At 38.5% G+C, this 72,089-nt stretch overlaps 2 protein-coding genes across 3 annotated transcripts; both read left to right on the plus strand.

The window, feature by feature from the left end:
- Nucleotides 1-8,327: 8,327 nt before the first annotated feature.
- On the plus strand, nt 8,328-11,974 carry LOC145086542 (casein kinase 1-like protein 2). The gene is made up of 14 exons (XM_079024351.1): nt 8,328-8,858; nt 8,949-8,989; nt 9,460-9,529; nt 9,647-9,795; nt 9,866-9,961; nt 10,060-10,130; nt 10,240-10,301; nt 10,390-10,453; nt 10,544-10,628; nt 10,708-10,834; nt 10,922-11,004; nt 11,082-11,145; nt 11,402-11,526; nt 11,616-11,974. The coding sequence occupies exons 1-14, from the start codon at nt 8,783-8,785 to the stop codon at nt 11,862-11,864; spliced, it is 1,362 nt and encodes a 453-aa protein (XP_078880477.1). The 5' UTR covers nt 8,328-8,782; the 3' UTR covers nt 11,865-11,974.
- A 20,620-nt stretch (nt 11,975-32,594) lies between these two features.
- Nucleotides 32,595-33,556, plus strand: LOC145086551 (uncharacterized). Of its 2 annotated transcripts, XM_079024367.1 has the most exons (3): nt 32,595-32,750; nt 33,154-33,436; nt 33,523-33,556. In XM_079024367.1, exon 2 carries the CDS (start codon nt 33,198-33,200, stop codon nt 33,429-33,431), a length of 234 nt encoding a protein of 77 aa, XP_078880493.1. In that variant the 5' UTR covers nt 32,595-32,750; nt 33,154-33,197; the 3' UTR covers nt 33,432-33,436; nt 33,523-33,556. The 2 variants fall into 2 exon arrangements, with proteins under 2 accessions (XP_078880493.1, XP_078880488.1); XM_079024362.1 differs by having other exon boundaries at nt 33,154-33,556.
- Nucleotides 33,557-72,089: the final 38,533 nt, after the last annotated feature.

Below are 72,089 nucleotides of genomic sequence, written 5' to 3' on the forward strand. Positions count from 1 at the left end.
CGCACGTTGAATGTCGACTTTGGGGAAGATTTGGCTATCGACATGGTGCTTCATTCTTTGCCTCCGTGTTACAACCAATTTAGGATGACCTACCACATGAACAAGGAAGAGGTCACCTTAAGTAAGCTCCAAGCTCTCCTAAGGGTTGCTGAGAGCAACCTCAAGGACAAGTCTGTTGCACCAACTCCCAATCCACCGGCTGCTCCTGTTTTGGCAATTGGGCAAGGAAGGGGCAGGAAGAGGAAGGCTCTGTCTAAGAACCACCGCAAGGGAAAGTCCCGATATGGTTCCTCTTCTAGTGGGACCAAAGTTGATCCTGCTAGACCCAATCCTAACCCGAAGGAGGCAGAGTGCCACCATTGCCACAAAATAGGGCATTGGAAGAGAAGCTGCCCAGAATACCTGCAAGCCATCAGGGAAGGAAAGATCAAGCCGTCTTTCGCATGTATTTACACAATTAAATCTAATGATTCATCTCATGCTATTTCTTGGGTCCGCGATACCGGGTGTGGTTACCACATTTGTTCTGAATTGCAGGGGCTAAGAAGAAATAGGGATGTGGAGCTTGGAAGAATAAATCTAATCATGGGGAATAAAAGATCGTCGCCTGTGACCAAGATTGGAGTGTATTCTCTAGTGCTTAGTAATGGATTATGTTTAGATTTGAATAATTGTTGCTACTCGCCAGAAATGGCAAGAAACATCATTTCGTTTCATGGTTTGTTTAGACAAGGATTTAGATTTCCTTTTAATAATGAGAATGGTTCAATTTATGCTTATCTAAATGGTGTCTTATATTTTGAAGCAATGCCATGTAATGGAATTTATGAAACTGTTATGATTGTAGATAACCTAGGAAATGATGTTTTATGCATGGATTCTTCCAATAGTATGGATAGAGCATCCTTGTGGCATTGTCGTCTTGGACATGTCAACAAGAAGCGCATAGCCCAACTCCAAAAGGATGGAGTGTTGGAGTCATTCGACCTTAGGGAAGATAACACATGCGAATCTTGTTTACTTGGAAAGATGACCAAGTCACCCTTCACTAGCACATGTGAAAGGGGTGACGGTTTATTGGACCTCATACATACCGATGTATGTAGACCCTTTAGATCAACCACAAAGGATGGGAACCGCTTCTATGTGACTTTTACCGATGATTATAGTAGATATGGGTATATTTACTTAATCAAGCACAAGTCAGAAACGTTTGAAAAGTTCAAAGAATTCAAAAATGAAGTGGAGAATCAATTGGGCAGGAAAATTAAGATGATTCGATCCGATCGAGGAGGAGAGTACCTAAGTCTTGAATTCCACGACTATCTTAAAGAATGCGAAATCGTTCCGCAATTGACGCCGCCTAGGACACCACGGTTGAATGGTGTGGCAGAAAGGCGTAATCGAACCTTGTTGGACATGGTTCGTTCTATGATGAGTCGTGCTTCACTACCTATCTCATTCTGGGGGTATGCCTTAGAGACTGTTGCCCATATCCTTAACCGAGTCCCTACTAAGAAGGTTGCCAAAACACCTCATGAGATGTGGACAGGGAAAGCTCCCTCGTTAGCACATATCAAGGTTTGGGGTTGTGAGGTTTTCGTAAGACGAGATACTCACGACAAGCTCGAACCTCGTAGTAAGAGATGTATTTTCATCGGCTAACCGCATAAATCCTTTGGATATCTCTTCTATAGACCGAGTGACAATGTTGTCTTCGTTGCGAGGAGAGGGGTTTTCCGAGAGAGAGAACTCATAAGCCAAGGAGACAGTGGGAGGCAGATCGAGCTTGAAGAGATTCAAGAGTCGATTGATGAAGGAACCTCTACCGCTGGCACTCAACCCGAGGAGGAAACTCCGGTTGAACCGATTGACGAGTCCTTACCTCTTAGACGTTCCGAAAGAGTTAGAGTTCAACCCCAGTTTTATGGTTTTCATATTACTACCAAAGGGGACACGTATATTAGTGATGGTACACTAATAAATCTAGATGAACCTAATAGCTATAAGGAAGCCATGGCAGGCCCGAAGTCTGCAAATTGGAAAAAGGCGATGGACAGCGAGATCCAATCCATGTATGACAACCAAGTTTGGAATTTGGTTGATAATGTGCCCGGACGTAAGACCGTTGGGTGCAAATGGATCTTCAAGAAGAAGACCGACGTGGATGGGAAGGTACACACATATAAGGCGTGATTGGTTGCAAAGGGCTTTACTCAAACTCCCGGAGTTGACTATGATGAGACCTTTTCACCAGTTGCGAAAATAAAATCTATTAGGGTGATGCTGGCCGTTGCTGCATTTCATGATTATGAGATATGGAAGATGGATGTCAAGACCGCTTTCCTTAATGGAAAGTTGGCTGAGGATGTTTACATGGCTCAGCCAGAGGGGTTTGTTGATACGAAGCATCTGAATAGAGTGTGTAAGCTTGAGAAGTCCATTTATGGAGTTAAGCAAGCGTCTCGCAGATGGAATCTTTGCTTCGATGAGAAAGTCAAAGAGTTTGGATTTGTACGAAGCGAGGATGAATCATGTGTATATGTCAAAGCCAGTGGGAGTATAGTTAGCTTCCTCGTTCTGTACGTCAATGACATACTACTCATAGGAAACGACGTCCCGACACTGCAGGAGGTTAAGACCTGGCTCGGGAAGTGCTTCGCTATGAAGGACCTCAGAGAAGCTTCCTATATTTTGGGAATAAGGATAGTGAGAGAACGAAGTAAGAGACTAATAGGACTTAGTCAGAACACTTACTTAGATAAAGTACTAAAACGTTTTAGTATGGAAAATTCGAAGAAGGGAGAATTACCGATACAAAGTAATGCCAAGTTGAGTAAGACTCAAAGTCCGAGTACCGAAGCTGAAATAGCAGAAATGAGCCGAGTACCATACGCTTCCGCAGTTGGCTCAATCATGTATGCTATGACTTGTACTCGCCCTGATGTGGCCTTTGCTTTGAGCATGGTCAGTAGATATCAAGGGAACCCTGGAAAAGCGCATTGGATTGCGGTCAAGAACATCCTTAAGTACCTTCGGAGGACCAAGGAATGGTTTCTAGTCCTCGGAGGGAGTGATGACTTAAAGGTGTGAGGGTATAGTGACGCCAACTCTCAGACTGACAGGGACAACTACCATTCGCAGTCGGGCTGGGTCTTTACCCTGAATGGAGGAGCAGTAACTTGGAAAAGTTCCAAGCAGGAAACCGTAGCTGATTCAACGTGCGAATCAGAGTACATTGCAGCGAGCGAAGCATCAAAGGAGGCAATATGGTTGAAGAACTTCATTGGTGATCTTGGAGTTGTGCCTACCATAAAGGAGGCTATGGAAATTTTCTGTAATAATGAAGGAGCGGTTGCCTTGACCAAGGAACCAAGGGATCATGGTAGATCTCGTCATATCGACATAAAATATCACTTTATTAGACATCGAGTAGAAGAAGGACACCTCGTGGTTAGGAGGATATCATCAGAAGATAACCCAGCAGATCCACTTACAAAGGGACTGAGCAGGGTTAAGCATTTGCAGCATGCTAGGAGTATTGGACTGAGAGATGATATTAGATTAGATTAGATAGTTTTTGAAACATGTAATAGATAAATGTATTTGACATTTGATGATTAAATAAAGGAGTATTATTTATGAGTAATGTTACTATCTTATGTTAGTTGTTTAGCTATTGTTTCACTTTGCATGTTTTGACTTCCAGAATAATTGAGTTTATTAAGAATAATCGAATTATTCAAACGGTCCACAATCGTTCATATGTTGGAAGTAGGTATGAATGAAGATTGTCATGAATCGGTGTGTAGATTGTCTAAATGGTATTAGACATAGCAAAAGTTTGCTGCAACGTTCATGAGTGCTTATGAACTAGTTTTGAGCATTGGAACAAACCCGTGCTTGCTGGAATCACCTTATGGAATGTGACAAAAAGGTTGATCGCAAGACGATAATATCATATGGTCTTAAAACCTAGATATATGGTTTGTTATTTGTTAATTGGTTGTACATTGATAATGCGAAACCGCATCAGTAAATTGATGTTATAAAACGCATTGTTGTGTATAGTTGATTAATGAATAAGTAAATGCATATAAGTCGAAGTTTATCTGTTACTTTTATCCTAAGAGGGTAAAAGCGATATCTCGGTCGCTCGATGATTTGATTTGACTTATGTGTCGGGCCCGGTCAGAACTAAATTGATGTGTTCGATTAAGTTCTATGTCAAATAAATTTGAGATCGAGAAACCAACTGCTGGACAAATGATTCCATAGAATTGTCTGCATGATATCTAAACAGAGGACTGTACGATCCCTTATCTAAAGGACAGGACTGATAAGATCAGAGTTTGACAGCGTCTTTGAGAGCTACGATTGCTAACCGGATTATGCTTATGTATATAGTTACTAGACTTATCCAAGTGGGAGACTGTTGGAATAGTGTCTAAGGCTGCAACTATATTTGGCAAGTATTTGACCCGATTGTGCATGGTCCTTTTAGGTTGCCTTCACCATAGCAACTTGACAGGATGATTTATAATGAGAGAAGAAATATTATTAATATATTATGAGAATAATATAAGGAATAATAATATTGTTATTTGATTAATATAAGTTATAAATTAATTAGGAATTAATTTGGTGACTTAAAGTGATTAATTGAATAAAGGGATATAAATTGTCAATTGTATGATAGTTGTACTTTGGGCTATGATCCCTTATGGATAAGGGGTGGACGGTTTTGGGGTTTAGAAGGACCTAGAAATCGTCCAAGGCTTATCAATATGGAGATTGGATTGCTTAGGGCCTAAGTTATCCAATTAGGGTTTAAGGGTGAAACCCTAGGAGGCTCACTAGTATAAATAGATCCTTAAGGCTAAGAAAATGGGCATTCTTGTGATTGAAGAAACCCTGGCCGACTTTTCTTACCCTCCTCTCTCTCTCTCTAATCATCCTCTTGCTAGTTGGTGTTTGTAATCCATTAGAGGAGTGACAATTGTGACTCTAAGCTCCAAGGACAAGAAGATTCAAGCAAGCAACTCTAGGTAATCTTCTAGATCTGTTTTTCATATATGATTTGAATGTTCTTCATTAGATCTATCAATCAAAGTCTTGGATATATTGCATGTTCAATTAGAGAAACCTAGATCCAAGCATTAGGGTTTGCATGCGCACATAGGAATGTTCTTATGGCTCAAACCCATTAAGAGTGTAGGTGGCATGCTAACTCTACTAGAACGTCTAAAAGGTAACGAATTATCAACAGGTTCAACAGGAGTCTCATCCTATGGTTGACCGCTAGTATGATCTAAGGTTCCTTTATTGGTTGACTCTTGAATCTCTTCAAGGTCAATTATACTCCCACTGTCCTCTTTGCATATTAGCTCTCTCTCGCGAAAGTCTCATATTCGTGTTACAAAGACCACGTTTTCACTAGGACTGTAGAACAAGTATCCAAAGGACTTTTGTGGGTAGTCAATGAAAAAACATCTCTCACTTCTAGCTTCTAGCTTGTCATTAGTCTCTCGTATAACAAAAACTTCACAATAAGAGCGACGAAGACAACATGCACATACGACACCTAGTTTTCTACGGTATAGTGAGAATACTCACTTCCATCAATAACATGTAAATTTCACACTCGAGCTACAGGTACGAGAATCTCCTTACACTAAACATATCAACCCAAACCCTAATTAATAATCAAGGTAATTATCCAAACTTAGCAGGTCCAGAATACCATAACAAATCCTTATTTTATCAAAAGACCATTTTGCCCTTTCAGGTCCCAAACCTTCATATTTGACACAGTTGACTAAAAGTCAACTGGTTAAAAAGTTAATGGTCAACCTTATTGACCTACACGTCGCATACTCAAGCTCTATGTTGGGCGTAGAGTCTCACTCCAGAAAACTAATGGCAAATAGGCTACGCGCTATGTAACCCAGGCCACACCCTACGTAACTAGGTTGTTTGCCAACTTCTACTTTAAGGTCTTAATACCTTAAGAACATACGTCCAATTCTCAGATCTGGACCCAATAGACGTCTTAACTGATAAAGTCACCAACTTTATGCCTTTACATGGCTCAAGAGGTTATAAAACATAACCTTAAGTCCAAAGACTACTCAAAATCTTAAGATGTCTTGCATGAATGGATGAGAGTGCCCAATTTCCCATTTTTATGACTCCCCAAACTCAAATACAACAAAATATGGTGCTCACAAGGTATGAAGTAACTCCTACTCCATAAAACCAAGGTCTTGGGACAAAACATAACAAACCATGAACCAAATCAAGATCAAACAAAATGAAACATAAAGGTTCAAGCTTTATACCTCCTGGAGGTGAATGATGAACCACAAAATCTGGATCTTCAAGCTTAAGGCCTTCCAATGCTTCTCCAAAGAACTTCCTTCCTCACAAAACATACAAAATTCACACTAAAGCCTTAAAATCTCACAAATTGGGCTAGGGTTTCGAGAGGATTGATGGAGAGGGTGGAGGTAAGAAGCGCATTAAAGAGATTAAGGTCCTTAAATAGGGTCCAAGACCCCAAAATTAGGGTTTGCACCTTGCACGGTTATGCGTTGCGTAGTCCATTAAGTCTCGCGTCCAAGTTAACGAGTTACGCCCTGCGTAACTCAACTGACTACGCCCCGCGTACAACCAACATTTGCAAACAAATAAATAAACTTTAAATATATAAAGAAATGCATCTGGAAGTCGGGTGTGATAATAATTTTTGTAGTGAATTGTATTTACTAATAGTTGTTATAGAAATAATTATTAATATGATTATGGCCAATGTAAGACTAACCACCTTGGTAGAGACTTTGTTTTTAGGGAAAATGACTTATAAGGGTAACAAAGTATTAGACTTGTACAAAAAATACCATGAAACTTTTTTTTGTACACACATCACCAATCAACTATAACTTTTGTACATATATGACCATTAAACTTCACATTTGTTCAAAAAATACCATTATATTATCGGTAATAATAGGTCATTAGCCACATAGCATGCCACGTGGCTGCTGACATGGATTTTACTGTTTATTATGTACACATTATACCATTAAACTATTTTTGTACACATTATACCATTAAACTTTTTTTTTTGTACACATTTTACCATTAATGTTATATAATTTATTGAAAAAAATATCATTTCAAAAAATACATATTATTAAATAAAAGTAGGTTTCCTATCACCTGATGTGGATTTTACTGATTTTCTAAATTTTAGTAAACTTATCATTATAAGTCATTTTCCCATCGGTAAACAACGACATAATTTCAATGCACTTTTTTAATCATCAACCATAATCAAGAAGAGGGGGGATTATAATAAGGTAACATGTACAAAATGTTTCATGAGTTTATAAGTGTGCCTCAAACGTAGTTTCTTAAGAAAATGACTTATAAGAATATGTTTATTAGACATTAGCTAAAATAATGAACAATTGAGTATTTCTTTGCCGTTTCAGATAAAAGTCTCAAGTTCAAACCTTGTGAGTTTCAATTGATGTATGACCAATATAATTTCACAATGTAGTTGTAAAAGAAAGTCCTTAGTATCATTGTAAAAAACAAACTGTTTCCCCCAAACCTTACAAAATCAGAGAGTCACAATAGGTGATGGAAAACCCATTTTATGTAAAAATATGTATTTTTTGAAATGATATTTTTTGAATGAATTATATAAGATTAATGGTAAAATGTGTACAAAAAGTTTAATGGTAAAATATACACAAAAAAAAAGTTTAATTGTATAATGTGTACAAAAAATAGTTTAATGGTATAATGTGTACATAATATACAATAAAATCCACGTCAGCAGCCACATGGCATGCCACGTGACATGTTATGTGTTTGGTGACCTACTATTACCAGTAACATAATGATATTTTTTGAACAAATGTGAAACTTAATGGTAATATTTGTACAAAAGCTATAGTTGATTGGTTATATGTGTACAAAAAAAAAGTTCAATGGTATTTTTTGTACAAGTCTAATACTTCGTTATCCTTACAAGGCATTTTCCCTTGTTTTTAAGATTGAAGGTCTCGAGTTTTAATCCCGATATTGGTGATTTCTACTAACTTGATGATGCTTATTTCAGACCATAATTCAAAAAAAAATGATTATATGACATCATATAGTATATTTTAAATTAAAATATAAAATTATTAATTTAGATTGGTTTACTCCTTAATATTAAAAACCATAGTCGTGTAGATTTTGGTAGCAAAAGGGTCAAGGGTGGGTAAAAAACTAAAGAAAGATCCTGCTTTCGATTGAATCAAAGCGCGAGGAGTGGGGTGTCGGGCGATATCATGATGCCTCCTCTTTCTCCCCCTTCCTCTCCCTCTCTTTCCCCCAAATCCCTTTAGCCTGTTCGACCTAAACCTACATTGAAATTCACCAAAATCAGCTTCTTTTTCTATAGATTGCCTCTGTTTTTCCACAATTTATCCAAATCGATGTCATTCTTTTCATTTGATCTGTTCAATTTCATGAACCCTATCTTTTTTGTCTGAATTCTGACAATCTTTTCAAAGTTTCAATCAATACTGTTCATGGCGGTCACTGGTTGCTGACGCTGTCTAATAGATTGTCTTATCGATCGTCCGATTAGCCTTTTCTCCGATGAAGTAGTAATCGGACCGGAACTTTTTTCTTTTTCTTTTTGATCGTTTTTGTTGAGTTTGTGAGTTAGGGTTTTCGTAAATCCAACGGAAGTTTCAATTTTCTTGAGAATAATTGTTTGTTGATGGAGCCTCGTGTGGGGAATAAGTTTCGACTTGGCCGGAAGATCGGTAGCGGCTCGTTTGGAGAGATCTACCTGGGTTTGTATATTCATGATGATGATATTCCTTTCTGTTTTTCTGAAGTTTTCTCGTTAAGCATTGGTAATTCACATATTTTTGGTTTTGCAGGTACTAATATTCAGACGAATGAAGAAGTTGCTATTAAGCTGGTGCGTAACCAATATGCCATATGTGTTTCCATTAATTTTGTTCATTTTTCTGTGACATTATCGCTACTCAGCTCCATCACTAAAACTTAATTATTGATGTGCATAGCTTAACATGTTCAATGAACTACAACAAATAATTTTAATGCATTGTATAAATCGTGGATAAAGCTCCAAATTCTCATTCTTATACCTCTATGCTTTCCCCCTTTGTTTTAGTCATGTTTATAGTGCAAGAACACAGTTCTTGGAGCTCAAATTTTTAGTTTTAATTGACTTAGTTTAATCATCGTTTTCATATGCTTATCATTAGCTTAGTTGTTAACAACTCTTTGCAGACTTGATTACATATTACATATATATATATATATATATATATATATATATATATATATATATATATATATATATATATATATATTTTGCTTTTGTATGTCTGCTTTAAATTGACAAATTTTTACTTTTCTTTTCAGGAAAATATCAAGACAAAGCATCCACAATTGCTATATGAATCAAAGCTATATAAGATACTGCAGGGAGGAAGTAATTATCATTTCCATAGCTTGTTTAGTTCTTTACCATTTGCGTCATATCACTACGTGGCTCTATACTTTTTGTTTGTTTTTAATTCTTGACTTATTGTGTTTTTCCATTTGTTAGCTGGAATTCCAAACGTGAGATGGTTTGGAGTTGAAGGAGACTACAATGTTCTAGTGCTGGATTTATTGGGTCCTAGTCTTGAGGACTTATTTAACTTCTGTAATCGAAAGCTGTCTTTGAAGACTGTTCTTATGCTTGCAGATCAAATGGTATGTCATTATCCATTCCATTCATTCTCCTTGTCATAAATTTTATATTTCCTCATTATTTTTATTGCAGATCAATCGTGTTGAATTTGTTCATTGCAAATCATTTCTGCATCGCGATCTCAAGCCAGATAACTTCCTTATGGGTCTAGGAAGGCGTGCAAATCAGGTTTTGCTCCTTAAATTGTTATTTCTCTTATATATTTTTTTACATTTGTAATCTTATATTTAGTCTTTAAAATTCATTTCAATGTCTACACTCTACAGGTCTATGCTATTGACTTTGGGCTAGCTAAGAAATATAGAGACTCCTCAACTCATCAACACATTCCATATAGGTGAGCCAACTAACTTTGTTCAATCAATAAAAAAGGAGCAAAATTTACAAATAAAATTAGTTGTTTACAAAAAGAGATCATTTTATTTTATTTTTTTAATCAAATGCAGAGAGAACAAGAATTTGACTGGGACAGCTAGATATGCAAGCATGAACACTCACCTTGGAATTGGTTAGCTTGTGGTGACACTGAGTTTTTCAAGTTTTTTTTAATCAAATGGCATTATATTTATACAGTTTAATTTTTTTTAATCATGTAGAACAAAGCAGAAGAGATGATCTGGAATCTCTTGGTTATGTTCTCATGTACTTCTTGAGAGGAAGGTGGATATAAAATATAATTCCCTAATATTTTTTAATTTATTTTATAAATCTTGCATATGACTTTGACTAAATATGTTTTGTACATTGTAGTCTCCCATGGCAAGGACTGAAAGCGGGAAATAAGAAGCAAAAATATGAAAAGATAAGTGAGAAGAAGGTGTCCACATCTATTGAAGTAAGTTATTTTGTTAAAAATCATACCTTGGTGAGTAGTTTTTGGCATGGAAATGACAAGATTGCCCCTTGTTTTTCAGGCTTTATGCAGAGGCTACCCTACAGAGTTTGCATCATACTTCCATTACTGTCGTTCTTTAAGATTTGATGATAAACCAGATTATGCTTACCTAAAAAGACTCTTTCGTGATCTTTTTATTCGTGAAGGTTATAATTTATTAATTAATTTCTACCTTAATTAATAAAATCTTGTAATGGATTGGAAAAAATAATCCTTTTTTTTTGTTGTTTCAGGCTTCCAGTTTGATTATGTGTTTGATTGGACTATTTTGAAGTATCAACAATCACAGCTTGCCAATCCTCCATCTCGTGCTCTTGTGAGTTTATTTATTTATTTAATTTGAGGAAATTGTTTTTTGTGAAAATTAGAATTAAACAAAATGCTGTCTTTCAGGGTGCTAGTGCTGGACCAAGTAACGCGGCCCCACCTGTGGGTGCTAACCCGATTAGGCAACTAGGTGGGTCTTTTTTTTTTCTTTTTTAAATGATATTTAATTTAATTTAATAATCATATATGAAAATAAAATAAAATGACAGCTGTACAATGTTGTGGATTTGATTAGCAATTATTGAGGCTATGCATTGTTGCTTGTACAAATGTATTGCCAACTATTGCTCTTCTGGATGTTTGACATTTCTTCACATGGATCATTTTTTTTTTAATTATTTACAAACTATTCTCTGTCAAATGTCTAAAATACCCTTTAACAACAGGTGAAGAAGGTAGGCCTGCGGGTTGGTCATCTTCAAATCCGTCATGGAGTCGGAATCCTGCAAATTCCGGGACCTTATCAAAGCAGAAAATCCCAACCACCACTGATCAATCCATGAGTAGAGATGTAAGAATATATAATTTGTTTTCCCGATAAATAACATGGAGGCTAAATTGGTCAAAATCTGACATAAAATTGTTGGGAGTTTTTTGCAGTTATCGAGGTCTAGTTTTATTCGAACAACCGGCTCATCCCGGCTGACCACGGGTGAACCGGACTCATCACGTGCACGCACAACAGATGCGAGCCCAGGTGCGGTCAACAACAAGGGGTCAAACATGACCCAGAGGAGCTCACCGGTTGTATCCGCGGAGCAAAAGCGACCCATTTCAAGAAATGCTTCAAATACCAACATCAAGAACTTTGAATCCACCCTCAAGGGAATCGAGGGGATGCATTTTTAACACTGGGATTTGTGTTCGTCATCTTATTTCATTGCCTTGGCTTTTGTCTGTAAATTTGTTACTTGAAATTTTTTACTCTCATATAACGCACACTACAATGATTTGTTGCATCACCAGAGTCTGCAAGCTGTCTCATCTCTTCCACCACCACGACTGGAGTTTATTTTTTCTCATGTCTATTGTTATCAAATATTATGTTGTGGATATTGCTTACTTTTGTAATATCATTACCTACTATTATTGTCTTGTTATCCATATATCTGCTTTTTCCAATTGGTTTAAATGCTAATGAGATATTTTATTTGAATGTTAAAAACTCGAGTGGTATCTAACGTGTTAAATAAAAAAATTAAATATTATCTCAACACTTACGTTAAGCTAAGTAGAGATAATGTGTATTACTACCCTAAATAAGCTTATTGGCTTATGCGGTGCCCCTGTTTAAAAAAATATAAGTTGTATATGTAAAAAAAGACAACCTAATATATTATTGACCTTTTTTTTATCACCAAAACTTTTTTTTGATAAAATACATATATGTAACTTAAAATAAATACTTGTATACACTATTCATACAAACATATAACTTACTGTTGGAATATTTTGATTAATATCTTTTTACTATAATGCTATATGATAACAAAGTCCTAGTTTTGATATGAGAGGAAGGAAAATATGTAAACTATAATTTTTTTTTTATCGTATACTAGTAGGGATCCAAAACTATATGATTAGGGTATATAATTGGGATGTGAGCTAATATAGACTCGATCACATGGATGTACTTTGTGTTAGCAAATGTTGTAGTTGTACTACATGCAACAATGAAATTTGTTTCTTCATCAAGTAAGTTGTGTTTGATAAGTTAAAAGATAATAACTTATAAAAAATCTCCTTATTTAACCCAGGATTTTTAACACTTAAAATGCTTATTGCGGTTGTCAAACCTCAATAAGTTAATACAAACACCTTATATAAGCAAATCACCCCCAAAATCCAAGTGATTGATCGTATTACCCTTGCTTACATTAAAAAAAAAAATTTACAACGTTTATCAATTTTAATTATATCTAACAGCTCTAGCGTGAGAGAAGTTGAAAAAACAAGAAGACAAATTTAACCAAAAAAAATTACCTATATACATATCGAAATCGCAGATGGACCTTCATGCTCCGCAATTTCCTCATTTGGACTAAGATTTTTGGGTAAGATCTACTATTTCATCAAAAGTATAAAAAAAAAATGAATTTTTCCATTTTGGCAAGACCGAAATGCAAATGGTATTTGGTGACTTGTGATTTCTTATCCTCAAGTAAGATTTTATTAATGTCTAATGTGAGGTTAAGCATTAAACATTTATGTAATCTCAAATGAGGCCTAAAAGTTAGAGATGACATTGAAGAGAGGAAAATGAAGACATGGTCATAGAAAATGAAGACATGGTCTCGTCTACAATTTAATCATGGCAAAATGACAACCAAAAAAATTATACTTTTGATGAAAACACATATCATGTAAATGACGAAATCACATGCCGTGAAAGTTAATCTACAATTTCAATGACTATGAGTTATTTCTAAATTTTTCTCAATACTTAAAAATTCAATCTTACATTGCTTCCATGTTGTATCGGGGCTTATAGTTAACTTCAACAAATCAAAAGTCTTTGAAATTTGGAACCGATATGAAGGAGGTTGCAAACTGGGTTGGGCCTCTTGGTTGTGCACCCCCCTCCCTCCCCTTTACCTATCTTGGAAGAGTCCCAGTCGGAGCAAACATGAAGTTGAAGAAACACTGAAACTAGTAATTGATAGATTCCAAAAAAAACTATCAAAGTGGAAATTCAAAACTCTATCATTTGGCGGAAGATTGACCCTCATTCATTCGGTCTTAGGAAACCTCCCAACATATTACCTTTATCTATTTGTGGCCCCTGAATGTGTAATCGAGACACTAGAAAAGATGAGGAATGGATTCCTTTAGGGTGGGTCGGATGAAAAAAAGGTAATACATTGGATCTCGTGGGATAAGTGTAAGTCACCAAATCGCTACGTATCAATCAGATTCACTGTGATGCTGTGGAATACCAATCTAGTGAATGATGCAAGATGTAATATGGAACAAGAACAAGGTGATTAATTTTCAATACACACTATTATAGATGAATAATCGGCTACATAAGATTCTTGATTACACTTGGATTTCTCTATGTTTCTCACTAGAACGTGTTCTTAGCTTATGGCAGCCCTCAAAAATGTCTCTCTCACATTACAAGGCTAAAATAACACTATTTATACCTATACCTAATAACCAAATCCCATCCCAAACCCAAACAAGACAATATTAATCCTAACCGAAATCACATGTGATTTCGGTCCAAACAACACCAAAACATGGTGTTTTCGGTCCTAGACCGAGAACTTTAATAGCTTATGAAAAGCAAAATATAAACCACGATTTATGACCTAACAATCTCCCCCTTGGTTTATAGCTTTATTTTTGTATGTCCTAACAATCCCCCCTGAGTTTGTAGCTTTCTTTTCTTTTCAATCTTCGCTTTGTGCTTGGCTTTAGCTTTTATCTTTGATTTTTTCACAACTTCAAGATGAACATATGAATATCTACATGAATGACTTTATCTTGAACATTTGGACTTCCTTTAAAGATTTGACCTTGAACGTATATTGGGTGCAGAGGCTTCTTGTAAAGATTCTTGAAAATCAGCACTTTCAGTTTTGAAAAACTTCAGAGATAATAACAGAGAGAACGATTTTCTGGATCACTTCAGCAGGTTCATAGATAGCAACAAATAGATTGAGGAGGCTTCAATGCAATCTGCCACATAACTTCAAATACAACTTCACCTTGCTTCTGGGGTTGAAATATTGAATGTTGAAAAATAATCTTCACTTCCGGTTCCTTCGAATAAAAGTTCTTTAATGATCATCGTTACGCCTTGAAAAGTAACCATGACTAAAAAGTCCCTGTGGATCACAGAATCATAAAGACCCTTCTCACCATAGTTGTTCAAGGAACCAGTCTTGGCTCAGAAAGAGACTACTCACAATATTTGTGTGAACACGAAGGAACGCACTGCGATTTGTTGAGTATCAGAGAACTACTTATGGCTATTTTGATGTTAGCCCCTGTATATCCTATATCAAAGATCTCAATACAGTTTTTCAAGTTAAACAAGTTAACTTGGCCCTTGGCGAGACGTTCAACAATAGTCGTGCCTTGCGAGGTGCATCACCCTAATGCCATGACATATGTATAGTTTCAGACTTTTAATTCCTTAAATACGACAGTTCTTAGCAAGATACTGCCTAACTGACAATTTGTACAATTACAATCCTTCAATTCCTTGTGAAAATAGAGTGAAGTGTAATGACCATCAACTCCTTTTCCAAGTTTCTTCTCCTTGCTCAGAAAATTCCGATACAGTCTCCTTGAGTCTCTTCCTCTTTTGAATTTCTGATATAGTCTCCTTGAGTCTCCTTTGATTTTTAAATTCGCTTTTTAAGACAAACGAAACTTTAAGATAAAAAATAAAAGCAAAAATAAACTAAGCACACAATACAAATAACTAAGACATAAAAATAAAAATAAAATACACTCAAAAGTAAAAATAAAATATTTTTGGATTTTTGATTTTTCTGAAAAGGAAATAAAACAGAATTAAACATATTTTTGGATTTTTAAATTTTATGATGTTTCTATTATTGTTTGATTTTTTAATTCTCCCCCTAAATTTATGCATTGAAGAAAAATATGAACAAATTTAACAAAAACAAAAATAAGATACAAAATGTACAAAACAAAAACTTTTGGGATCAAGGTTGTCAAACAATTCAATATCCTTTATTAGCACACACCTACATGTTTAGCTTTGGTCAATCACCAATATTGTGATCCACTTAAACACAAAGGATATTGACAAGTTGGATAGATTATAAATGACAATACATTGTGATTATATTCCTAAATAATATTCCTAAATAGACCATTTTTGCTAACGACGACCAAAGATATTGTTGTCCACTTAAATTCAGCAGCGAGATATACAGACAACCTTTAGTTAATTCAATTTTAAATGCACTAGAACGTGTTCCCCAGTTCACGACATACCCTAGCAATCAAGGAATTTCAAATAGCTCCTTATTTTAGGTGAGTGCTCAATTATTTTAGAGAGAAGATATATATAGAGATGCAAATGTTGTGCACCAGGTCGAATCTCTTCCACTTAAGCAGAGGGGACAACATATGACTAACACAGATAGAGAGATAGAAAGGTGCATATGTTGTGTCTTAGGTCGGATCTTCTGATCACACAGAGGGATCAACATATGACTGACATAGATAGATAGAGAGAAATAGATAGAGATGTATAGAAATACAGGTGCATATGTTGCGTCCCAGGTCGGATATTTCAATCACGTAAAAGGGGAATCATATGATTGACAGAGAGGATGAGAAAGAAAAACAAACTCACACATACCTACTTTATTAAAACCCCCCAGTCACCCTATCAGCACCAGAATTAAGGACATTAGTTTGTACATTGAATAAATGTTGAGCCACAGTTCTAGATTATAAGTAACTTTAATGTATCGTGTAGGCTCCCTTGTTTATCTCACTGCTCAATCTATCCAAGCATCATATGGTCACTCTAAATGAAACTATCTAAGTCCAGATTAGTTAACATTGTCTAGTCCTTTCATTGCTAGCTGTGTCTAGTCCTTTAATTTGGAATCATTCGTGCCTACTAGCACATTGAACATAAACTCTAAACAGTTTAGCTTCAGTGCATTACATGCATCTCATATTGCCCTTTAACACTAAACTTCATATCACTTCCCAAATATACTTATCAAAGAAGACATATTTTTGTATTTTTTATTATATATATATTTTTTTATTTCTCCCCCTTAATTTGTGCATGGGAGAAATTAAATAAAATAAATGTGCAAACACACAAAAATAAAAATTAGTCTTCAAACGAATCATTTTGAGAAAAACTTAGAAATATCGAGAAGAAAACTCAAACTGTAATTCAACAATTGAAGTTGCATCGAGATGATTTGAGAATAGCATGCAGATGCAACAACATGTTCAGCCTCAGCTGTGTTTCAACTCTGGAACGAAGTTAAGATATTCAATATTCATCATGCCATTAAATGAGATCCTCATTTGTGATCCTTTCCTTCTTCTTTCCCGCAAAGGACACTTGGTCTCAATGAAGATTCTAAATGTCATACAGATGAGAGATGTCTCCTATCATGTGCTTGGAATAGCCACGATCAACAAACCAAAGTCTGATGATATTCCTCCATTGCTGCTCTAGCACATAGTGCGGGATTAGTTGGTCTTTGGAATCCAGTCCATTTTGAAACTAGGTTGACCTTTATCATCTACACAAGGTACTCTCTCCCATTACATGTCCTGTTTATCACACACAGAAGATGAAGAAATGTTAGAATCATTAGATGATTTGGAAGTGTGAACTTTTGGTACCCATTTGTAGTCTGGTTTAACCCATTTATTGTTTGATCGGATGGATGCCTCAACACTCATTGTAGAACTTGAAACCGACCGCCGAGATGACTTTGACCTAAACGATCTTGATCTAACATAACCATCTTTTGAATTTGGCATCTTGTCCGACATTCCCTTCTTGTCCTTGGGAGTTTGATTCTTAGCCTTCTTAGCATTCCAGTCACCATTGTGTGAACGTGACCTCAAAGGGTTTCTTTTGGAGGATCTCCCTCTTGGCACATTCTGCCAACCTTGTGCATAGTAAGGAACATATAAAAAATGTGGGCAATTTATGGCAATGTGACCGGGAGTCCCACAGTTAAAGCAAGTCTGCCTTTTCATATAAATCAGATTGTGACTTGGTCCTTGTCCAACGGAAGTTCGTTTCGAAGAACTTCCACAAGCACAAGCAAAATAACATTTGTTAGACTGCATGACAAATTTTTGTGGTTGGGATTTTTCAACAGTAGGGGTATCATCATTATAGGCTTTTGAAACCTTTTCAGCAGAACTAGAATTGATTTTGTTCTGCTCACTCCCATCTTGCATTGCTACATTCTCTTCACATGAAGTAGAAACATTAGAATCGTTCACCTCATCACGAGTTTTTGAATCATTATCAACAGAACAAAAATTATTTGTGCTCTGTTCATGCCCATCTTGCACTGTGACTTGCTCTGCACTTGAGGTAGAAGTATCAGAATCGTTCACCTCAACACTTCTAGTAGGACCAGATTGTTCACCCTCAACTGAAGCTGGTACAGGGAGCTGGCCATATTAAGCAGGTATCTCTACCTCACCGGTTTCAATGGGCGGGGGTATAGTTATCATTGAAGGGAGATGGAACCCTAGACCCTTATTCTGATCATCTTTAAATTTTAACTGTTTTTCAATCATTGTTTCAAATTTCTTACTTGACACATCAAATTTCTTAAAATTAAAATATGCATTTTCAAACTTATATTCAATGTGTGAAGCTCGACAGTTAGACTGACAATATTTACTTGAGCATAATCATAGTGTTCACATTAAATACTATATTCTTCCTTAATCCTTTTTAGGTCTTTGGTTTGGGCCTCTAATTTTTCTTTTAATGGTTTTTGGGCCTTTCTAAGAGTGTATCCTTCATATTTAAGGTCCTCAATTTCCCTAATTAATAAATCAAGTTGATCGCTATAATGTTTAATTTTAGCTTCGCAGGATTGAGAGCATGAAGCTTCATTAGCCTTGGTGATTGAAGAACTCATTATTCACCAAAAAGGATAATTTATCAAAAAATAGAATTGGTTGTGAAGCCAAGAAAAATTCCCTTTAACTTAAAACTTGAAAAGTCAAACTTAAAAGTCAAAATTGAAAGTCGAACTTGAAAGTCAAACTTAAAAATCAAAATTAAAAGTCAAACTTGAAATTCAAACGTGAAAACCTGAAAGTCAAAAGTCAAAACTGAAAGTCAAACTTTTTGTCAATAAAAAAATAACCTTGGCCGAAAACAAAAATTTCTAGACAGAGAACAAAAATTTCTAGACCAAGAACGAAATTTCAAAACAAAAAAAAACGAGAGTATTTGACCAAAAACGAAGGTATTTGACCGAATATGTGGCTTTGACCAAAAACGAAGCTTTAGGACCGAAAACGAGGTTATTGGATCGAAAACGTGGATTTTGGACTGAAAACAAGCCAAAATCTTGAAAATCCGAAATTACAGTTGAGGATGGGAGGGGCTAAATATCCGAACCGAGAACAGGCCGAAGATTGCAAGGCCGAGAACAACTGGACTGAGAACCCTCGTTGCTAACCGAAAACGCTGGTGACTGTCGATAACCTGCTGAAGCCTTAACCGAAATCGTTGTTGGCCGCCGAGAACCTCTAGGGTTTGACCGACGACCGAGGAGTGTCGCTGAAATCTCGCAAATTTCGACCAAAAACACCCAAAACTTGCCAAAAACACGAGATTTTTAAATTTTTAATGCCAAAATCAATCAAAACTCCAAAAATATGAAAAACACGAAGAATAAACAACCAAAAATTCGTCCAAAACAATTAAAAAACACCATAAAATATAAGAAAAAATCCAAGAAACTTTTAATATCTTGCCAATTCGATTGATACCGATCCAAGCTCTGATACCAATTGTAAGTCCCCAAATCGCTACATATCAATCAGATTCACTATGATGGTGCGGAATCCCAATCTAGTGAATGATGCAAGATGTAATATGGAACAAGAACAAGATGATTAATCTTCAATGCTTACTATTATAGATGAATAGTCGGCTACATAAGATTCTTGATTACACTTGGATTTCTCTCTATTTCTCTCTAGAACATGTTCTTAGGTTATGGTAGCCTGTAAAAACGTCTCTCTCACATTACAAGGCTAAAATAACACTATTTATACCTAGACCTAATAACCAAAGCTGAACCCAAACCCAAACAAGACAATATTAAGCCTAACCGAAATCACTTGTGATTTCGGTCCAAACAACACCAAAACATGGTGTTTTCGGTCCTAGACCGAGAACTTTAATAGCTTATGAAAAGCAAAGTATAAACCACAATTTATGACCTAACAATAAGATGACTGCTTCCAAGGAATCAAGTGGCTTGGGCATAGGCACAATAAAAGCTCTTAATATATCCCTCATAATGAAATGGTGGTGGAAGCTTAAACCTGATCCGTGTCGTTTATGGGTTGTTGTCATCAATTGTTTGCACAATCTCCGATCCAAACCTGATGATTGCTACTCAAGGAAGTCTTTATCAGGGGTATGGAACAATATTGCAGGTATTCGAAAAGATCTCATGAAAATTGGAATCCCCGTTAACTCTTGATTTCCAAGTAATCTAGGTATCACAAGAGACACTTGGAGATGTGGTTTAACCATGGATGTCTCATTTACAATGTGTGCCCTTAGAAAAACATGTGATTATCGACCCCCCATTGCTAATTATAATTTCCACTGGATCAAAGAAATACCATTCAAAGTCTCATGTTTCATATGGAGGGTGAAATCTGGTAGAATCCCTACCGCAACGGAACTATCAAAAAGAGGGGTAAACTTGGAAACATTGCCCAGACCATGCTTTTGTGGATTGCTCTTATGCAAAAAAAAAAAAAAAAAAAAAGGTCACTAAAGGGATATGGAGTTGGTGTAATGTGCAAGCTGCTAATTTTTACAAGGTGAATAATTTATTGGATTTTGTTGCTAGGTGGGAGTTGTACCCAAAAAGAAGGAAGATTTTTGTTGCCATTTGCTATGGTATGTTATGATGTATCTGGAAACCAATGATAGAGTATTAAAAAAACCGACTACCACTAATAAAGTCAAGTTTATGACCTTTCTTTGGGTGAAAAACAAGGGTAAAAAGGGAGTTAGCTCGGTCAAAATGGTCTCAAATCTTAATGCCCTTTCTCTTAATCAGGGAGTTAGCTTGGACGAAATGGTTCTTATTGATTTTAGATTTTGGCTCTTTGTGTGGTTGTTTCTCCTCCTGTTCCTTTTTGTTTCAATTTATATAATCTTATTGGCCGGTTCTAATAAAAACTTAAAAAGCTATTTTGTTATAAATTTAAAATGGCCCAACATTAAATGAAGCCATTATGCTACAAATAAAAAGGGCCCAATAAAACCATTTAATGTTATGAAGCTACTATGTCAATAAGGCCATTTTATGTGTCGATATTTTTGTTAATCAATGCTTATTGAACATTTGGTATTCTCTTTCAATTAATTTTACAGTAAGCCATAATGAGATTGTTGTAATGGACATATGCCTGACACAACATCTCTATATTGGGTTTATGATGAAATTACAATGCTATAAAGTAGACACAAAGCACTCTTCAATGCAAGACCATAACATAAAATGGTTTTAATAGACAATAATATATAACATAACATATAACATAATGGCTTTTAAACAGTAAATACATCGAGTTTTTCTCAGGTTTGCCCGTCAAAAAAAAGACTGGATAAACACATGATCATGTATTTGACTTGGATTAAACTTTTTTGGTCTTTATGTTTTAGATCCAAACTACTATCTACATGTTTTAGCGACTTATACACCATTTACTCAGATAAAACACAAACATTATACATTATGCAAAATAAAAAACATATTTCAAAAAAGGAACATATCGTAAATTTAAGCAATTATACAAAAAATACAGTTCTAGATAAACATTACATTGCCACATCCAATATGATGCCCAAAAGAATTACTTCCATCTTTGAACCAAAAGAATTATCAATAAAATGAAGAACAAAATGCAACGAACAAGTTTTTCTAATAACCTTTCAATCTAGTTTTACAACCAGATAATCAGACTTCCCATTTGAATGCTAAAACATTAGAAATAAAGAAATGGAATAAAAAATGCAATCGACAACAAAATCATACCCGTAAACCAAGCTAAAGATCACTACAAACAACCAAAATGACAGTAAAACAGTTCATCTTCAATAAGAAACATCTAACTAATCAAAATTGCAATGGATGTGCTTGTTTTATTTTGGAAAACAAATGTGACGGAAGAGCGAAACTTGCAAACCATACAGTTTTGGTGTACAAGCATTATACTTCTGTCTTTATACTATATGGAAAGATTTTATAAGAGCTAGGTGAATCTGAAAACTACAACAATATATGAAGTAGCAACATAAACCCCATTACCCGATTCCAATAACAAGCAACTACACACGATAGATATAATTATCAGTATTCAAACAATCATTCCACCAATTGAGGCAATGAACAGATTTTACAGAAGAGCGAAACTAGCAAACCATACAACTTGGTGTACAAGCATTATACTTCTGTTATAATATTCGGGATGATAGGATAAGAGCAAGGTGGATCTCACAGCAACAGAAACACCTTACCCACTTCCCGATATACCAAATGGTGGTTGTAACGATTATTGAAACTTAAAAGAATCTAATCAGATAATGATATACTTATTCCAAATCTTATTATTTTGATGTATCATACCCACAAGTGGTAAATCATATGTATCCAAATACTAAATACTCTAATCAGAAAACAATAAGACAAATTCGAGAAAGCTACAAGCTAGAAGAAGATTTTTTTTGGGAATGTATAAAGGACGTAATAGGGGGAAGAACACAAACCCATAAACTGATAAATTCGGCCGATAGATATAAGAAACTAAAAGCAATTGCAGTTTAGGGTTAGGGTTTTCTCAACACCATGATGCTGCGCAGTGGAGCATTAGGTTATTTAAAGGTGGGAGTTGAGACGAAATAGTGTAAACTATCGATGTCGGATCACGAGGCGTAAATCGGGTCCGGGTTCGGATTCAAACCAATCAATCTATTTGTCTATATACCTATTTATATTTATATTCTGGTTCAAATTTAATTTTTTTTTTTTTTTAATAATTGAATATTTATCATATATTATTTTGAACATCTTTTATGTTAAAATTTAAGGGCGAACAACGATAAGTAAACAAAAGTATAAAATTTAACACAAGCGATTACAATGGTTATTTGGATTTTGCAACAGTCCTATAATCAACTTCATTATTAGTTACATGTTTTCAAAAAATAAAATTACTTTTTATTCAAACATTTGATACAAAGTTTATTGAAATTTACAAAGAATAGCTTTTCGGTTTGTTCTTTTCATAAGATGACGTATGAGATTGCAAACTTTTGGAGATATAAAGTTTTCAACTTTATAGTTCTATGGCTTAAATCAAAACTAGCTTAGAGTTTTTCATGATTTTGGTCCCCATACTTTTGGTTCTTGTGAGTAAAAACTACTCCATAGCTTGTGGTGGTTATATCTTGTCATTTATGATGATTTAAAGTCATAAAAATGGGGTCTTTGATAAGTGCATTTTATGCATCTATTTTGCATGTTTATTTCCGTCATTTCATAGCATTCTACTTCATAATTGTTGCATTTAGTTAATCAATTGGGCAATTGCATATTTTATTATGAATGTCTGGTACTTTACTATTTTTGATTTATTTTGTAGGCATCATGGAGCATGGAGCATAGAGCTTGGATCATGGAGCATGGAGCTTTGAAGCATGAAAATAAGATGTACCAGTCATGCCATGGAAGAAAACATGAAGACATAACATGAGTCATTGTTGCATTATCATCATAGCAACGGACTACGTTTGAAACACAGTTCATGTCACACTGAAACTGGTCGTGTTTGTCCTTTCTCATCTTATATTTGAGCAACATGACTTGTGGTGAAGCTATACTGAAAATGGAACCACAATAAAGACTTATTGGACTTTTAGCAAAAATCATGAGTCATGCCAAAAACACATGGTCAAGACAAATGGCCATGCCAAAAACACATGGGCAAAAGGCATGACCATGCTAAAAACGCATGACCTTATAGCAAGCACGTGAGCTTTATTAAAATAAAGGGGACGACACCATTTACAGGGAGACAGTTTTTGGAGACCTTTTGGCGATTTTGGGTGATTTTTGGGAGCTCTTGAAGATTTCTAATCATTTCAATCACTTTTGATTTCCATTTGTAAGCATTAAACATTTCCAATTCCATCTTTCTTTTTGATTGATTTATTTATGTTAGCTATGGGTGGTTAAGAAACCCTAGTTTCTAGTTCGTGTTCAAAACATGTTGATTGCTTGACTTGAAGCATATGATTTGTGATTCTATTCTAGTGATTATGTTTTGTTTTAAACTAGAATCCTTGAATTTGATTCGTGTTTGATTGACCACTCTAATGAATTGAATTTTTGTGTAGTTAATTAACTTTTAGGGCACATAATCGTTCTATTAAGTTAATAATTGGTAACAAGCAATAAGTTTTCTTATTGTAAAACATATATCACATGTTTTCACACTTTCGAGCGTATGAGAAGAAATGAACATTGTTGGGAAGCTTGTATAAAATTTAAAGCAGTTTTTCAATACAATATAAGAGCGTGTTTAGGTTGAATTAGTAAGGCTAGGTCTAGTCAAAAAGCGTGTTTTTGGTTAGATAATTTGACAATCGAGAAGTATTAGAGCGTGTTAATATCTTTCAGTACCAATTTAGAATAGCAATCATGAATTACATCAAGTCATAATCAAGTTGAGCAACAACATTGAAACTAGAACTAGAACCATTCAATCAAATTGTTTACAAGTTTATTTCATTTTGTGCATGCTTTTAAAGTAGATTGTTATTTTATTATTTTACTTTTGCAAAAAAAAACCCTTTGTAACCAAAGTACCTTGCGCAAATAGGTATAAACTTTTATCCCGTGTCTTTGTGATTCGACCCTGTTTGCCTTGTACTACTTTTTAGTGCATTAAAGCAGTGTATTTGGAGTCTGTTGTACCTCTATCATTTGTTGGGGTTGACACGCCTAACAGTCTTGATGGTTGCTTTTCACCCATGCAAGGGTTTGAAGTCATTAAAGGGTAATTTGGACCTAGGGTTTGAATTTTATGCACCATTAAGTTATGCAAAAGCTTAAAGTTGATGACCTTATCAATTAAGACCTTCTATAGATTAAGATCTGTAAGTTAGACATTTAGTCTTTAGGTATTAAGAGCTTAAAAGTATATTTTGGCATCAATGGGTTTACGTAGGGCGTAACCTCTGAGTACGCAGCTTGTAATGGGATTGCCCTACTTTCCTTTTTTGTGAGAGCTTGGTACACAGGGCGTAAGGAGAGAGTACGCATGGCCTACTCCCAGAAGTGCACTTGGGCCATTTTTGGGCATTGGGCCATGTTTAGTTGGTTTTAGTTTGGAAAGGGTGGAATGGTCTTTTACCCTTAGGGTTGCTTTTGGTATGTTTAATGTGAGGAGCTTTTGTAGTACTTGCGTGTGTGAGATTTCGGTCATCTTCAGATTGAGGTGAATCTCCTCACAATATTTGCATGTCGAAGAAACCAATGCTGACCCATTGGTTTATGTTTATAGTGCCATTTTGAATTTGTAAACCATGAACTAAAGCTCAACATAATGTTATAAATAATATTGTGTTGCCTCCCCTTTAAGCATGTCACTTCAAAATTTTTCAATGATGATGACCAGGTGGATTGTCGTGACTATGACAAACAAATAGTGTTAACAACTATAGGGTGAAATTCAAACTATAATGATTTTTTTTAACATTTCATACATGTTCTTCATGTTTCAATTTGGGTTCTTCATTCCGGACCTCGTGTTTTAACCAAACAATACATAACTTTAAAGAAGAAAAGAACTATATAACCTACCTAATATAAAACACATACAAAATACATATTTTAATACAAAAAGTCTCCATTTCAAACAACTTCTTCAGGTTTTCATATTAGTTTAATCCCATACTTTTCTTTTTGGTTTTTAACTATTTGATAGGTAATATGTAGTTAATGGACATTAAAAGTACAAACAACTTAGCTCGTACATCATAAAATCCTATAAATTCGTAGTTTGGTTAGAGATAGTCCAAGACATCATCCTTGTATGTGGGGAGTGGCGCAGTAGATACCACACATTTTGCCATATAGGCAGGGGAACACCCCCCCCCCCCATAGGGGGATGTTAAAATGGTATAAGAGCTGGGGCACAGGTCGATGCGTTCAACGTGGACGTCGAACCCTATAATGGGGGGTGAAGGTGGGTCGCACCTGATCCCACATCGGCTTGGAAGGAGAACGAAACATTTCCTTATAAGGGGTGTGGATACCTTCCTTGTCGCAATGCGTTTTAAAGTCGTGAGGGCATCAAATCCCTTAAGAACTCTACAATTAAGCGTGCCTGGGCGAGAGCAATCCAGGTATGGGTGACCAGAGGGGGATGTTACAAATTTACAGTTGCAATAACAGTTGTAACTGACTCTTTAAGGGCCTATAAATAGGGCTTTGCCCATACGAAATAAAGCAGAAGTTATTTGTGTGTTTAAGACTTGAGTTAACTCTCAATGTTCTTCTCTGCTGAAATAGATTTCTATTTCTGAAGAGCATAGTCCTCTATCCAAAACCATCCATATAATCAAAACAAGATCATCATCAAGATCATCCATTCGTATTATTCAGGTATAACCATCTTATCCTTCCTAATTTTCATTAGTTGGTATCGTTAGAGCAAAAATATGGTATCGTTATTTTGTAATAGAAAAAATCGTAAGAGCAACAATATGGTATCATTATTTTGTAATAGAAAATTTTTGAAGACATTATTGAAGACACATGTCCTTTCCGTGTGGAAGGAATTGTAATTATTTGTAATAAAGTTTCGGTAGATTTGTAATTATTAAAAGGTGTCAGCAGGTTACAAATTATATTCCTAACAATGTGATGTGACATAAAGTTAGTAAAGTATGTAAGACCCGTGATAGTCCAAGGGTTTAAAATGTAAATTAGGTTTGTCGTATTGCAATCATACAAGTGCAATAATAATTGTAACCGACTCTTTAAGGGCATATAAAAAGGGCTTTGCCCATACGAAATAAAACATGAGTTATTTGTGTGTTTAAGACTTGAGTTAAGTCTTAATGTTATTCTTTGTTGAAATAGATTTCTATTTCTGAATAGCAGAGTCCTCTATCCAAAACCATACATATAATTAAAGCAATTCATCATCAAGATCAAGTCTACGTATCATTCAGGTGCCCAAAAGGCGTAAACATTCAGATAGCAACGAAAGAATGGAAGCAATCATGAAGCAAATATTTGTCCTTTTGGTGGTGGGAGGATTGACGTAAGCCATGACAAACAAAGACATTATTGAAGACATTATTAAAGACACGTGTCCTTTCGATGGTGGGAGGATTGACGAAAGTGATTATTGAAGACATGTGTCATTTCTGTGTGGAAGGAATTGTAATTATTTGTAATGTAATAAAGTGGCGGTAGATTTGTAATTATTAAAAAGTGTCGGTAGGTTACGAATTATATTCGTAACAATGTGATGTGACATAAAGTTAGTAAAGTGTGTAAGACCCGTAATGGTCTAGGGGTCTAAAATGCAAATTAGGTTTGTCGTATTGCAATCATACGATTGCAATAATAATTGTAACCGGCTCTTTAAGGGCCTATAACTAGGGCTTTGCCCATACGAAATAAGACATGAGTTATTTGTGTGTTTAAGACTAGAGTACTAGACACAAAATGATGGAGTGGTAGATTGAGAGTAGAGACTTGATATAAAGAAAACTGATATAACAAGTCTTTATTTATCAAGCCTTTGTCCATTGAGCTAAAAACAACAACCTCACCTAAATTTATGCTAACCGCGAATCGAGAATTGTTCACGTACTAAAAAATATATTTTGATAATATAAATGAGTATATTGTTATAATAATTACAATATTAAAGCTTACAATGGTAACATGTGGGCCGACAACAAGAGCTAGCGGTTTGACAATAAGAACAGATGGTCAAACATAAAAGGTTGAGCCACATTGTTCATTGCTAGAACAATATGAACAACTGGGATTCATATAACCATATAAGTAATATGGCTGTCAACATATAAGTTTGCGGCAATAAATGTTTTCCAATACCCCCTAAAAGCCATTTCTCGAACAATCAGAACAATCAATGTAGTCGACAATAAATGTTTTCCAATACCCCCTAATAGCCATTTCTCGAATAATCAGAACAATCAATGTAGTCGATTATTCGGGTATGTGAAGCATGTTGATCAAGTAGGTACTGTTGACGTAGTTGAATCATCACTTGATGAAGACATATGAACAAGGAAAAGATAAAACGTCTACTTATAACCTCATCAGTAGATTTCCTATTTTCCCAGCTTTTGAAATGTACCAACCATATTTCCTTAATATTAACGAGACAAATACAACATTCATTGCAAATTAAATAGAGGTTAGTTCACCATGACGAAGAAGGTAAGTTTAATATCTTGTGAGTATCAAATGAAGTATGTGGTTGTATATCGAAAGTGCTTATGATGTTATAATAACTGCATTAGAATGTGAAATCAATAAAGTCTTGCAAAAGACTATATCGCTGCATATGCTTAGTTTATTTTATAGAAAAAGAAAATTCACAAGATGAGAGTTTCTCTTATGGATTTAACGGTCATTTTGCACTTTATAAATAGGATCATATCAAGATATATATCTTTTAAAATATAGCTATTTTTATAAATAACTCATAATTAAACTCATTTAAATAAAATATTAAAGATGTATTTGATTAGTTTACTAGGTTATAACCCGTGGAAACCACGGTTAAGAAAAAAAATTATATACATATAAAGGGCTAGTATCAAAGTAACGTTTTGGGCAACCATTGACTATGTAAATATAAAACAAAGATAAATATGTCGATTTAGAATATCAATAAAAACATTAAAAAAATGTTGTTTTTTACATATAAAACCAGTCAAAAAATGCAGCTTGTTACAATCGAAAATAATAATAACAATATATTTTAACAGCAACATAATTTCCATTAAAACAATAATAGAGCACACATGACACAACTACACATAAACAATAATAAAAACCTAATTTCCCTTAAAACAATGACAACAATATTAAAAATATATGCAATACTTAGTTAAATGTATTTATTAATAAAAAATTAAAATAGATTTTGTATAACAGGTTGGAACAGTTTGTAATTTTGTATAACACATTTGAAGAGTTTGTGACAAATTTTGTCCAAAATGTAAATTTGATTCCACATATCGACCAAACTTTTTAGAAAAAATCGGATAACCATCTAAGATCACTTGACATACACACATTACATTCACTACCTATCATGTATGTAACTTTTCATGAGCAAGCAAAATTTCCAAAACTAATGTCAAGCTTACAATTTCTTATTTCTTAACAAAAAAGTATAATTTGTCTTTTAAACTTGAGATAAAATTCCAAATACTGTTTGATCTTTTTTTAGATGCAAACAATACTCATCAAATGCCAATTTAACAATTCCCAAATGCAAAACTTTCTTTGAGAATGACCAAAATGCAAGGCAATAATCATCAAAAAACATGAAGGCAAATTAAGAATATTTTTAACCGAGCTTTGTAAAATTAATGATTAGGTACTTAAGCTTATTGTTGAGAGTGCAAGGGCGTTTTTGTAATATGTGATTGCTTCAACAACCTGATGCAAAATCATAAAAAAATTCAACACATTAAAATGGAATTACATCAAACCAAAGTAAATAAAATGTTATAAACCATTCAATCAAAAAGATGGGTGACGAAAATAGTAGCAATGGCTCAAAGCATCCTACCTTGGAGCAATTAATCATAGACAAAACTAAGAATAGTAAGTTGTGTCTTGGCTCCCCAAGCTTCTTTTTTGCCTACTTTTGGTTCTGTCATGGCCTTTTGTAAGACTATTTATTTCATTTGCATCTTATTTATAAAAGTCTACCGAATTATATCAATATCATGGAAATACAATGTAGTCTTCATTGCTATTGGGCATAAAAAATGAAAGTACAATGCTATAGTTGAGTAATACTTTCAAACTATGATATTATAATACATATAAATAAAAGTAGAACATTATGATGTACAAATAATGAAATTGCATTGCTATTTCCTCTATTTAAAGAAATGATAAAAATATGTTAAAATTTAACACCTAAAATTTGAAGTTATAAAACACAAGGCTCTATATAAAGAGCCAAATGCAAGTGGTATTTTCATAGGTAATGCACTGCAGAATATGATTGATCTTTCAAAGCAGAATGTGTTACTAAATTAAAATTTATCAAAACTAAAATAAATAATAAAGTTGAAATAGATTTTCAGTGGGAGGTTAGAACCTTGAACTCTAGTATGAGGATAATATTTATAATTTCAAAAAATATGAAAATAAATCAAACAAAATTAGTGGGGATTTATTCCAACAAAATAGGAATCGTATGTTGATTAAGATGAACAATGAGTACTTGCATTTTTTGAATAATTATTCGAATAAAGGTTTCCTAATATATCAGCATTAACAAACATGTTTAAATGGCATTTCGAATATCATGGATGATTTAGATGCATCGGAAAATCATTTTATATTAATTTAATGGCTGATTTTCAGGGATTGTAAAATCTTTTTTGAATTCGATACACATCAGGAGGGTAGAATGGTAATTTTGATGGAAATGCAACATCCGGGAAGCAATTAAGAGGGGGTATAACAGTTGGCGATTGTAATATCATAGTTGATTTTATGTGATTGTAAAATATTGTTTGAATTCGAAACAATGAGGAGGGTATAATGGTAATTCGGTTGGAAAAAGAGCATGCGGGAAGAAAATACGAGGATAATATAATACATGGCATTAAAAGGATCATGAGGGAAAAAATAAGAAGTAGTTGGTTTATAAATCATGACATAAACATCAATTTTCCTTAACAAATTTGTTGCCAGTGGTACAATTTAAGGATATATTCATATTTTGAATGCAAGTAATATGTAGGCGCATATTATAGTTAAAAAAAAAGCACATCTTGGACTTGTAATTGCACTCTTATTCTCAAACGATTCAAGATTTGTTGATTTTTTTAATATATATTCTATAAATTCAGGGTATTATACTGTTTTTGCAAGTTTATTACTTAATTATTCCATTTTTTCCATACAATAAGTACATATATAGTGCATACATACACTAACACAAACACACAAATTATAGCAATGTGCTTTGAAAGTAAATTGCTATAAGTTTTTTTAGAAAAATTACAAATAGGGTACAGACATACACAGACACAATACACATATACATCATAATTTTTTTTTTCCAAAAAAATTATGAATGCAGAGTCGCAAAAATAGAATTTTTTTTCACAGACACAATAAACATACACATCAGAATTTTTTTCAGAAAACTTACAAATAAGTAGTCACATATTGTGTTATCAGTTTTAAGGGCTAACCAATCAAAATGATTGTTATACCCCTGCCACATACCCCACATATGTACCATCTAACCGTGCTCAAAAGATTATACAATCTTTTGACTATTATATGCATTTAGCAATTTTGTGGACAGTGTCTGTATGATGAAATCAAGGAAGAATGGAATGGAATGAAGCAAATGTAACAAAAAAAAACTAATCTTTAATTATAGAAGAAGAATGAATTTGAAACTGAACAACACTCCAAGATGATATAAACAAATGAATAGCACACAACCGAAAAATAAAAAATAATTACCTTACTGAAATGAATCTTCAAAGCTATGCAAAAACCAAATGGAGTTGCTGCCTCATTGAGGCAAAAATCAAAAGCAGTGTAAACTCTTGTTCAGTTAAAGAAATATATAATGCTTTATGTACAAAAATGTAAGAATGATCTACAGTGTTGTTGAAAATCAGAACCTCTGATATCAAAATAAATGATATTTGAACCTATGAAATGAGAAAACATCACAGTCGAACCTTTGAATAAAAAAATATGATGAAAAATCAAATACCAAAACGAAATTTTACCTTGTCGCCAGATTCCGGCGATAGAAAGAGTGCTGGTAGTTTATATATATATATATATATATATATATATATATATATATATATATATATATAGAGAGAGAGAGAGAGAGAGAGAGAGAGAGAGAGAGAGAGGGATGGAGGGAGAAAACTAATGGTCACAGTGAGGTAATCTTGGAGGTGCGGTGGTATGTTGGTTGTCTCCAAAAAAAAAAACACAGAGATATGGGCGGTGACAGTGGAATTAGGCAGAGGAGATCAAATAGTTTTGAGAGAGAGAGAGAGAGAGAGAGAGAGAGAGAGAGAGAGAGAGAGAGAGAGAGAGTCTGGTTTAGCTTAAGAAGAAGGAACATAATCGAATGATATTGGGAGGCGGTGATTTGCAAAGATTTAAGGTGCAAAGGGGATTGAGTTATATTAAATTAAATCCAATCCAAAATAATGAGTGCTGATTTTAAGGAATTTCCAATTATTATTCCTGATTTATAGCTTTCTTAGTTGGAAAGTCATCATCAAATTTGAGCGGGAATATGAAATAAGAGTTTAGGAGAAAACGCCAAGTGGCAAAGAAAAGGCTTAGAAGACTGCCACATGTCATTTAGGGGAGGCAATTATTAGGAATGGAGATTTTAGAACATACATTTTTCAAATAATAATATTCATAATTCTTGAACCTTCAATCTTTTAAAACACTCGAATAGGTCAAATGCCATTTAGTATTTATCGGTCAGTTAATTTTGTGATTTTAAAAATGAATTTATTCAATAACCGCCTCCAAACAGCTCCGTAAATTGCCCTTTTTCATAACACGCACACAAGCTCCTCCTTCATTTTTATTCTTTGAAGCCAACTCGAGCTCGTTTCGAAAACCCTAGGTCTTCAAGGTACCTTTTAATCGATCACTCGTCGTCGTTCAACGATCCTGATCGGAGGTAAGATTTCACTTCCACCGTTTCAATTTTATTAATTTCATACATGTCAATTTTCTTGCCACAAATTTCGATTTCTGGATTTGCAATTGCCATTTATTGGTTAAATTTCACCGATTCAATACGTCTAGTACTTCCACGTTGGTTAGTGTATGATCCTATCGATATGTTTTCTCATGATTTTTAACTACTTCTCTACAAATCCATGAGGAATCCCTTTTGTACAACCAGTATAAGATAATCATATCTAAATAATCGGTGAAAGATAACCCAATTTCAGATCCGACCTGGCCCATTTTGACGTGATGCTGTTAAATGGCTTGTAGCTAGAATTGTCTTTTCCTGTCTGTTTAGAAATTTCTTAGGAAAACAACTAACAGGGTATATGCTTCATTTCTTTTACAAGATCTTCAGAGAACTAAATCAAGTTATCAAAGGACAATTTAGGAGATGGGTTTGTGGACTCTGTTAGAAGGTTGTCTGCTAATTGCGAATGCACTAGCAATACTAAATGAAGATCGTTTTCTTGCACCAAGAGGTTGGAGCTTCCAGGAGTACTCAGGGGTTAAAAGGAATTCACTCAAAGGGCAAATCATTGGTCTCATTTATGCAACTCAGTATTTAAGAGTACTTCTTATGATCCTCAACTCCCTTTGCATTGTTGTAAAACTTGTTTCTGGTTAATTCTGGTATATAGATTTTTCCTTTATTTTATCCTTTTTTGTTTTCTTTATCCACTGAAACAATCAAGTCTCAAGCTTGGAACCTTGCACAGGAAATGGAATGGCAGCTTGGATCTTTAATGTTAACATGAGCATGTTGTTTCTTTTGCATCCTTACTTTGTAGTTTTGATGCATGTTTCTTTAGGGCTAAAAGGTTTTTTAGGGCAATTTAATCCTATGAATGTAAAAATTGATTGATTTAACTATTTCTTGGGTGGCTTAGTTGGAAATTTCATTAATAAATATTAATAATGAAGATCTAAAAAGAAAAAGGAAAAAATATTTATTTCTATTATGAAATATTGAGTTGAGTCATATTTTGTTGATAAACTGGTTAAATGTGTTGAAGTTTTAAAAATTTAGCTAGAAATGAAACAACACAGAATTGAGATCCTTTGAAGATGAACACCATGTTTGCTAGGCCATCCCATTCTGCTACCTGATAATTTTTTTGTTTGGAATGTTGTATTGAAAAGATAACATATGATAGAATTTGTTAAAATAGGAAGTAAATTATTGAATTTAACCAAAGGAAAATAATTAATAAGATATGTGGTATTGGTGGTTGTTTAACCTGGTTACAAAAAAGGAAAAGAAAATAGTCTGTTATATTGAAATGTTAAGATTTTGAGAATTAAACATTTTTTGGATCGTCTTTACTGTTTTTCAAGTGAGAATCCAACAAGACAAAAAAAAACAGTCGTCAACATTCTTACAACTTGTTCTTACTACTCCCTCACCTTCGGAGCGAGAGACTCCCTATTGGCTTCATTTGACTTTTCATCCCTAAATATCTCCTCACACCTTCTTTATATTACCCACTCCATTTAATTCTTTTTTGGAACCGGCATAGATATATTAGCCGCTCCATTTAATTCTTTTTTGGAACCGGCATAGATGTATTAGCCATTCTTTTTAAATTTTTTTTGGAACCAACATAGATATATTAGCCACTCCTTTTAAAAAGACAAAGCCGGACAACAAAAAGAACAAACAAAATGACAAAATGTTAAAAGGGATTACAACACCAATTGACCTACTTATAATCATTGTAATTATCCCTATATTTAACCCAACTAAACACTTTAGTGTGTATGTTATCCGCCAATTTCATTGATGACATCCGTACCTTACTGAAAAATTTATCGTTTCTAGCTTTCCAAGCAGACCACAAAAGGCCATAAAGAAGAATTTTGAGTTTTTTTAGGCACCGACCCCATTAAGCAGCAAATTGAAACCGAATTAAAATGTTGAAGTGAGATATTAAACCAGTTGAAAATCCATCTCAAACTATCCATCATGAAAGAGCATTCCACCAAAATGTGATTTGTCTCGTCGACCCCTACGTCACACATATGACAGGAAGTCAGGAAGTGCTTGAGATCTTGACTTTTCTCCTCGTAAGAGCCACTGTGGAGGGAATACGGTCTAAACAAGTGCGCTACATAAAGCAAACAACTTTAGAAGACACCAAATATAACCAAACAATAGGGTTGCTCACCAGACGAGTCACCTTTGAGTTAATAAGGGCTCTAAGGTCATGCACGTAGAAGAGCCCATAGGAGGACAATTTTGAGATCCAAGAGTTGGTGACGTTTGAGAAATGAACCGAAGAAACGAGCCCATTAAGGGTATTTAGCTCCACACTCTCCGGGAGGCCATGGTTACCTTCTTCCAATCCCCTGTAGGATTGTTGTGCTACAAACTCTTGGAGATGAAACAAGTTTCCCTTTTACCTAACCCAAATAAAAGAGGAAATCTCGATGCCATAGACCCATCTCCAGACCGATTGTTATACCAGAACAAAATATTGGATCCAGAACCAATACGAAAACCAAAAATGGAAGGAAAGGATTACCTAAAACCTCAAATTCAGGGATAATCTTCACTATGTCATACCAGACTCTCCTGAAAGAGTCTTCTTACCCAACGAATTCCTGAACATGTTATGAGTGCCACAAACGACACGTCTCCAAAGGGCAGAAGGTTGGGCCTTATAGATCCACAACCATTTAACGAGAATGGATCGATTCATTGCAAACAAATAGCTAACACTGAGGTCTCAAGAGTCTTTAGTACCAAGGATACCATCCCAAGCAATTCAACATAATTTGCATTTTTCTTCACTACCTCCCCAAAGAAACCTTCTTCTAAGCTTTTCTAAGGAGTCTAAAACAAATTTAGGGGGACTTTAATAAGGAGAAGTACAAAATAGGAGGACTATCGAGCATCACTTTTGTTAACGTTAACCGACCTCTAAACAAAAGTGTGTTAGCCTTCCAAACGGACAACCTCTTCTGAACTCGCTCAATTACCGACTTCCAATTCCGCCTAAGCGACATATTGGCACCAACCGGTAGTCCCAAATATTTAAACGTAATAAAAGCGACATCACACCCAAGAATACAAGCAACTAGCGACCTCATTATTGGAAACACCGATCCCATAAACCTTTGACTTGTGGAAGTTGTAACACCCAAAGTTTTGAAGGCCAAGAAAGGAAAGAAAACCCTAACTTTAAGGGGAGACTCGGTGAGTCCAAGGAGGAACTCGGCGCGTCCGAGCGGGATCCAGGTCGAGGAGTAAGTGACCGACTCCGCGAGTCGGCCAAGGGGACTCGACGAGTCTGGTATGTGCAAGGAAAACCCTAAATTCGGGACTTGGAGCCTATTTAAACGTCTCATTCTCTCCCCTAGGGTTCCTTTACTGCCTCTTTCACCCAGAACATCGAACCCTAAGCCCCATTGTTGCACATTCAAGCTTCCAAGCCACCCTTGAGTGATTTGAAGGAAGAAGAAGAAGGGGAATCATTGAAGCTTCAAGGATTGGCCTTAGATCTGAAGATTTGGGGAAACTTTCTGAGTTCTTGAAGGTATTAAGTCGTTTCCCTCCTTTAGATCTATTATGGTTGTGAGTTTTGGGGGCTTGTAGCCATGATTAGCTACCCCTTTTGAGTTAGAAGCCAGATCTGAAGTTGCTACTTCAAATCTAAGCATATTATGGTCTTGAGAAGCATAAAGTATCTGCCCTTGAGTTGATTATGGAGCCTCTTTGCCTTAAACCCTAGTGTATGGTGTATTTTGCCTAGATCTCCTTCTCTACACGTAAAGTTTGCAACTTTACGTGAGGAATAGGCTTAGGAAGGGTAGATCTACAGTTTGGAGTCCATGCATGACTTAAAAGTCCTCTGCATGTATGGAGATCTGAATGGACTCGGCGAGTAGCATGAAGATTTGGAGGAACTCGACGAGTGGGATGAACAACTCGTCGAGTCAGATGAAGTTGGGCAGGAACTCGGCGAGTTGGATGAACAAATCGGCGAGTCTGTTGAAGGTTGTCTTGGACTCGGCGAGTCTGTTCTTGGACTCGGCGAGTCAGGTCGTGAAACCCCAAACCCTTCGAGTTGAGACTCGAATCAGTGAGTCGAATGGAGACTCGGTGAGTTGGACAGGTCAGGACTCGGAAATCGGTAGACTCGGCGAGTCATGGACTGACTCGACGAGTCGAGTCGCGAATAGAAGGACTCTGAACATATGAACTCGGCGAGTCAATAGGGTGACTCGGCGAGTAGGGTTGACCTGGAAGGTTGACTTTGACCATAGTTGACTTGGTTGTCTTTCGGGGGTCATTTAGACTCAATGTTGCTTTGATATTGGAAGCTCGGGGAGCGAGTGGAGAAGGAGTTCAGAGAGTTGTTGGGCAGCAACTAGTGAGTTCATCAGCTAGTTCAGCCAGTGCAGGTGAGTTTCCCTTTGTGTGAATGGGTCTACGGCCACAATGTCGGCCCATGTAGTTATGAGTAGAAGACCCGGGGGTTAGCCCTAGGCACAATATGCTAGTATGATATTCAGGTCGAGGACTAATGATAACGGGCGGGTGCCCAAGGAATGGTTTATGTAATAGTTTATACTTGTTGTCTATGTGATACTTGTATGTGCCTGGTAGGGGGTGAGTGTGGGCGAGGTCCCGTAACTCACCAATAGCAGAGTGTGGATGGTGTTCCACATCTCATTAGTAGCAGATCAGGGGCGAGGCCCGAGTTAGGAAAATAGTGAGTGTGGGTTGGGCCCGTATCTCACAATCAGCAGGAGTATGGATGGGGTTCCATGACTCATCAGTAGCATGACAAGGACGAGGCCCAGGCGAGGCCTTAGGACAAGATTCGTTAGTATGTGTTTAGCTTATGTGATGTGATATGTTTATGTGCTATTATATGTTAGCGGGCGAGGCCCTGTGACAGGAAAGGCATAAGTGAAACAGATCTGTATCCGAGCGGGGCTCGAAGCCAGGCGGGGCCTGGAGCGGCGGGGTCGTTGTAGCGGTCGAGGCCCGAGGTAGCGGACGAGGCCCGAGGTAGGGGCGAGGCCCAGGATAGCGGGCGTGGCCCAGTATGTGCAGTATGGGTTTATGCATGGTATGTGGTAGGGTGGGGAACTCACTAAGCTTCGTGCTTATGGTTTTCAGTTTTGGTTTCAGGTACTTCCGGTAGCGGAGGGAAGAGCTCGGGGTGATCGCATGGCACACACCATAGATTAGACAGCCTGGGAATGTTTACTCTGATAATGATCATGTATTTTGGAAGCTAATACTCTGATTATGTTTTGAAATGATGAATTTGCTTAAAGTAATGTTTTATTAAAAGAAATTTCTAGTCTTAAATTTTGGGACGTTACAGAAGTTGACTTTTAAACTGGAGGTAGCATGGAAACATCTAAGAACCCGAGCTAGGATTGTAAAATTGGAACTAGTCCACTTTCCTACAAAGGGTGTAACATCCCAAAAATCAAGGCTAAAAATTTCATTTTTTTAATTAAGTAATTCATAACATAGTTTAACAAACATTGCCAATGTCATATCAATTTATAAAAGTCATAACAACGTGTTTGAAAACCATATCATTAAAAGTAATAAAATCATAGTACAATCCCAGAAACACAATGCAGAAACCATGTGTGTGCGTGAGTGTGATGTGCTTCTACACCGTCGGCTCCTTCCCCTTCGATGAAGAGGTACCTGAAACCAAACCAAAAACTGTACGCACAAAGCTTAGCGAGTTCCCCCATCATACCGCGTACGATATAATATCGTCGGTATCTTTCAACCGGTAACTGCCATCGGTATCTTTCAATCGGTATCTATCATCGGTATCTTTCAACCGGTAACCGCCATCAGTGTCTTTCAACCGGTTACTACCATCGGTATCTTTCAACCGGTAACCGCCATCGATATCTTTCAACTGGTAACTGGAGACTATTTCACCCCTACCACTAGCATACAATATGTCACACCCCAAAACCAAGAACGACGGAAACGTTCTGGGGCGGAGGATGTCATGTATAGTATCACAACACAGTAAATGTAAATAAGCAAACAACATCATCCATTACATTAAATATATAATTTTAATATAAGCGTGTTCTGTACAGTTTTAGACACCAAAAATATAATGTAAATCAAAATAATAAGAAGAGTCTTGAATGCGCTCCATCTTCTCAAAAGCTGGCCTCGGTACCTATATACTGATGACCTGAGAATACAAGTTATTTTGAAAGAGTTTATCAGCATTAAGCTGGTGAGTTCATAAGTATTTTAGTGTCGGTGTGTATTACCAAAAACGTTTGAACATGTCTCAAGTGTATGTTTGTAAAAGGTAAGTAAATGTTTGTAAGTGTTTGTAAAAGTTTGAATCTCTCAGAAAAACCTATATTTTCTATTAAAGTAGTCTTCTACCAAGGCTTAACTGTTTTGTATGCTCGTTTGTTGTAAAAGTGTGTAATTTCCCAAGTGTAACTATCATTTAACAAAATATAGTTTGTCCATTAATGTTTAAGTGAAATAATCACTAAAAATATGTAATGGGTAAATCATTGTAGTACTGTAGTGTTGTATTATAGGAACTACTGTTGTACTAACTACCTTAAACCGGATTTATATTAAGGTATAATGTGATAAATTGCACCATACTATCGACTGGTAACAACGACATACGAATGGTCGTAATAACGGAATGACGTTTGGCACCCGCAGACCTACAGGTCTGGCTGTAGCTAGCAACAAGGTGTCGGATAGTCAATCCAGTATAGATCTATACGCAAACTCACGCTCTCCCTCCAAGAGAATTCTGGCTACAACTCGGGCCATGACATTTAAGGCATGCTCCGATACAGTGGATCACAATTGTTATCGTATTCTTGTATATGTAATGTAATGTTTCTCGTTCTAGTATAGTTGTATATGTTCTCCTCCTAGTATAGTTGTATATGTTCTCTTTCTAGTATAGTTGTATATGTTCTCATAGTAATGTAATGTATATGTTCTCATAGTAATGTAATGTATATGTTCTCATAATAATGTAATGTATATGTTCTCATAGTAATGTAATGTATAGACTCATAAATGAACAGACTCATTGATCTAGAAATTATAGTAGTATGATCCTGTGTTACCCAAATGGTAACTTACTGATGATGTACTGATAAGTATGAATAAAGGAGTACTTTTATGTCTATATATGCACATTTGATATATAATTAATATTGAAACGACCTTCGGATGGTTACCCGAAATCCCACTAGACCACATCCAAATCGAGAAAAAGGAAATAGGGCGGATGGCCTTCCTAAGCCCTTTAAACATTACTTAAATATCTATACATAGATGGGCATGCAATTTATAAGAAGTAAAAAAAAACTTTAATAAAAGCATTTGATAAGTAAAAGAGTTTGTAAAACATTTTGAAGTAAAACAGTTTGATAAACAGTTTGAACAGTGATAAAATCATTGGTTTTCTAGTTATTAATCACATGTGATTAATGTAATCACATGTGATTGATGCAATAACTATAAGCATTTAACTTGTATCCCCCCATAAAGTATTTAAAAATTTAAAAGTATTTCAAAGGTTAATTAAAGGGGTATGAACTCACTTGTGGTGAGTGGGTTGGATTGTAGTGTCGGATACCGTGTTAGGTGGCAAACGGAGACTTGTTCACACGCACGAGCCTAGTTATCATATAATGAGCATTTATATAACTAATTAGCCAAATAATAACTTAATGAAATAAGTTGGGACAATTAGGAACATGTAAACACTTTGTATAAGTGTTAAAGGTCCTAAGGGTTGCTTCTAGGTTGTTATGGGACAAGGCTAAAGGGGTTTAATGTACCAAAGGGCTTTATATAAGAGTTTGCTACCCAATAAACCCCACACAAGGAGTTTAAGGTCGTAAACCCTTGAGTTTACGGCCGTGAACTCCAATCTTGGTGGTAATTGGTGTTTTAAAGTGCTAAATGATTTCTAGAATAAGCCTAGCTTGGTGGTTTAATCCTTTGGGTAGTTTAGGGCATAGATAATACTCCTTTGAGGAGTTTACGGCCAAAAGACCATATCCCTTAGATTTTACGGCCGTAAACTCTCATGGGATGGATGTTTTAATTCTTTCAAGTCCCAAACACAAGTAGAATACTTTCTAGGCATTTGATTTAGGCTATGGAGGACCCTAGGCACACTTTGGTGCCCTTATTTGGTGTTTACGGACCAAGAGTATTCCTTGGACATAAACTACCTTTAAGGGGTGTTTTTGATGTGTTAAAGTCCCCAAATTAGCTAGAAGTAATTGAGGGCTAAAGTCTAAAGCCTTTAGGAGTGATTAGGGCACATTTAAGCCCTTGAATTTGGTGTTTACGGTCCAAGAAGCTCTTGGGCCGTAAACACCTAAAGCTAGGTGTTCTTGATTGTTTTCTAGTCTCAAATGATCATACATATTATCCTAAAATAGTTACCTAACAAGGAAATGGGATTAGATGGCCTTTAAGCTTCATTTTGGACTTTACTCCCCAAGAACGTTCTTGGGCGGTAAACTCCCGAATCACATATATTTGACATACAATCTATGTTAATAAGCATAAAACAAGCATTATAACACAACTAGAGAAGTGTACTCACGATTTGGGATGAAAACCCGAAGATCCGTGAGAGAGAAAATGGCTTTTCTCTAGTTGGAAATGTGAATAATGAATGAATTTAGTTCAGAAATCTATTTATAGTCCTGAAATATTTTTGGCAGAAAATATTTTTATTCCGGAATTGGACTCTAACATTATGAAGTTTTGAAATGCTCAAGTTTCACAAACCCATGAGCATCCACTCTCCTGATATCTCCTTAAACGTAAACCCTAATGTACACAATCTTATTCGGAAAAGTCTGAAATTCATTGAAACTGGACTAGCTTCTATTGAATAGTTAATGTTCGTACAAAAATGGAAATTTCGGGTTGTCACATAGTAGCAAGATATAAACATACAGTCAGACATATTGGGTACTGACCTACCCCTTGGTCCTAACGACCTATGCCAGGGAAAGACTATTCCCTGTCACTACCACTGACACATATATCATATCACGCAGACATATCTCATGACCAAATTCACATATCCAAACCAAGATAATTATCACAAAGACAATTATCTACTCAATACCCCTGTTGGTGGGTCGGCATTGTGGCCTTAGACCCACCCCTACTGGAAGGTAACTCACCTGGATGTCGTGTAGTGTCTGAACCGTCCTCTGCGCGAAGATCAACTCTCCCCGACTCCTCAATCCCTACACGGAAATTCTCAAGTCATCAAACATAACATGCAACCCTAACCAGGGTCAATGCCTTAACCAGTCAAAGTCAACCTTAGTCAAAGTCAACATCCAGTTGACCAGACTCGTTGAGTTGGCCCGCCAACTCGCCGAGTGCATTCTCCACTAATCCGATACAACCTCGACACCACTCGTCGAGTCTAGCGAGAACTCGCCGAGTTTTTCCTTCAACTCGACGAGTTCATCTCCCTCATAAGAACATGTCCAGACTATGACTCGCCAAGTTGTAGAACAACTCGTCGAGTCCATCTTCAAAGGTTGGGAGATTGCCTTGGACTCGCCGAGTCTGTTCATACACTCGTCGAGTCCCATGATTCTCAGGTCCTTTTTTGCGTCTAAACATCTACAAGACTTTCCTCCATAACAATTGGTCCATTCGCAGAATGGATTTGGTGGTCATTACGCCTCGACTCGCTGAGTACCAAGAACAACCCGACGAGTCCATCCTTGGCCATTACAATGCAGTCGATTTAAATGGGTCTTAACACACTAAAACCATAGATCTGGCCTCCTAATGTCCATTTTATATGTAAAGTTCCAAACTTGGTGCACATGCATGGGGTCTTTGGCTCAAAAGCCATAAAAGGTATCACAAAACCACGAACGGCGGAAACGTTCCAGGGTGGAGGACGTCATGTACAGTATCACAACAGTGTAAAATAGTAAAGAAGCAACAACATCATCCATTGCATTATAAGTAAAGTTTTAATACATGTGTGTTCTTTCATTGTAATAAGACACCAAAAATATACGATCAAAATAAAAGACGAGACTTGTCTGCTCCTTCTTCTCAAAACCTGGCCACCGTACCTGTCTACTGACGACCTGAGAATACAAGTTATTTTGAAAGAGAGTATCAGCTTTAAAGCTGGTGAATTCATAAGTATTTAAGTGTCATTGTATTGCTTACTAAAAGCTGTTTTAAAAGTCATGTAAACCTTTAAATGAAAATGTTGATGTAAGTATGAAAAGCCCTAAAAATCCCTTATTTTCTATTAGTTTGAGATGTAGTCTTCTACCAAGACCCGAATGTTTTGTTATGACAATGTAGTCTTCTACCAAGACCCGAATGTTTTATTATGATAATGTAGTCTTCTACCAAGACCCGAATGTTTTGTTATGATAATGTAGTCTTCTACCAAGACCTGAATGTTTTGTAAGTAAAATGATAGTTTTTCCTTATTTTCGACTACTACGAACAGTAATTAGTCTAACTCATCGTTTATGTGAATATATCACAAAATAAAGTAAATAGGAAAATATACTAAAGTAAGTGTAATCCCGAGGTACTAGGGATAACACGACGTATGTAAATGTCATCCCGAGGTACTGGGGCTAACACGACATATATAACCTAATGAACCTCCGAAGATGGTCCAATTGTCCTCTGTAGCAGCAGCAGGTTGGAGGAAGGGTTCTTCCCGTAGCCGACTCCTAATATAAGTGGTAACCTAATGATCATCCGAAGATTTTCATCTCATCCTCTGTTGCAACAGCAGAATGGAGGAATGGTTAGTTCCGATATCAATCTATCTATTATAAGTGATAACCTTAGACATCCGTAGATGTTCATCACCCACTGTTGCTAACATATGGGTTCCGGAATGGTTAGTCCCGTCTAGATATCCCGAGGTACTAGGGATAAGCAGGAAGATTTACACAGAAGGTACTAATAAATCATCCTCGCAATTCGAGATACAAGTATTCATGTTAATATACACAGGTAAATGTATCTACGTCAAGCTACTCATGTAATGTGTTCATGTAAGCGTATTCATGTATCATGTAAGCATATGTAAACGTACTCATGTATCATGTAATCATATGTAAATGTACTCATGTATCAGGTAATGTACTGGTATAGACTCATGAATGAACTGACTCTTGTGTGATTCCTTGTAATAGGAATAATGTTTGATATCTTCAAATTATCCCTATGACAATTTACTGAAAGGTAATTGGTTGTTCAAGTAGGTTTATACACTCTTACTAATCAAGGGTGTGAGAAACTAAATGAAAGCTGTAAACTATAACATCAATACATATATAAGAATATAAGTGTATATGCATAGTTTAGTTCAAGAATGTAAAATGGTTTTATAAGACATCTAAGGGTTTTGAACAAATATAAAAGCGACTTGATGTCATTTTGATAAACATTTCAAAAGTAATACATTTGATAACAAAGTATTTTAAAGTTAGAAAACCATTTCATGCATCACATTTTGTAGTATGTGAAATCTGTTGAATGAAAACACAGTTATAAAATACATATAGATGATTTAATAACATGCTGTTTTCTACTTGTATTCCCCCCCCCCATTAAAGCATTTAAAATCATTTAAACATTGATTAGGGGTATGAACTCACCTGTAGATGGTGATTTGGATGAACTGGACGATGTAGGATTGTTAGGTGTCAAGTGAGGACTTGTACACACACTACGATCCTAATGAACATATAATCACTCATATATGCACTCAATTAGTCTCAAATTACTAATTGATAATGTGAAGACATCCTAGAACATAATAAACACTTTATATAAGTGTTTTAAGCCCTAAGGATTGCATCTAAGCTATTGTGGGACAAGGTACTTGGGTTTAGGGTTCCAAAGGACCCCATATATGAGTTTACTCTCCATATATCCTCACACATGGAGTTTACAGCTGTAAACTCTTGAGTTTACGACCGTAAACTCCCAACCTTGGTGGTATTTTGTGTTTTGAAGTTCTAAATGATTCCTATAATTATTCCAACTTGGTGGTTAAATCCTTGGAAGGGTTTAAGGCCTAGAAACACTCCTTAGAGGAGTTTACGGCCCCAAGGCCATTTCCTTTGGAGTTTATGGGCGTAAACTCCCTTGGAATTGTGTTTTTGTTGCTTTCAAGTCTCTTGATAGGTTCTAGACTTTTACCTAAAGCATATGAAGGCATTAGGCACAGTTTGGTGCCCTTCATTCATGTTTACGGCCCAAGAACCATGTCATGGATGTAAACTCACTTTGGAAGGTGATTTTGATGTGTTTTGGTCCTTGATTTAAGTGGGAACAATTCCTAGTAAATGTCCAATGCTTTAGGTGCCTTAAAAGCACCCTTTGATCCAAGTTATTGGAGTTCACGGTCCAAGATCATCTTGGGCCATGAACACCCATGTGTTTGTGTTTCTTGGTTGTTTTCTTGTCCCTAACACACATATATATGAGTATAAGGTAGTAGCATAACACAAGGGAAGGTCTAGGCATTGTTTCGGGAGTTTACCGCCCAAGAACACCTTGGGGAGTAAACTCCTAAATCTAGTGATTTAGCCATCTAAATCATGTTATAAACACACATTAAGCTATCTAACACTACTAGAAAGAGATACTCACGTTTTGGGATAAAAACCCGAAGATCCGTGAGAGAGAAAATGGCTTTTCTCTAGTTGGAAATGCGAATAATGAATGAATTTGGTTCAGAATTCTATTTATAGTCTTGAGATATTTTTGGCAGAAAATATTTTTATTCCTGAAATGATCTCTAATATAATAGAGTGTTGGAATAACAGTGTTGCACTAAACCCTAGTGCATCCACTCTCCTGATATCTCCTGAAGTGTAAACCCTGAATTACTCAAACTTACACGAAAAAGTCTGAAAATTAACTATGACTGCTATAACTTCTATTGAAGTGATATTGTTTGTACAGAATGGAAATTTCGGGTTGTCACATCATCCCCCCGTTAGAAGGAATTTCGTCCTGAAATTAGAATTTAAGCAATTAAGAAGTTACAAATAACTAAGCGAAAAGGTGAGGGTATTTAAGTTTCATGTGATCCCCTCGTTCCCAAGTGAATTCAGGTCCATGCTTTGCGTTCCAGCGCACCTTCACTATCGGGATACGACTCTGCTTTGTTTGCTTGACCTCTCGGTCCATGATCTCTACTGGTTCCTCCACGAAGTTGAGGCTCTCGTTGATCTCGATCTCGTCGAGTGGAATAACAAGAGTCTCATCGGACAGACACTTTTTCAAGTTCGAGACGTGGAAGGTAGGATGTACGTTACTGAGTTCGTGCGGTAGATTGAGTTTGTAAGCTACAGGGCCGATTCTCGCAAGAATATCGAAAGTCCCTATGTATCTTGGATTGAGCTTCCCATGCTTTCCAAAGCGTATCAAACCCTTCCAGGGCGAGACCTTCAGTAGGACTCGATCGCCCACCTGGAATTCCAATGGTTTCCTTCGCTTGTCAGCTTAGCTTTTCTGTCGGTCTCTAGAGGCTTTCAATTGTTCACGAATTTGAACGATCTTCTCTATCTTTTCTCGAATGATCTCCGAACCCGTGATAGTGCTTTCGGGAACTCGTCCCTTAGCTAACTGGGTATCACCCACCTCAGCCCAACACAGAGGGTATCTGCACTTTCGGCCATAGAAGGCCTCGAATGGAGCTGCCTTTATGCTCGTGTGATAACTGTTGTTGTAGGAAAATTCGACGAGGGGTAAATGGGTATCCCAAGCTTTTCCAAAGTCAATCACACAGGCACGCAGCATATCTTCTAAGGTTTGGATAGTTCTCTCACTTTGCCCGCCGGTCTGTGGATGGTAGGTTGTACTCATGTCCAGCCTAGTTCCTAGGGAACTTTGTAATGACTGCCAGAACCTCGAAGTGAATCTACTATCTCTGTCTGAGATGATAGATAAAGGAACACCTTGCAGCCTTACAATCTCCCTAATGTATGTTCGTGTGAGTTTCTCCATCTTGTCTGTTTCTTTGATTGGCAAGAAGTGTGCAGACTTGGTCAGTCTATCGACGATGACCCATATGGAATCAAGTCCACCCGTCATCTTGGGAAACTTGGTTATGAAGTCCATAGTGATCCGCTCCCACTTCCATTCTGGTATCTCCGGTTGCTGTAGGAGACCGGAGGGTTTTTGGTATTCGACCTTGACCTTTGCGCAAGTAAGGCATTTACTGACGAAGGTAGCAATATCTGCTTTCATGTTAGGCCACCAGTATAACTTTTTAAGATCCAGATACATATTATCTGAACCCGGGTGGACGGAATAACGAGTGTTGTGAGCTTCCGTCATGACCAAGTCTCTGAAGCCACCGTGTTTCGGTGTCCAGATCCGATTCATGAGGTACAAGGCTCCGCCACCCTTGACTTCCAAGTTCTTATCCATCCCTCTAAGGGATTCACCAGCCACGTTTTCAGGTTTCAAAGCGTCGAGCTGAGCCTCCTTTATTTGCGTGGACAAGTGTGAATGGATAGTTAGAGTCAAAGATTTGACCCTTCGACCAGAATATTCTTTCCGACTTAGGGCGTCGGCTACTACATTGGCTTTACCCGGATGATAACGAATATCACACTCGTAATCACTGAGTAGCTCGACCCACCGTCGTTGTCTCATGTTGAGCTCCTTCTGGTCGAAAATGTGTTGTAGACTTTTAAAATCATTTTTGGAGCAAGATCTACCCTTGGTGTAGTAATTTGGAGCTTTCAAGAGAAGAGATTCATAGTGGTGCAAGAGGAGGCCTTGGATCCAGAGTTGGTGGAACTTTTTAGAGCATTTGGAGGTAATGAATCGTTATCCTTGGCTTTCTCCTTTCTAGATCCATCTTTCATGGAGTTTTAGGGTTTCTTTGAGAGTATGTGATGAGAAATTGGTGCATAAGCTAGATCTGGAATTGAAACTCCAGATCTGAGCTCTTTTTGGATCGAAAATGCAGAAAGACATGTTAGTTGCTATGCAAAAGCCTTTCCCCATGAGTGGAGTTCCTCTCTAGCTTGGTTTTTGGTATTATGAGGCAAGAAGCACGTAAAGTTAGCAACTTTATGTTGCTAATGGACTCTAGGAACCCAGATCTATTGTTTGGAGCAAAGGAGAAGCTCTGTGGCTTGAAATTATGAAAATGCACGTATGGACTCGGCGAGTCAGGCTAGATATCAAACTTAAATCGCGTAGCAAATCGGCGAGTCACATGGGTGGACTCGGCGAGTTGGATGAAGATAGGCAGGAACTCGACGTGTTGGAAGAACAACTCGGCGAGTCTGTTGAAGATTGCCTTGAACTCGGCGAGCCTGTTCTTGGACTCGGCGAGTCAGGTTTCGAAACCCCAAAACCTTCGAGTTAAAACTCGGATCAGTGAGTTGAGTGGGGACCCAGTGAGTTGGCCAGGTCAGGACTCGGAAATCAGTAGACTCGGCGAGCCATGGCCTGACTTGGCAAGTCGAGTCGAGAAGGGAGGAGGTTTCTGAGCTCATGAACTCGGCGAGTCAGTAGGCTGACTCGGCGAGTAGGGTCAACCTGGAAGGTTGACTTTGACCAGGACTTTGACTTTGACCAGAGTTGACTTAGTTGATTTTTGGAGGACTGTCAAACTAAGCGTCATGATTGATATTGGTAGTTCGGAGAGCTAGAGGAGCAGCGGCTCAGAGGGTTGTCGGTTGGCAGCCAGAGGGTTATCAGCAGAGCTCAGCAGTTAAGGTGAGTTTCCTTCCAGTAGGAATGGGTCTAAGGCCACAATGCCGGCCCGTTTAGCTAGCAGTAGTTTCCGGATTTTAGTCCGATGTAGTAGTTAGTATGTTTGATGCCTTCGTGGCTCAGACAAGATTTATGTGTTATGTGTTCCGGGCTACGGCCTGATGCAGTATGCTGTATATGTGTGTTCATGCTAGTTGATATGTTTATGTTATGTTCTGTTCAGTTAGTTCCGGACTTCGGTCCGATGCAGGGGGCAAGGCCCCAGTTAGTCCGGACTTCGGTCCGATGCAGGGGGCAAGGCCCAAATTAGTCCGGACTTCGGTCCGATGCAGGGGACAAGGTCCCAGTCAGTTAGTCCGGACTTTGGTCTGATGCAGGGGGCAAGGCCCCAGTTAGTCCGGACTTTGGTCCGATGCAGGGGACAAGGTCCCAGTCAGTTTCCGGACTTCGGTCCGATGCAGGGGGCAAGGCCCCAGTTAGTCCGTACCTCGGTCCGATGCAGTGGGCAAGGCCCAATATGTGTTTTATATGTTATTGTATGGTATGTGGTAGTTTGGGGGAGCTCACTAAGCTTCGTGCTTACGGTTTTCAGTTTTGGTTTCAGGTACTCAGTTTTCAAAAGAGGAGCTCGGAGAGATTGCAGTGCACACACCATAGTCAGTTAGCCTGGGAAATGTTTTACTCTGATAATGAGATTATGTTTTGAATCTAATACTCGAAAGTTATGTTATGACTTATGATACGTTTTTATAAATATGGTTTTAGTAATGTTTTAAAAAGAAATTTTTAGTCTTAAATTTTGGGACGTTACAGTTAAAAGGAATTCACTAAAAGGACAAATCATTAGTCTCAATTATGCAACTCAACATTTAAGATTTATTATGATTCTCAACCCCCTTTTCATTGTTGTTAAAGCTGCTTCTTGTTAATTATGGTATATACCCTTTTCCTTAATTTTATCTTTTTTCTTTATCCGCTTAAACAATCAAGTTTCAAAATTGGGATGTTTGTGTTAACATGAGTATGTTTTTTGTTTGCATCTTTACTGTAACACCGAAAATTTTCAAAATAATTTTTCGTTTTCAAAATCACATAATCTATCACATCACAATTTCAAATCCATAATCAATATTGATTTCAAAACAAATCCCAAGATCTCTACACATAATAAACTCCATCGGTGTGTGTACGTGTCAAGCCGTCGCCTTCCCATGGTCCTCGCTGGTACCTGAGACATCAAACACAACAACTGTAAGCATAAATGCTTAGTGAGTTCCCAAAATACCACATACCACAAATACGCCACTCAAGGCTAAATCCAACCCTCCGGTCTAGATGTCTCAGCGGGACCCTCCAGTCCCGCAGCTCGTCGGACCCTCCGGTCCAGTCATAACTCATTGGGCCCTCTGGCCCGATCAGAATCGTTGGGCCCTCCGGCCCGGTCTATATCTCATACAACATACAAATAACACATAGCACGAAATCTCTAAGACAACACATAATCGCATACATAGCACATAAGACCCTCTGGTCAACTCGAAACACCACTCAAGGTAATATATAGTGAGAAGACTCACCTCGCGTATCTCGGTAACTCATAAATCTCGTAACCACTAGTGCTCGATCTCCCAAGCTATCATCCTCCTACAACACAAGCATATTTCTACTTATACCTTGACTCTGGCTGACTAATACCACGAAGTCAAACCAGTCAACTCTGGTCAACGGTCAATTGTCAACGGTCGACCCGAGTCGCCAAGTCTAGTGTGGAATCGCTGAGTCTAGCGTGGACTCACCGAGTCCCTACAGGAACCCGATCCCTCTGAATCTCTTCCGACTCACCGAGTCACTCACCCGACTCGGTTACTCAACCCCTGGTTCGTAATCACTGAACAACCCGCACCAACTCGCCAAGTCTGGGAATGGAATCGGCGAGTACATTCCATGAACAACCCCAAACGACCTTCTGAGGTCAGATCCGCTTCACTAACTCATAGATCCAGTCTCCTTAAGCTTACTGACCACGTAAAGTCCAAGTCTTGGTGCTCAATAAGCATCGAATAGCTCATGAATGGTGTTTTAGCCTCAAATACATTGATCCCAAGCCAAAACCTCCATGGATGCATAAAAAGCTTTGGTAAAGAGGTGCTCTGGACCTCTATGGGTCCAGATCCAGGACCTTAACTCGCTAAGGGACCATGAGGACACTAGATCTAGCCACAAATGGGTTCAAAAGCCCTAAATCTACATGAACATCACAATAACAGAGAATGATTCGGAATTGTACCTAAGTTGTGATGTCCTGGACCTCAGTTCTTCAGGAATCTACCCCTCTCTTGCTTCCTCTTGGCTAGATCTCCTCTTTCCTTGCTAGGCAATAACTCCAAGATCAATAATGGCTCCTTCCCTCACTTGAATCGCTCAAATGCTCTAGGGTTTCACTATGGGGACTGATGAGCACAAATAACGGCCATAAGGCCCTTTAAATATGCCTCAAACCCGAGAAATTAGGGTTTCATTAAACAGCGCAGACTCGCCGAGTCTACCAAGGCGACTCGCCGAGTCCGGGCATCAATCCGGGTGAGAAATCGCGTCTCAACTCGGCGAGTCTACGCACCAACTCGCCGAGTTCTTCCACAAAACACAAAATAAAATGAATAATTAATATACCTGAAATCCCGGATGTTACAATTCTCCCCCGCTTGAATCCGACTTCGCCCTCGAAGTCTCATTCCTGAAATAGCTCTGGATGCTGCTCCCGCATCTCCCGCTCTGACTCCCAGGTCAACTCGGATCCTTTCCGATGTTGCCACTGAACCTGTACCAGAGGCACCTCCTTGTTCCTCAGAACCTTGATCTTTCGATCCACAATCACAACTGGTCTCTCCGCGTAGTTCAGGCTCGCATCCACCTGAATGTCCTCTAAAGGCACTACAGCCGACTCATCGGCTATACACTTCCTCAACTGAGACACATGGAAGGTATTATGAATCCGCTCCAATTTCGCGGGTAGCTCCAAGCGATATGCTACCCTGCCCACTCTCGCGATCACTCTAAACGGCCCAATATATCGGGGCCCTAGCTTGCCCCTCTTCCTGAATCGGATCACTCCTTTCCAAGGAGATACCTTAAGAAGAACATAATCACCGACCTGGAACTTGAGCTCGGTTCGTTGTCTATCTGCATAACTCTTCTGGCGACTCTGAGCGGTCAACAACCTCTGCCTGACCTGCTGGATTTGCTCTGTCGTCTGAAGTACTATCTCCGTACTACCCTTCACGCGTTGCCTCACCTCACCCCAACAAATAGGGGTACGACACCTCCTCCCATACAACAGCTCAAAGGGTGGCATACCTATGCTCGAATGATGGCTGTTGTTGTATGAAAACTCCGCCAAGGGCAAATACGCGTCCCAGCTCCCGCCGAAATCCAACACACGTGCTCGGAGCATGTCCTCGAGCGTCTGAATCGTCCGCTCACTCTGCCCGTCAGTCTGTGGGTGGTATGCGGTACTAAAATGCAACCTTGTACCCAACTCCTCGTGAAATTTCTTCCAGAATCTGGAAGTGAAACGCACATCTCGGTCTGACACGATCGAGATGGGTACTCCATGCCGCGATACCACCTCCCTCATGTATAGTTCTGCCAACCTCTCCGCAGAAGAACTCTCACTAATAGCGAGAAAGTGGGCGCTCTTCGTCAATCGGTCCCCTATCACCCAAATCGCATCGACACCCCTTGCCGTTCTCGGCAATTTGGTGATGAAATCCATGGATATCTGCTCCCACTTCCACTCTGGAATCTCAAGTGGTTGCAAATTACCATGCGGTTTCTGGTGCTCGGCCTTAACCTTACGACAGGTTAGGCACCTCTCAACGAACCACGCCACATCCCTCTTCATGCAGGGCCACCAATACTCCCTCTTCAGATCCAGATACATCTTAGTGGCCCCAGGATGGATCGAAAACTTCGATCTGTGCGCCTCTTCCATCAAGATAGTATGCGTCCCGCCCACAAACGGTACCCAAATCCGACCCTGGAAGGTTATAAGCCCGCGGCTATCGGTAACAGACCCCGACACCTGCCCGATAACTCACTCTCTCTTACGATTCTTCGATCTCACTGCCTCGGCCTGGGCCCCTCTGATGGTATCCAATACCGGAGTCATCACCGTCAACCTCATACAGATATCTCGCATCGGGGCACCCTATGCCCTACGACTCAGGGCGTCGGCTACCACATTAGCCTTGCCCGGGTGGTACAGGATTTCGCAATCATAATCCTTTACCACATCCATCTATCTCCTCTGCCCATGTTCAGGTTGGGCTGATCCATCAAGTAATTCAAGCTCTTGTGGTCCGTGTATATCGTACACCGAACCCCATACAGATAGTGACGCCAGATCTTGAGGGCGAACACCACAGCCCCCAACTCCAGATCGTGGGTGGGATATCTCGTCTCATGAGGCTTTAACTGCCTCGATGCATACGCGATCACATGCCCTCTCTGCATCAACACCGCTCCCAACCCCGATATCGATGCATCACAGTACACCACGAAATCCTCCATCCCTTCCGGTAGTGCGAGCACAGGAGCTTCGCACAATCTCTGACGAAGGGTCTCAAACGAGGTCTGCTACTCTGGACCCCGTGAGAAAGTAACACCCTTCCGGGTCAACTTGGTAAGTGGCACGTCGATCTTGGAGAAATCTCTGATAAATCTCCGATAGTAGCTTGCCAGCCCTAAGAAGCTCCTGATCTCCGTATGTGACCTCGACACCTCCCAACTCATCACAACCTCGATCTTGGCCGGGTCAACCAAAATCCCATTCTGGTTAACGAGATGCCCTAAGAACTGGACCTCCCGTAACCAAAAATCGCATTTGGAGAATTTGGTGAAAAGCCTCTCCGCTCTCAGAACTCCAAGGAGCTCCCTCAAATGTTCCTCATGTTGCTCTCTGGTCCTCGAATACACCAGGATGTCATCAATGAATACAATTACCGAATGATCCAACATTGGCCTACACACCCTGTTCATGAGATCCATGAATGTCGCTGGTGCATTGGTGAGCCCGAATGGCATCACCACGAACTCGTAATGCCCGTAACGAGTCCTAAACGTCGTCTTCGGGATATCCTCATCTCGAGCTCTCATCTGATGATACCCCGACCTCAGGTCTATCTTGGAGAACCAAGACGCCCCCTGCAACTGATCGAATAGATCGTCGATCCTCGGTAATGGATAACGGTTCTTGAACGTCAACTTGTTCAACTCCCGGTAATCAATGCACATCCGGTGTGAACCATCCTTTTTCTTGACAAAAACGATCGGCGCTCCCCAAGGAGAGCTACTAGGATGGATGAACCCTTTCCCCAACAGCTCTAGCAGCTGTGAGGATAACTCCTGCATCTCTGGCGGCGCTAGGCGATATGGCGCCTTAGGGATAGGCGTAGCCCCGGGAATCAAATTGATACGAAAATCCACCTGCCTCTCGGGAGGCACACCCGACAACTCCTCAGGGAACACGTCCGGGAACTCACGCACTATAGGCACATCATCCACTGAACTTGGCCTCCCAACGGCCTCTCGCATATCCGTCACATAGGCTACGAACCCCTTGCAGCCCTGCTGCAAACTCCGCCTCGCTCTGGCAGCCGAACAGAATACTGAACCACCACGAGTCCCCTCTCCATAAACTGTCAGCACTCCCCCACTAGGATCTCGGATCGTTACCAATTGACGCTCGCAATCTATGACAGCCCCAAAACGGCTCAACCAATCCATGCCCACTATAACACAAACATCCCTCATGGCAATCGGTACCAAATCAATCGGAAACTCCACCCCGAAGATCTCCAGTACGCATCCACGTATCACCTCGGTAGCACACACCTCACGCTCATCGGCTATGGAAACCTGCAGAGGTCAACTCAACGCCTCCTTTGGAATACTAATGTGCCGACTAAAAGTCACAGATACGAACGACCGACTCGCACCCGAGTCGAACAACACTAATGCAGGTACAGAACTCACAAGAAAAGTACCTACGCATAACATATAGCAATTACAATAGCATAAACTCAACATAAAATAGATAAAGAATATATACCCGCCATGACGTTAGGCGCTGCGCGGACCTCCTCCGCAGTCAATTGGAAGGCTCTTCCCCTAGCCTTCGGTGCTTCGGCCTTCACTGGCCGAGTCTCAGTAGCTCGAATCGCAGGTGCAGATCCCTGCGCTGACCTCTAAAGCTGGGGGCACTCGGCCTTCCGATGGCCGGTCTGGTTGCAATGAAAGCAAACCGAGAACCCCTTAGGACAATCCCTCGCGAAATGTCCTTCCTTCCCACACTTGTAGCATACCCCAGTCTTGCACGACCTATCATGGCTCTTGCCGCACTTCCCACAAGTGCGGCCCCTCGAACTACCCGTCCTCGAATCAGCGGGCTTTGCCCACTTGGCGGCCGGCTGCGACTGCGTCGGTCGCCGATCACCCCTCTGAGACTCGGTCTCCTCCCTCTCCTGTGTCTTAAGCTCAATCTCCCTCTTCCGAGCATTTGCATGGAGCTCGGAAAAGGTCTGGTAAGTCGAGTTCGCCATGAACTCACGGATGTCCCTCCTCAGTATACTCAGATAACGGCTCATGCGAGCCTGCTCAGTGGACACCAGTTCCGGGCAAAACAACGCCCGCTCATGAAACATCCTCGTAATCACTGTCATCGACTCAGTCCCCTGCTTGAGGGTCAGAAACTCCTGGGCTAAACGTTCCCTCTCCACCTGGGGAACATACTCATCACGAAACATCGTAGTAAACCTCTCCCAGGTCACTGCAGTCAGCTCAGCTGTCGAATAGCTCGCTGTTACAAACTTCCACCAGTCCTTTGCCCCCAAACGAAGCTGGTTGAGTGCAAACCGCAACCTCAAGTGCTCCGGACACGAGCACATATAGAAACACTCCTCTATGTCTGAGATCCACCTCATAGCGGCGTTCGGATCCTGTGTACCATCGAACTCTGTCGGTTTCGTGTTGCTGAACTCTCGGTACAACAACGAATCACCACCCTGGGGTCTCACAGCAGCAACAGCCGCTATGGCTGCAGCAACAGCAGCATCAGTCAAAGCAGCGTAACGCTCGTCAAACGTCTCGATCAGTGTGGTCTTAATAGACCCAAACATCTCTGAAATCTCGGCTCTGATGGCAGCAGCCACCTCCTCATGGATGATCCGACGGATCTCCTCATCACTCACCCCACTGCTCCCGGTGGTATGGCGTGTCCCGACCATGATCAACCTCTGAAATACAACATAAGGAATATTAGGGAAACTCTCGAGTATACTCACACTCGATAACTCAATCATCCTCAACTTCTGGTACCCCAAGGATTCTTACTTGGACTGCGCACCAATCCGGTGTCTTCAATAGTACGGGCCCAATACTATCGTCCACACCGAATCGATATACAACCCAAGTCCTCCTCCTAGGATCCCAAATCGCAAATACTTTACTCTCGCTATGCACTGGCTACCCTCAATAGCCCTCTCATGAGCTCCTCACTGCTACCTACTCACTCTCAAAGTATCTCATAGCAGCAGCGATCTCCTAAGCTAAGGCATCACAAATCAGGCCCACTCTAGTCCTAATAGGAATACCTAGCCTCTCTAACATGCACAACATAATATCTCATAACTCATAACATATAATGTAAGGGTATTTTGGGGATTCACCTTTCGGGCGCTGGCTGACTGTACACACCTTCCACTCTGCTTGTTTCCAAAACCTCTTTTTCTTTTTAGAAAATTTTAGTTTTATTTGAAAATTTCTCAAATCCTCGGTTTGAGTTCAAATACCCCCGAAGGTGCATCCGAATCCCTCAAACCAAGGCTCTGATACCAACTTGTAACACCGAAAATTTTCAAAATAATTTTTCGTTTTCAAAATCACATAGTGTATCACATCACAATTTCAAATCCATAATCAATATTGTTTTCAAAACAAATCCCAAGATCTCTACACATAATAAACTCCATCGGTGTGTGTACGTGTCAAGCTGTCGCCTTCCCACGGTCCTCGCTGGTACCTGAGACATCAAACACAACAACTGTAAGCATAAATGCTTAGTGAGTTCCCAAAATACCACATACCACAAATACGTCACTCAAGGCTAAATCTGACCCTCCGGTCTAGATGTCTCAGCGGGACCCTCCAGTCCCGCAGTTCGTCGGACCCTCCGGTCCAGTCATAGCTCATTGGGCCCTCTGGCCCGGTCAGAATTGTTGGGCCCTCCGGCCCGGTCTATATAATCATACAACATACAAATAACACATAGCACGAAATCTCTAAGACAACACATAATCGCATACATAGCACATAAGACCCTCTGGTCAACTCGAAACACCACTCAAGGTAATGTATAGTGAGAAGACTCACCTCGCGTATCTCGGTAACTCGTAAATCTCGTAACCACTAGTGCTCGATCCCCCGAGCTATTGTCCTCCTACAACACAAGCATATTTCTACTTAATACTACCTTGACTCTGGCTGACTAATACCACGAAGTCAAACCAGTCAACTCTGGTCAACGGTCAATGGTCAACGGTCGACCCGACTCGCCGAGTCTAGCATGGACTCGCTGAGTCCCTATGGGAACCCGATCCCTCTGAATCTCTTCCGACTCACCGAGTCACTCACCAGACTCGGTTACTCAACCCCTGGTTCGTAATCACTGAACAACCCGCACCAACTCGCCGAGTCTGGGAATGGACTCGGCGAGTGTATTCCATGCACAACCCCAAACGACCTTCTGAGGTCAGATCCGCTTCACTAACTCATAGATCCAGTCTTCTTAAGCTTACTGACCACGTAAAGTCCAAGTCTTGGTGCTCAATAAGCATCGAATAGCTCATGAATGGTGTTTTAGCCTCAAATACATTGATCCCAAGCCAAAACCTCCATGGATGCATAAAAAGCTTTGGTAAAGAGGTGCTCTGGACCTCTATGGGTCCAGATCCAGAACCTTAACTCGCTAAGGGACCATGAGGACACTAGATCTAGCCACAAATGGGTTCAAAAGCCCTAAATCTACATGAACATCACAATAACAGAGAATGATTTGGAATTGTACCTCAGTTGTGATGCCCTGGACCTCAGTTCTTTAGGAATCCACCCCTCTCTTGCTTCCTCTTGGCTAGATCTCCTCTTTCCTTGCTAGGCAATAACTCCAAGATCAATAATGGCTCCTTCCCTCACTTGAATCGCTCAAATGCTTTAGGGTTTCACTCTGGGGACTGATGAGCGCAAATGACGGCCATAAGGCCCTTTAAATATGCCTTAAACCCGAGAAATTAGAGTTTCATTAAAGAGCGCAGATTCGCCGAGTCTACCAAGGCGACTCGCCGAGTCCGGGCATCAATCCGGGTGAGAAATCACGTCTCAACTCGGCGAGTCTACGCACCAACTCGCCGAGTTCTTCCACAAAACTCAAAATAAAAAGAATAATTAATATACCTGAAATCCCGGATGTTACATTTACTTTGTAGTTTTGGTCCATATTTCTTGAGGGTTAAAAGCTTTTTAGGGCAATTTAACCCTATAAATGTAAAAAATAGATTGATATAACCATTTCTTGGGTGGCTTAGTGGAAATTTCATTGCTAAATAATGTAATAAATAATGAAGAGCTGAAAAGAACAAAACGAATTGGAAAAAAATATTTATTTCTATTATGAAATATTGAGTTGGCTCATATGGGGGTTGCCTTACACGAAAAGAAAGAAAATTTGATTTAGGGGTTATATTTTGTTGATAGAAATGAAACATAATTGGTTAGAAAAATGGGCCAAAATATATTAATGTTTGTAAACTTTTAAATCCACTCTAAAAAATAAAGATTTTTTTTATTATATGCCACATTCTCATTTATTTTGTAACATGTTATTTTGTGGTTATTTTAAATTAGTTTTTATTCTACATGTTATTTTATGATTTTTTTTTCTTTGTATTAAAGTCTACGTAGTATTTAAATGTAATAATTGCAATAAATGTAATAATAAATGCATATCAATTTCATTAATAAACTTTCTTTTTAATTTCAAAATTCTTAAATTAAAACCTTATTAGTTTGTTTTGTTTATTTATCTAAATTATTTGTTTAAATTTAAATGAGAAAAACACTTTAACTTTAATAATTCAATGTTTTTATAAATTTTCTTATAAATTCAAACTTCTTAAATGTTTAGAATTTCATATTTAATTTTTCTTTTAAATAAACCCATATAATATATGGGTCTCATACCTAGGTAGTTTAGTAAAAAAATGTTGGATTATGATTTAATAATAATATTGTCTTCATATTTAGTATATTAACCTGGTTTGGAGTTTGAGCAAAATCTTTTATATATTTTCATCGGTATAAAAAAAATATGTTGTGTTAATCTATTACCCATGATAGAACATCTTTATGTTTTTTTTTTTTTTGAATAAATTACAAAAATATTTCGGCCAGGTTTGGTCAGTCAAATGTTATCGTTTAAACACGAGAATCAATTTTGCAAACCGGCGTCGCATATCTAAAGCTTCGAGTCTAATCCCCAATTTGACGAGGAAGATGAATCTATGGGGGTATTTGACACACAGTTTTTGTGAGCTTATAGTTTCTAGCTTTTAGATAAAAAAATTTGAAAAAAATAAAAAAAACTTCGTTCAATAACAAGAACTTATAACTTTTGGGTTAAACAAAAAGCTCTAAATCGAAAATGTATTTCAACTAGCATTTAACAAAAAACTATTTTAGATTTTAACAAATTGACTAAAATACTCTTTAAAATAAATAACTCATGTCCATACTTTTAGTAATTAACTTATACGATTAAATATGAATATATTTTAACATTTATGTTGTATTTATTGGAAACAACTATATCAACGGAATATATAATTTATCTTCATCTTAAAAATAATAAATATTTATTATATGAATTTATAAACTAAAATTAATATCATGTCCAACACTTGTAATATATAAGCAATGTTTGATGTACTAGTTGAAAAGTCTAACTTCCTTTATTTGTAAGAAAAATATTATTTTTCTAAATGCGTTTTTATGTCATTTTATATCTTTCAGCTTGTTTATGAGCTAGTTTTATAAAAAAAAAAATTTTTTATCAGCTGACTTTTCAGCTATCTACTAACTTTTTACCTAATGACTAACTTTTTAGTTAGTATGCAAAACATAACCTAATATGCATAAATAGTTCTTACCAGTTGAAAAGCTTAACCAATGCATTTGCTATTAAAATTTTAAAGGTTTTTAACTTTTGATAATTATAGTTTAGAAAAATTAATTTATCATTCCACTTCTAGTTTATATCTATATGCCATTTTATGTAATTTTATATATTTCAAAAAAACTTCCAGCTACTTGTGCTAACACTCTTATATAAATAAAAGCTACAACTTCCAGATACCAATTCCAACTATCAACTACTGTTTTTTTTTTTTTTTTTTTTTTTTTTTTTTTTTTTTTTTTTTTTTTTTTTTTTTTTTTTATAGCTTCCAACTACTTTTTCCTAACACATTATATCTCAAGGGCAAATTTAGGGGGTTCCTGGTACAATCCCTCAAATTTTTTAGCACATTGTAATTCTTTTGAGAAATTTTCCGGTGTAATGTAAATTTTCCGGCAGGCAACCCTTGAGATTTTGTCATGCATCCGCCACTGCTACATCTTAACACGATAATCAATTTTGATACATGATTTTATTTTGATTTTCTTGCAATGATGGTTTGTTGAAAATATACGTTTGGGAGATGATAACTTTTTTTTTGGCAAATTAAGATCCTTTGAAGATGAAAAGCATTTTTGCTAGGTCATTTCATCTTGCTATGTGATAATTTTTTTTTTGTTTCGAATGTTTTTTTGGAAAAGACAAAATATGATAGAATTTGTTAAAATATGAAGTAAATTACTAAATTTAACCAAATGAAATTAATGTAGGAATAATATTACGGAAATGTACGAAAACAAAAAAAGAAATTAGAAAAGACTGAGGCATGTGTTTAACACATTGTAACATCTATAAAATTCATGAAAATTTTACACTTTTAAAACCAATCCAAAAATCATCGTTGTTTACAATATAGTTTTCAAAACATGTTTAATATCAAAGTTTTCCAAAAATCATAAATCAAAATACGAGGTGCACGATCACGCCTTCGCCTCCTTGCGATCATCTGAGGTACCTAAAACATAACCCAAAACTGTAAGCCCAAAGCTTAGTGAGTTCCCCCAAAGTACCAACACACAAACAAATAACACATATATAATAACAACAGACTATGAGTCCAATCAACCATCGGGTTGGAATACCCCAAGCCCCTCAACCATTGGGTTGGAATGCCGACATACTATGTGTCCAATCAACCATCAGGTTGGAATACCACATGCCCCTCAACCATCGGGTTGGAATGACAACATATTATGGGTCCAATCATCCTCATGATGGAATACCCTTGGGCCCTCAACCATTGGGTTGGTATGCCCTGGCCTGTTGGCTTATGCACAAAGCAATGAAGCCTCAACCACTGACCAAACATGTGCACATATAATAGATAATCATATAACAGTCTATAGCCAGTCAAACATATCTACAGATCACTAAGCATAACATCATCTTATGTACCAGGATACTGATCTAACAGATCACTATAGTACAATAGCATACATAACAAGATATTAATCCAATGGGCCGACATTGGTGCCTTCAACCTACAAGTACAGTGAGGAATGCTCACCTCGCAAACTATTCAGAACTGATGAGGCCCGACTCCGAATCTCAGCTCTCTAAAAGATACCTATTTCCACCAAATGACCAATTCAATTAAAATCCCAAAATACCCAAAATTCCCTCAAGGTCAAACTTGGTCAAAGTCAACTGGTCAAACCCACTAAGTCAACTAAGTCAACCCAGCCGAGTCAACTCAACAAGGCTGACCCATGCGAGTATGCAGGGCGTACTCCGGAGGTACGCTTAGTGTATTCGAAGCCTCGCAGAAGACCACCATCAGGATGGTTGATCGAGTACGCGGGGCGTACCCTCACAGCCCCCAAACTCCATTAAGTGCTTAATGGCTTAAGCACTCAAGCCCATTCTTTAGATCTACGACCCAAATGCACCCTAGAGTCATAAAGTTCTCAACTTTATGACTTTACAAGTCCACAAAGTGCTTAGCACAAGGTCTTAATCCATTGAGACCTTCTACAAGATGCATGAAATAATTCTAGCAATTGGGACCTCATTTTTATGGCTTAGGACCCTTCCTAAGGCCTGGAAGGACAACTTAAAGCGAAAATAACAATCCATACACAAGATGGGACCCTTGGGACAAGAAAAGCAACATAAAACACCCACAAAAGGGATCTAACAACCAAAACATCAAGGTATAGACTTTATACCTTCTGGAACTTCTCAAGAAGGCAAAGATCCCAGATCCACAAGCTTGCTTCTACTTCAAGGCTCCTTAATGCAACTTCTTCCTCCTTCAACACACCAAGAACACACTCTTGAGCTCAAAACACACACTAAGAGGGCTAGGGTTTGCAAAAACGACTCAAAGGATGTGGAGGTTGAAAAGGTGGGGAGAAATGTAACATAATACTGCTTAAATATCACCGAAACCCTAAAAATTAGGGTTTACTCCTGAAGCTAGTACGCCTCGCGTACATAAGTGTACGCCCAACGTATTGGGCTGATAAATGGGCAAACCTAAATTACAAATCGAGCACTTAAAAGGATTTTGGAGAGATCGGTGGGTGGCAATAGAAAAGATTGGGCTGATAAATTGGGTAATGCACTTCGGGCCTTCCGAACCGCATTCAATACACCCATTGGAACCACACCCTATAGGCTAGTATATGGTAAAATGTAACACCCAAGATCAGAAAGGCCAAGAAAGGAAAGAAAACCCTAAGTCAAGGGGGGGGGGGTCGACTCGTCGAGTCCAAGGAGGAACTCGACGAGTCCAAGCGGGATCCGGGTCGAGGAATAAGTGACCGACTCGGCGAGTCGGAGTATGGACTCGACGAGTCCGGTCTGAAGAGGGAAACCTTAAATCCGGGACTTTGGGCGCTATTTAAACTCCTTATTCTCTCCATTAGGGTTCCTTAGAGCTTCCCTTATACAGAATACGAACCCTAAGCCTCCATTGTTGTGCATTCAAGCTTCCAAGCCATTTTTGGGTGATTTGAAGGAAGAAAGAAGGAAGGAATCATTGAGGCTTCAAAGATTGACCTTAGATCCAGAGTTGTGGAACCTTTCAGAGTTATTGAAGGTATTAAGTCGTTTCATTCATCTAGATCTATTATAGTTATGAGTTGTGGGGCTTTTAAGCCATGTTTAGATATCCATTTGAGTTAGAAGCCCGGATCTGAAGTTGCTACTTCAGATCTAATCACTTTTTGGCCTTGTGAAGCATAAAGTAACTGCCCTTGAGTTGATTATAGAGCCTCCTTGCCTTAAACCCTAGTTTATGGTGTGTTTAGCCTAGATCTCCTTCTCTACACGTAAAGTTTGCAACTTTACGTGAGGAATAGGCTTGGGAAGGGTAGATCTACAGTTTGGAGTCCGAGCATGACTCAAAAAGCCCCTGCATGTATAAAGAACTGAATAGACTCGACGAGTCCTTCGAGTGGACTCGGCGAGTAGCATGAAGATTAGGAGGAACTCGACGAGTGGGATGAACAACTCGTCGAGTCGGATGAAGATTGCCTTGGACTCAGCGAGTCAAGTCACGAAATCCCGAACCCTTCGAGTTAAGACTCGAATCAGTGAGTCGAGTGGAGACTCAGTGAGTTGGACAGGACAGGACTCAGAAATCGGTGGACTCGGCGAGTCATGGATTGACTCGGCAAGTCAAGTCGCGAATGGAAGGACTCTGGACGTATGAACTCGGCGAGTCAGTAAGAAGACTTAGCGAGTAGGGTCGTCCTGGAAGGTTGACTTTGACTAGGACTTTGACTTTGACCATATTTGACTTGGTTGACTTTTGAGAGGTTAGTTGGGCTAAGTGATATATGTTTGATATTGGTAGCTTGGGGAGCTAGTGGGGCGGCAGTTCAGAGAGTTGTTGGGCAGCAGCTAGAGGGGTTATCAGCAAGTTCAGCAAGGGCAGGTGAGTTTCCCTTTTGTGTGGATGGGTCTATGGCCACAACGCCGGCCCATATAGTTATGAGTAGGAAGACCCGGGGGTTAGCCCTAGGCACAGTATGCTAGTATGATATTCAGGACGAGGTCCAATTGTAACGCCCGCAAATCCAGGCTAGTCAATTTAGAGGCAATAGGGGTCGAAAACGACTTTTCGACAAAAGATTATTTAGAATAAATAATCTTAACCAAGTTGTAGAGTATGTCACAAGGTTTCCGTACATATAAAGAATGCCGAAATCCGAGTTATAACGAAGAAGTTATGACCCGTCGAAGTTTTACGGTAAAACCGGCACGGCACCGGGAAGCGTAAATAGTAAATTTACGATAGAGCGAGATTTAGCCTTAGCAATCTAAACGAAAGTCGTAGAATATGTTAAACTAAGAACATCGATAAAAAGAACGCCCAAATCTGACTTCGTATGAAGAAGTTATGATTTTTCGAAGTTTCGGACTAGCAGTGTACAGCCCGAAATTCGAATATTTGATCGAGCGGTTTTTAGCCGACACGACCTAAACGAGAATCAAAGATCTCGTTGAGAGTAGCGTAACGAGAAAAAGATGGGCGAAAACGGATGTCGGATGAAGAAGTTATGAGGATTTAACGGACCAAATCGTGTCCCGGCCCGTTAATAATATAAAATTTAAAATCGAGCCAAAATTAGCCGATGAAGTCTAAACGAAAGTTGTAGAGTACGTTCCCACCTTCGCGTGGATATAAAGAACGTCGAAAACGGAGCTCGTATGCGAAAGTTATGATTTTTAGAAGTCGAGAATGCAATTTGCGAAGGCTGATAAGGAGGTGATGACGTGGCGCATTGTGGGCCGTCCATCGCTGATCAGATCTCGCTTCCGATGAAGAACACGTCGCCCCCGCTTACGCCCCGCATCCGAAGCCAGTACGCGCCGCGTACCCTCGCCCTGATCCACTCCGAGTGTTAGACAGCTGGACCCTCGCTGGCACTCTTATCCGATGACTACGCCCCGCGTAGGTCCGAGGTACGCCCAGCGTACCGAGGCCTCGCAGGGCTATAAAAAGGGGCCGAGATTTCTTCATTCTTCACACCATTTTTCACTTCTCTCTCTACATATTTTCTCTCTCTAAGTGCTATAAACCCCCCAAGCCCTAGTTAAACCCCTAGCACCCTAGGGAAGCCCCGAGGCTCCCGGAGTCCCGAGAAAAAGGAGTTTTTCGGTTTCGAAACGCTGCTCCAATTAAGTCCCGGTTTTCGATAAAATTCGCTGTAAGTGTGCTACGCTTACGCAATTTTTTATATAGCTTTCAAATAATTATAGGAATGTTATTAGGTCCTTAAAATAATTATTTGAGCTATTATTATGAGTTATATTGAGCGTTATTAATGCTTAATAATAGTCAGAAAATTAATTTGTCGCGGTTATCGTTAAACTAAACCCTAGTGGTATCGGTACTAGGTTTTATCGAAGGAATATCGTTTTGAGAGTATCGAAGCGCTGTCCGAGTGCTGAGTCACCACCTACTCAGGTGAGTGCATAGTTACTTTCAGCTTACACATAGATATGAAGTATTTTACGTGCTGTGTGTGTATATTATCTGTATACTTGCTATCTATATTGGAAGAACGTTTTATACATGTTTTCAGTGATTCAAACTGTATAAGTATTTTATATCTACATAATGTGCGGGGTAAAACACGGGTAGATATAATAGTTGCTGTGTGACAAAATAAAATAATGAGAGGCCTCGTTATAGCTGTTCTTGATGATCTAGTCATCTAGCGGAGTATAGATGACAACCACGGACTATTCTAGACAGTCCAGTGGAACACTAGCAGGCTCGCAAACTGTAGGTGTTTATTCGAACTGTGTGTTTAACCGAACTATGTGTTTATTCGAACTGTGTGTTTATTCGAACTGTGTGAACTGTGTGCTCACCAGGTATACTCCATCCCAATGATAGTCCTTTGACTAGGTCCCTTGTGTTAGATGTTTTAGGGACGTAATGTGAGGATAACGGGAATGGGTAATTGGGTTGATTGTTTGATGTTTAAAAATAATAATTATATTATTGTGGGTTGAAAACCCTATGTACTCACCAGGTTTCCCAACCTGACCCACTCAGTTTATGTATATCACAGGTGTTGATATGAAGTGACATTACACTGAGAGATTTAAAGAGATGTAGATCACTAGTGTAAATAATTGTAAGTTCTGTTTATGCTTATGTTTCTGTATTAACAATGACATCCCAAACGTTTTAAAATGAAATAGATACGTTTCTTCGAAAATGTTTTAATAACGTATTTATCATGATTTTCTGGGAACAAATTCCGCAACCTTTTTATAAAACGAAGTACTCTGATTTTTATAAAGCATAAACAAAATCGGTCTTTTCTGGCCGTGATTTTTGGGGATGTCACAGTTGGTATCAGAGCATTAGTTTAAGCGAACTAGGAATATGGATTTATTTCTAGACTTAAACTTAGAATGCTAAACGATGATTGTGAGGTGTAAGCACTAGATTATTTTAGGAATTATGCCTAAAATGCTTTTATGTGCTAAATACTTGTGCCTGATATGCTGTTAGTTGTTCGGATCTATGGTCTGTTGCCGACCGGATCTGGAAACCTTATGTGTTTAGGATTCTAAACGTACGACTACGATATTAGAACTAGCATATAAACGTTTCAGAGTGATAAGGATGATTTAAACGTCAATCCTAAGTAAAGGTCTAGATTCACCTCATTCGGTGTATAGATCAAGATGGTAAGAACACGTAGCGGGAACGTGAATGCAAATGGGAACCGAGATCAGCCCCCAGTGATTGAGCAAATACCGGTGATGGAAGCCATTGCTGAGCCTGTCACAATGGCCGGAGTGCAAGCGATGATCCAAGCGATGTTGGATCGTCAAATGGAGGAAACTAGACGTTTGCTCCAGCAAAATCGAGAGGAAGCCACTATTCAGATCGAACAGCCCGAGTTGAACGAAGGGCAGACCGAGGAAGGAGACTACAGTGGAACTGTTGGTCAAGTCAACCCACCAATAGTTCAACAAAACAACCAAGATGACGAAGTCGAGAGGAATGGATGCAAGTACATGGATTTTCTGACTTGCAAGCCATCGACTTTCACCGGAAAGGAGGATCCGATCGGGGTCATGGATTGGATCTCGGAGATGGAGTTAGCCTTCATGACATGCGGTTGTAGAGGGAAGCTACAGACCACATTTGCAGTGCGTCAGTTTCGAGGAGGCGCTGTACGTTGGTGGAATACCTTGGGGAAGACTTTAAGCCCCAATGAGCCCCTGCAACTGACATGGGCAGAATTTCTGGTACAATTCAAACGAAAGTACTGCTCAGCTCAAAACCTGCTTGAGCTAGAGAACCAGTTTCTAACCCTGAAGAAGGGAAGCATGTCAATCGATGAATACACCAACAACTTCACAGAGAAGATGGAGTTTGCCTTGCGCCTTGTTCCGGATGAGCTGACGAAAATCGACAAGTACGCAAAGGGACTTCCATGGGAGTACGCGGTACCAGTGCGTCAGACACCTACTCTGGAGGCAGCTATCTGGGCTGCCAAGTCTGTGGAAGATATGATTAAGGGAAGAGCTGCCAACAAGATTGAGGTTGGCGAAAAGAGGAAGTTTGAGGAATCTACGAGGCCCAATAAGAAGATCAAGTATGGTTCAAAGGAGTCTAGCGGAGGAGGAAACAAAGTGAAATGGTGCGAGAAGTGCAAGAAGAATCACTTTGGGAAATGTAGCGAAGAAGTGACTTGCTACAAGTGTGGGAAGACCGGACATTACGCCAACAAGTGCAAAAGGGTGTGTTATGAATGCCGTGAAGAAGGGCATGTTGCTAAGGATTGCCCGAAAAAGAAAGAGGCGGCAAAACCAAACATTCCACCAAAGGCAAGAGCATTTCACATGATCCTTGACGAAGCAGAGAACCATGCGAGGAATCAAGAATGAGGACTTCTTACCCGAAGATCAAATTATGCAGTATCCATAGTTTCGTATGATGTAGCCTAGTAGAGGCAAAGTCTAGGGTGAACTTGAACACCTATGTAATCGTTTCAAGAAATAATATAAAACCTTTGTTTTGTTATCTGATGTGTTAAGTTGTTGTGTGATTTGATGTATGATGACTTGGAAAAACTGCGAGACAATACTTGGAACGAGTATCGTCGAGGGAATTGCACGTATAGAGATTCAAAAAAGAATCGACCTGATCCAAATCAGAGTAGGTGTGAATGGTAGTAGAGGCCTATACTACCGGAAGCACAGGACTCACACTTGGATCAGGGAAAGTCACAAGGTTACCAAGAAGCTAGTAATTGATTTCATTTTATTCAAGTGTGTTGTTACCATCGTTTCGGTAATGACTAAGAAGATTGTTGATATTACGACCCTTGTGGTCATATCAAATCGAGTCCGACTACGATGAGTATGTTGTGTGGTTCAGAGAAACAAGTTTGATGTAGCGTCCGACTTAAACCAAACGATTGAAATCAAAGCGATCAATAGAAATATCGCGCTCATTGTTAAAGAAGTTGGTAGCTAGAAATGCCTAATGTTAAAGTGTGATTATATCACATTAGAACATGAAGGAAGGCATAGTCTGTTTTAGAATTTAACTCTAAGAGACCTAAGCCTAAGTGTTGCAACATATGATGATAGGTCATTAGAATATGACACATCGATCCATAGTAGTAATAAAAGAAATCATCTCAAAGTCGTATCCAGTAAGGATCGAGATTTTGACTTGAAGATCATAATTTGGAGTCTAGCCTGAGGAAGAGAGCAGGTGCACGATCGAGTACTACATACAGTCAATAAGTCTGAGAGATAGACTTGAAGGAATGTAGAAGTTATAATTATTACCTAGGATGAAGAGACGACGTATGGAGTCATTATACGACCATGTTTCGTTGATGATTCCGGGACGTAATCATCCTAAGGGGGAGATAATTGTAACGCCCGCAAATCCAGGCTAGTCAATTTAGAGGCAATAGGGGTCGAAAACGACTTTTCGACAAAAGATTATTTAGAATAAATAATCTTAACCAAGTTGTAGAGTATTTCACAAGGTTTCCGTACATATAAAGAATGCCGAAATCCGAGTTATAACGAAGAAGTTATGACCCGTCGAAGTTTTACGGTAAAACCGGCACGGCACCGGGAAGCGTAAATAGTAAATTTACGATAGAGCGAGATTTAGCCTTAGCGATCTAAACGAAAGTCGTAGAATATGTTAAACTAAGAACATCGATAAAAAGAACGCCCAAATCTGACTTCGTATGAAGAAGTTATGATTTTTCGAAGTTTCGGACTAGCAGTGTACAGCCCGAAATTCGAATATTTGATCGAGCGGTTTTTAGCCGACACGACCTAAACGAGAATCAAGGATCTCGTTGAGAGTAGCGTAACGAGAAAAAGATGGGCGAAAACGGATGTCGGATGAAGAAGTTATGAGGATTTAACGGACCAAATCGTGTCCCGGCCCGTTAATAATATAAAATTTAAAATCGAGCCAAAATTAGTCGACGAAGTCTAAACGAAAGTTGTAGAGTACGTTCCCACCTTCGCGTGGATATAAAGAACGTCGAAATCGGAGCTCGTATGCGAAAGTTATGATTTTTAGAAGTCGAGAATGCAATTTGCGAAGGCTGATAAGGAGCTGATGACGTGGCGCATTGTGGGCCGTCCATCGCTGATCAGATCTCGCTTCGGATGAAGAACACGTCGCCCTCGCTTACGCCCGGCGTCCGAAGCCAGTACGCGCCGCGTACCCTCGCGCTGATCCACTCCGAGTGTTAGACAGCTGGACCCTCGCTGGCACTCTTATCCGATGACTACGCCCCGCGTAGGTCCGAGGTACGCCCAGCGTACCGAGGCCTCGCAGGGCTATAAAAAGGGGCCGAGATTTCTTCATTCTTCACACCATTTTTCACTTCTCTCTCTACATATTTTCTCTCTCTAAGTGCTATAAACCCCCCTAAGCCCTAGTTAAACCCCTGGCACCCTAGGGAAGCCCCGAGGCTCCCGGAGTCCCGAGAAAAAGGAGTTTTTCGGTTTCGAAACGCTGCTCCAATTAAGTCCCGGTTTTCGATAAAATTCGCTGTAAGTGTGCTACGCTTACGCAATTTTTTATATAGCTTTCAAATAATTATAGGAATGTTATTAGGTCCTTAAAATAATTATTTGAGCTATTATTATGAGTTATATTGAGCGTTATTAATGCTTAATAATAGTCAGAAAATTAATTTGTCGCGGTTATCGTTAAACTAAACCCTAGTGGTATCGGTACTAGGTTTTATCGAAGGAATATCGTTTTGAGAGTATCGAAGCGCTGTCCGAGTGCTGAGTCACCACCTACTCAGGTGAGTGCATAGTTACTTTCAGCTTACACATAGATATGAAGTATTTTACGTGCTGTGTGTGTATATTATCTGTATACTTGCTATCTATATTGGAAGAACGTTTTATACATGTTTTCAGTGATTCAAACTGTATAAGTATTTTATATCTACATAATGTGCGGGGTAAAACACGGGTAGATATAATAGTTGCTGTGTGACAAAATAAAATAATGAGAGGCCTCGTTATAGCTGTTCTTGATGATCTAGTCATCTAGCGGAGTATAGATGACAACCACGGACTATTCTAGACAGTCCAGTGGAACACTAGCAGGCTCGCAAACTGTAGGTGTTTATTCGAACTGTGTGTTTAACCGAACTATGTGTTTATTCGAACTGTGTGTTTATTCGAACTGTGTGAACTGTGTGCTCACCAGGTATACTCCATCCCAATGATAGTCCTTTGACTAGGTCCCTTGTGTTAGATGTTTTAGGGACGTAATGTGAGGATAACGGGAATGGGTAATTGGGTTGATTGTTTGATGTTTAAAAATAATAATTATATTATTGTGGGTTGAAAACCCTATGTACTCACCAGGTTTCCCAACCTGACCCACTCAGTTTATGTATATCACAGGTGTTGATATGAAGTGACATTACACTGAGAGATTTAAAGAGATGTAGATCACTAGTGTAAATAATTGTAAGTTCTGTTTATGCTTATGTTTCTGTATTAACAATGACATCCCAAACGTTTTAAAATGAAATAGATACGTTTCTTCGAAAATGTTTTAATAACGTATTTATCATGATTTTCTGGGAACAAATTCCGCAACCTTTTTATAAAACGAAGTACTCTGATTTTTATAAAGCATAAACAAAATCGGTCTTTTCTGGCCGTGATTTTTGGGGATGTCACACCAATGTTAGCGGGCGGGTGCCCAAGGAATGGTTTGCATGATAGTTATACTTGTTGTTTGTGTGATACTTGTATGTGCCTGGTAGGGAGGCGAGTGTGGACGAGGTCTCGTCTCTCACCAATAGCAGAGTATGGACGGTGTTCCGTATTTCATTAGCAACAGAGTAGGGGTGAGGTCCAGAACAAGGGAAAGAGTGAGTGTGGGTCGGGCCCGTATCTCACTATCAGTAGGAGTGTGGAAGGGGTTCCATGACTCAGCAGTAGCAGGACATGGGCGAGGCCCGAGATAGGCGAGGCCTTAGAACCGGATTCGGTAGTACATGTTTAGTTTATGTGTTGTGATATGTTTATGTGTTATTATATATTGACGGGCGAGGCCCAGTGACAGGTGAGGCCTAAGTGAAACAGATTTGTATCCGAGCGGGGCTCGAAGCCAGGCGAGGCCTGGAGCGGCGGGGCCGCTGTAGCGGGCGAGGCTCGAGGAAGGGGGCAAGGTCCAGAATAGCGGGCGTGGCCCAGTATGTGTAGTATGTGTTTATGCGTGGTATGTGGTAGGTTGGGGGATCTCACTAAGCTTCGTGCTTACGGTTTTCAGTTTTGGTTTCAGGTACTTTTGGTAGCGGAGGGAAGAGCTTGGGGTTATCGCATGGCACACACCATAGATCAGATAGCCTGGGATGTGTTTACTCTGATAATGAACATATGTTTGGAAATTAATACTTTGGTTTATGATATGTTTTTATGAATATGGTTTTAGTAATGATTTAAAGAAAAAATTTTAGTCTTAAATTGTGGGATGTTACATAAAAATTGACATTTACCCGTGGAGCTTGAACATAAAGCCTATTGGGCGTTAAAAACATGCAATTTTGAACCAAATGAGTTGCGTGCCAATTGACTCTTGCAAATGAATGCTTTGGAAGAATTAAGGAATGAGTCTTAAACTAATCATTGATTTATAAAGACAAGACCAAAAGATGGCATGATGCAAGGATGAAGGGTAATAAGGAGTTTGAAGTAGGGAAAAAGTTCTCTTGTATAATTTAAGACTAAAG

The sequence above is a fragment of the Lactuca serriola genome, chromosome 1 (genome assembly GCF_051521515.1).
Source record: "Lactuca serriola cultivar US96UC23 chromosome 1, Lser_US96UC23_V15, whole genome shotgun sequence".
Classification (NCBI taxonomy): domain Eukaryota; kingdom Viridiplantae; phylum Streptophyta; class Magnoliopsida; order Asterales; family Asteraceae; genus Lactuca; species Lactuca serriola.

What these genes read in the sequence shown, in the direction of transcription:
- LOC145086542 (XM_079024351.1), top strand. Translation starts at nt 8,783, where the DNA reads ATGGAGCCTCGTGTGGGGAATAAGTTTCGACTTGGCCGGAAGATCGGT. An exon ending in GTTTGGAGAGATCTACCTGG is followed by an intron (nt 8,859 to 8,948) that starts GTTTGTATATTC and finishes TTGGTTTTGCAG; the next exon opens with GTACTAATATTCAGACGAAT. An exon ending in TAAGATACTGCAGGGAGGAA is followed by an intron (nt 9,530 to 9,646) that starts GTAATTATCATT and finishes TCCATTTGTTAG; the next exon opens with CTGGAATTCCAAACGTGAGA.
- LOC145086551 (XM_079024362.1), top strand. Translation starts at nt 33,198, where the DNA reads ATGGGTTTGTGGACTCTGTTAGAAGGTTGTCTGCTAATTGCGAATGCA.